The following is a 72,089-nucleotide window of genomic DNA, read 5'->3' as shown; positions in this document are numbered from 1 at the left end:
TTCGATGAGATACAGATGAATAGGGTATTGGTGGATAATGGAGTAGCGGTGAACCTACTTTTGAAATCTTCTTTGAAGAAGTTAGGGAAAAGGAACCCCAGATTAATCTAGCACAACCATTGCTGGTTTTGCTGGAGATAAACAGATGGCTCAGGGTATTTTTCCCATCAACCTGAGTGTAGGAACCAGAGATTACATGACTGCATTCTTTGTTATTGACAGTAATGCTAAGTATAATGCTCTACTTGGTACGGATTGGATTCACACCAACAAATGTGTGTCTTTCTCTCTACATCAGAAGATAATGATAGCCTTGTGCAATGGAGAGACAGAGGAGATCAATGCAGATCCTCAACCCTTTGTCGTTTGTGCTGACTTTGCAGAGGCTAAGTTGTATACTGAATAAGTGACACCACTCAGTATATTGAGAAAACCTGATGGTTCAGCCGAAGTGACAGCTGATGAGCACACCTGAAACACTTGGTACAGGAGAGTGATGATAAAGAATTCGTTATCAAAGATGATAACGTTGCTTGGTTATAGGCAAGAAGATGAAACCCAAGAAGCCAGACCTTTGGCTTTAGTCAAGTTCACAGTATTGGACTTAAAAGTAATAGTCCAAAAGGTTCAGGAACAAGATAAGAAAGCCATGGTAGTTGGTTGTAAACATAAACAACGACAGGTCAGACCTTTGACCTTTGATAAATACTGTGCATTGGACATTGAAACAAAAGCCCAGGAAATACAGGAGAAAGAAGCCTTATGGACAGACTTTGTCTATGAGGAAGAAGGCAAAGATGTGGAATTAGAGAAAATGGGAGCAGAACAAAGCAAAGAAATTGCTTCGAAGACAGAAAGAATAAAAAAAGAAGCAATAGTGAGTTCTTAGATACAAGACCCCTTGAAAGAAGTTAATTTAGGCGAGGGTTCTATACAACAACCCACCTATATCAGTGCTTAGTTAAGTACTTTTGATAAGGACCAATTGTTGGCAATTTTAAAGAGCTATAAAGATTGTTTTGCATGGTCATATAATGAACTGCCAGGTTGGATAGGTCATTAGTGGAATATAAGCTCCCTATGAAGCCTAATTTCAAGCCATACAAGCAAAACCCAAGAAGGATGAGTCCTAAGGTGATCCAGAAGGTCAATGAGGAAATTCTTAGACTCCTTAAGGCAGGCTTTATTAGAACAGCTAGATATGTTGAATGACTATCTAATATTATGCCTGTAGTTAAAAAGAATGGTAAAATGAGTATATGCATCGATTTTAGAAACCTGAATTTAGCAACTCCGAAAGATGAGTACCCCATACCCTTAGTAGATTTATTGGTGGATAGTTCTGCAGGGCACAAGATTTATCAATGATGGATGGGCACTCTGGTTATAAACAAATCTTCATTGCAGAAGAGGATATCCTTAAGACAACATTCAGATGTCCTGGAAACATTGGCACCTTCGAATGGGTTAAAATGCCATTTGGCCTAAAGAATGTTGGGGCTACATATCAAAGGACTATAAACACTATCTTTCATGATCTCATTGGAGGATATTTAGAGTGTTACATTGATGACATTGTAGTGAAGTCCTAATCCATAGAGGAACATTTGTTTAACTTAGAAGCAGCTTTCGAAAGAATGAGAAAGTTCAAGTTGAAGCTTAATCCTCTCAAATGTGCTTTTGGTGTATCAGCTAGAAACTTCTTGGGATATGTAGTACACAAGAAGGAAATATAGATTGATCAAAATAAAACCAAAGCCATCATTGAAGCCAAGCCTCTATCAAGTAAGAAAGAAGTACAAAAGTTCCTTGGACAGGTTAATTTTCTTCGAAGATTTATTTCTGACACTGCAGGGAAAGCTAAAGTATTTTCTTCCTTATTAAGGTTGAAAGATAAAGAGGAGTTTGTGTGGACAACAGAGTATCAAACTGCTTTCGAAGGAATCAAAGCCTACTTAGCCAAGCCTCTAGTATTGATGCCATTAAAGAGTGATAAGCCCTTGAAGTTGTACATTGCTGTAACAGAAGATTCACTAGGAGTTTTCTTAGCCAGAATAATGAAGAAGGCAAAGAGCAAGCAGTTTATTACCTAAGTTGGTTCTTAAATTCTTGTGAATGTAAATATTCAGCTGTGGAAAAGCTGTGCCTTGCATTGTATTTTGCTGCAATGAAACTAAGATATTATCTTTTGCCTACAACTGTCTTGGTAATTGCAATTACAGATTTGGTTAAATATATGTTGTCTAGACCTATGTTGAGAGGAAGAATTAGCAAATGGATACTAGCTTTATTAGAATTTCATCTAGAATATGTCCCTCAAAAAGCAGTAAAATGACAAGTTTTAGCTAATTTTTTGGCAAATCATCCATGTCAAACAGAAAGCTAAGAGATAATAGATCTTGGTATGGTTAGTATTGAACCATGGCAAATGTGGTTTGATGGATCAAAAGCCAACGGTCTAACTGGAATTGGTGTAGTGATTAAGTCACCACTGGAGGTAGAAACCACACATGATTTCAGAGTGGATGAAATTACTTGTTCCAATAATCAAGCTGAATATGAAGCTTTAATAATGAGGCTAGAAATACTTATTGGGTTACAAGTTCATGCAGTTGATATATTTGGGGATTCTCAATTGGTGGTTAACCAAGTGAAATGAATTTTCAAATGTCAAAGTGCAAGCATGTTACCATACTATGTTGTTGCATTTTATTTGCTTTCTCAATTCCAAATAGCAAATGCGACTTATGTCTCAAGATTCATGAATAACAAAGCCAATGATGTAGCTTAGAAAGTTTTGAATTTCAGGAGAAGAAATAACACTCAAATGAACATACGTCAAACGACATATCAACAAAGTAATACCACCATTAACTAAAAGGAATGTGGTGTTAGAAGTCAATCATAATGACTTACAAGAACAAGATTGGAGGTATCCAATAATGTAGTACCTAACTGGCCCATCTTCGAAAGCCAGTTGAAAAATCAAATTACAATCTATGCAATACATAGTGTATGGTAATGCTCTTTACAAAAAGGGAGCAGATGAGGGCCAAAAGAGGCATTGACAACCATGGCTGAAGTTCATGAAGGCATCTGTGGTGCTCATCAGCTGGTGTGAATATGAGATGGCTACTTCGAAGACATTCCTACTATTGGCCAACCATCCTTAAAGATTGTATAGAATATGCTAAAGGTTGCTAGGCATACCAAACGCATAGCACGATAAGACGTATACCAATAACTGATTTGCATGCCGTTGTGAAGCCTTGGTCGTTTAGAAGATGGTCTATGGATATGATAGGAAAAATACATCCACCCTCTTCAAAGCATCATTGTTTCATTTTAGTGGCCACAGATTACTTCACTAAATGGGTCGAAGCTAAACCATATAAGGCTGTAGACCAGACTGAAGTTGTTGGATTCATTAAAGATCTGATCCACAGATTTGGCATCCCACAGACCATAACTGTTGATAATGGAACTGTATTTGATGGAAAGATAGTAAAGTCTTTTGTGGCAGAGTTTGGAATTAGCCTTGTAAATTTTACCCCCTATTATGCACAAGCAAATGGTCAGGCAAAATCATCCAATAAATCCTTGAAAAAATGAATACAGAGAGTTGTGGAAGACAATCCCAGGGATTGGCATAACTTACTATTGGATGTATTATGGGCTTATAGAACTTCTCCAAGATCAAGTACAAGAGTTACTCCTTATGCCATGGTATATGGGCATGATGCAGTGTTACCTGTAGAAATTAACATCAGATCCTTGAGGGTGAGAGGCCAGGATCAGTTAGATCCTAAGCAGTACCATCAGAGTATGTATTTGGAGTTAGAGAATATAGATGAAGCTAGAATTTTGGCATTAAATAGCATTCTTTTTCAAAAGAAGAAAACAGCTAAAAATTATAATAAGAAAGTCAAGCACATTAGCTTTGATGAAGGTGATTTGGTATGGAAGACAATACTCCCAATAGGGATTAAAAGCCATAAGTTTGGCAAATGGTCACCTAATTGGGAAGGACCATATCAAGTTCATAGAGTTTTGCCTTGGGTAGCATATCATTTGAGAAATTTGAATCGATATGTACACCCTAAGAAAATTAATAACAGATATTTGAAGCCTTATTATCCAACTGCGTGGGAAACACAAGGAGTAAAGAAGCATGAAAACACTCAAATAATAAATAAAGATTTTATTTCATAAAGAGTTGAATACATGCAGCCATAGATTAGCTCAAAAGTCAATACAATGTTTCAGTTGTTCCTTTACTATTGACTCTCTACTCTTAAGAGATGGGAACAATTGAATGGCCGTAGTCATCTCTTACTTTCGATTAGCTAGTCCTTGGTTGGTAATTAGCAGCTTGGTGGCAGTTCGATCCAAAGCCAGGTTAACTGCTGATAACTCTTATTCTAGTTGAGCTTTCTTCTCCAAAAGTTAGGCTAAAAATTGGGAGATACAGGAATGCTGTTCTTTCAATTCAGATACTTTAGCATGTATCTGAGAAACAAATTTCTGATCTCTCAACAATTTCTCCTCTACAGCTTTGGCAACACGACAGATGTTGATATAAAAGTCAATGGTAGCTGATGCTTGAAATAAATGGCTTGAAATAGCCATGCTGGATTGCTCAATAACCTTGCAACATTGAAGGAAACCATTCTTGATAATAGGTCTTCGCAAGGCTTCGAAGAGGGTCTTTGAGAACAATGCTAGCAACTCCAAACAGCTATCCAAATCCAGTGAAGGCAAGGAAGTTCTACTGGTGGTGGAAGAGCTCTCAAAAATTTTCAAGAGAGAATCAGCCATAACTAATGGCTCAGTTTCATTGCTAGCTGTAGGAATGGTAGAAAGCATGTCAAAAAGGCTAGCTAGTCTAGCTTTAAAAATGTCCAACTCTGCCGTCGACATGGTTGGTACAGAAAGGGCTCTAGTAGAAGGAAGAGATGGCTGCATAGGGATAGGAGAGGAAGATGAAGTATCCCTAGTAGTTTCCACAGTCTTGGCTACTAGTAGGTCAAGAGAAGAGGGACTGGAGTTGAATAAGGTTAGTGGACAAGGAACTGGTGAGCTGCCAGCGTCTTCTCCAAGGGAATTAGCTATCATTGGGGATGAGGTAATAACTGAAATTTCCTCAGGAGGGGAAGGAGCAGCAAGGCTTGAACGGAGAATAAATTGGGCTGGGTTAAACGATAGGAAAGGAAGGTATGGAGTTAAGCCAAAGGATAAGGACACAGGAATGTTTTGTCTCAAAAAATATATGAAAAGTGTAGAACCAGCGAATGAGAGTATTACTTGAATAGGCTCCACATTTCGAGGCATTTTTTCTGATAGTCTTTCAACTTTAGATAAAACTCAAGAAGTCCTTATTGAAGGAGAAAGCATAATAGTTGTTGCTGCAAAAGAGGTAATACGAAGCAATGTTAAGTTTCAATATCAAGAACTTAAGAAAGGAAATTAGAGACACAAAAGGAAGTTACTAGTTTCAGAAGTTGCAGCAATGGTTGGAGAGCTACGAAGGGTATAATGTTCAACAGTTTGCTGTTTCCTTGCAGTTTCTCTTTGGAGTTCATCAGCAGCAGCAGCTTCATCCCTAAGAATTTGCTGTTGTCTTCTTTTTTCAGCCCTCTGGAACACAATGATTTCTTTAGAGTGTTCTGCTTCCACTACTTTAACAGATGCTTCATGAATGGGGTTCCCACTGAAATCAGAGAGAGAGACTGTCATTTTCTTCTTTCTTTTTAATGGTGCCTCATGCTCTCTTTCTGCTTCTTCTTCCTCTATGTGAGCCTCAGGTACCATTTCTTCAGGATCACGTAAAAGCTTTCTTTTTCTTTGTTGTTTTTGCTTACTCTTAAGGAGATTTAAAGCTTGAGCTCTTTGAGGAGAGTCTTCTTGTGAAGCGCCTGCGCCACCTACGCTAAAGAAGGAACTATAAGTAAAAAGCAAAAGTATCATAAAAAGGAGAAAAGAAAGGAAGCAGCAGTGCATACTTTTCTTCAAAGTAGCTCGAGTAACTCTAAGAGGAGGTGAGGCAGCAGAAGCAGACTTTGTAGCAGCCAGGGTAGGAATTGGGGCAGCATGAGCAGTAGAAGAAGTAACCACTCCAGTCCCTTTAGACTTGGCCTTAGGCACGTCTAGTACCATTAATAGATCTTAAGGAGAAATGGCCAAGTGCACTTCCATATTGGCTATCCACCAGTTCTGGTACTTTTTTGATACTTTGCTTTGAGGTATGAAGGGTAGGTACTCAAAATCAATTAGATCTTGGATAAATTTGGAAGTTGCTTCTTCTAATCTGGATCTTAGAGCCTTCAAATCTCTGCTGGCAAGGTTTAAATTGGATTGACTGCAGAGAGGGGTAGGGACCCCTTGTGAGAGTCCAAATTGCCTAGCAAACTGAGTAGGACAATAGGGCTTAGAGATGCACTTATAAGTTTTGGGGTTCATAGTACCAATGAATAGTTCCTTGGGGATCAAAATAGAAGCCCACATGTTTTCGTACTGAAGCATAGAACAGGACCTATCACTCAAAAAGGTCCTTAGCCAGGCTAAGCCAATATTGGTAGCTTCGAAGGGGCGGAAGGTGTAAGAAGAAGGGGAAGTTGGGAGTTAGTGAAAGAAAGAAAAGTAGAATGCGAAGTTGAAAAGATAAAGTGAAAAATTAGCTAACTTCATACCATGAGTGGTAGGGTTTAGCGCCAAGAACTTTAAGTATTTGGATTGCAAATTAGTGAAGTATGCAAAAAGCCAAAGTTGGAGTATCCAAAATGGGCCTTCTTGATTAGCACCTATGGGTTTTTCACAAAAAAAGGGAACAAGCTCTATAAAAATGACCCAAAACATATGGAGCTAAGGCCACTTTTCTTTGTAAAACAAAGGCTTTGGCAAAAGGGGCAAACTCAGGCATGATCCTCTGAGAAGAAGTACATAAGAGGAATTTGCAAAGCCAATACAGTAAAAAAGAGAAAAATCCCCTATCAGTCACAAGGCCTTCTCTCTTGTTCTCAACCTTGACAAAGTCACTATAAGCTGAGTTCAGAAGGGGAAAAGAAAAAAGGGGTTTTGAGGTCAAGATAGTCTGGTCCGATGGGGGTACCAATAGGGTATAATCCTAACAGATGACAGATGTCAAGAACAGTAGGAGCCATCATCCCGTATCTAAATTGGAAGAAATTAAAAGTAGAATTCCAAAAACAAAGAGCAGTTGGTATTAAAAATGGGTCTTCTGAAATAGTGAACCTGGACAATTGAAGGGCGTCGAAGAGTTGAAGCTCTTGAAGATCTAGTGTCCTAGCAGGAACGACCCGATCATACCATTCCTCCAACTCTGGTCTTACTGTGGGCCAACAGCGATAGGGTCGGCTCGTCCTCCAGCTTCCCCAATCAAGACCGCCTTCATAAAGGAGGCAATGATCCTCTAGACATGGATACAGAGCTAGAAGCTCAGTGGGAATCTCCTTGAAAATGGGCCCAAGTACGTATTCTTGTTGTTCATGGCGACGGGGAATGACGATGCGCCTGTCGATTGCATTTTTCTCACCAACCTTGTATTTCTCACACTTTTCAGCAATGATCCTTTTTAAGGCCACGGATGGACTCACACGCTCCACAATCGGTATTTTTAAGAAGGAAGAAGCCATTGACAGAAGTTTTTTTCAGAAGACGAAGTTGAGAAGGAGGGTAAGGGAAATGAGAAGTCAATAGAGATGAAGGGTTTGTGAGTTGGACGAACAAGTGAATTAGAAGCACGAAATAAAAGGGTTTTTAAACATTTCTGTCCGAAAAATACCCAATCGTTTTAAGTGGATAGAATTCATAAAGAAGTACTAAAGGTACGAATGTGAGAAGCTTTTCTCAATATTGATAATTTGGGAGGGAAATGTATCGTAAATACTAATATTGGCTTCGAAATCAAATGTTTGGCTTCGAAGCCAAGCTTTGGCGCCAAAATCAGGTGACAAACATTCAGCTAGAGCTTTGAAAGTAGGAAGTTGACTTTGAAGCACATTTCACACCTAAGAGTACAGGAGTGCCCAGATATGTGTTTACTTTAAGAAGATTGAAGACCTGTTTTTAGGTTTCTTGTTAAAAGTAAAATTCTTTGAAGTAAAGTTTGAAATACTTTGCGGTTAGAATTTGTTTGTTCTAGACTTCGAAGTGACATAAAACCAATATTTGGTTAAGAAGTGAAGAATACAAAGGGAATCATTTTTTTAGAATAAAACAGTGCAATCCTTAAAGAAAGTTTCCATACTTCCAAAAATGTAGACTGTTTGTTCGAGGCAAAAATAGTTGATTCGAAACTGATTGATTGTGTTAACCATATGATTGGGAAAAGAAGACCTAAGGCAAAAGTTGTCAATCACACTCCATATGTTGATGAAGTTCAAATTAGGTCTCCAGTATCCCATTGGATATGTTTAAATCTGGTTTCAAAGGACAAAATTGGTGAATTCGAAGCTCTGATTTTGTTTATTTTGGGATAAATAGAATGAAATCAGACCATGCCGAACAAAGAAAGGAAAGCCTAGCTTTATTAAGATGAAAGTAATTACATTAGAAAGCTTTTTTGGCTATATATTCAATTTCATAAAAATAAGGAATAGAGAAAATGACAAGGTCATGGAACTTGTTCCAACAATGGTCAATGAATTTCTATTTCTTTTTTATTCTGTCTTCTATCTTCTCCAAGCTAGGTTGCTAAAGCTGATTTGCTCTTATTTGATGGAAAAATTGTTCGGCTTTTATTTCGAACTCTATTTCCTTCAATCCTTGTTCTATCTTATCCATATCCAAGTCATCCCAGTATGCAGGGTCTTTATTCTTGAAGTCATTATATTCATCGATAAGGTTCTCTGCTTTATACTGGGTATGAATTCGACGGGTTGAGATTTGGTCCAAAGATTGAGTGGTGGCCACAGAAGTTTGGTGCCAATGAAGAAGCAGTGAGAGTTGATCCAAAAACATCTGAAGCTCTACTTAGGCAATAGGATTGAGGACATGACTTCGAGTCATAACATCACATGCCCATTGAAAGTTCTTAAGAGGAACATCACCCTTAAGAACATTGAAGAGCGAGTAAGAAAAGGCCGCAAGTAGAAGCTAAGCTTGATATCGCTCAAATATAGTAGGGGGAGTTGGAGGTTCATAGGAAGGAAGAAACTGATTCTCAAAGAGAGTAAGTCTTAGTTCTTCCACCCAATGAAGGTTATGCGGAAGAGGAGGTGTAGAAGGATCCATCTCGAAAGAAGAAGGGAACTGGGGGTTGTTTACGCATTCAAGCCAGTCGGAAGAGCAAAATTTTACAGTCTGGGCTAAGAATGACATGTTGTACCCTTGTGCTTCCTCTGGACAACAAGTGGCTTGCAAAATCTTCGTAGGCATAGAGGATGTGTAACATGCTATGAGTAAGTTGTCTTTCAAACTGCATGGGCGATCGATGGATACATATGGGTAAACCACCGAGCTCCGAGCGAAATGAGGGAAAAATGGAAGATCAGCGAATTCAACGAAGTGATGATTAATGCACTCTTTCAACTTGGATTCCTCAGGTTCTGGCCAGCCTCCCCAGCCAGAAGTCTTAGAAGAAGAAGAAGAAGAAGAAGCTGCAGCCTCATCCCACGCAGAAGGTTTTTGGTTAGAAGAAGAGCTTTCAATATCCATGTTTGCAAAATTTTGGGTTAGAGAATTACGAACAATAGGTTCGTAATCCAAAGGTCAATAGTTTGCAAAAGCTTCCATGACTTGAATATATGAAAATGGATAAGAGTGGCTAATAAATGCATGAAAATTCTTTCGAGGGCAAACATTATTATCTAACAACTCCTCGTATGCTCGATCTATGTCAAAGAAAGTTTGTTTGGCCATGTGAGTCGTATCAGTCCTTTCAAATGCTCAGATAATGGGAAATGTTCAAGGTGTAGAAAAGAATTTAATGCAGGCGGTTGCAGTTCTAAGAAGATATCAAACTCATGCACGTCCTAGGACGTGGGTGAAGTGTTTTGATCCACTAATATTTCCATGTATTGGATATATTAGTGCGGAGGATAATGTTGGTTATATAAATTGTATAAGTCAATCACGATTCAACACGTGGTATAAGAAGGACAATTTCGGAAGGTAATATAAATCACCAACCATAGTTAGATACATGTTAACCCATACTGGTAATAATAGGTCTGCATAGCACTGGAATGATCGAGGGATATAAAGTGATGTGGCCTAACAGTTACTCACAAAGTTCAAATTTAAAATCATGAGGGAAGCCTAACTGCAGACATGGCGTAGTGGAGCTAACTGTGAGAGTGCGTAAACAGGGATCATGGAGGGATGTTTCGATGGTTAGAAGCCCATTTCAACGGTTATCATTGAGAAGTATAAATAACAGAGAAGACCCCAGAAAAATGCCCCAGACTCAGATTCAGAAACCAATTTTTATCTACTTTATTTTCCTTCCAATTTTTACATTTCTTGTTCTTTACATTTTTGCACTTCAAATTCTTGTATTGCACTTTATTCATAGGAGTAGTTTCGAATAGCTTGTTGCTGTAAACCTCTACGAGGCTGAATCAGATCATTGTAAGTTTTCATTTTTACTTAATGAAATATTACAATTGTTCTTCATTTAATTGTTGTTTACTAAATTCTCTTAAACAAACTACTGGTAAAAGTCCTCTTCATTGAGGCTGAAAGAACTGAAACGCAATCGTCTGATAATTGGTTGGCAGTTAATCTTCTGTAATGACTAATTGATCCTTATTGGCATACTTAAAATTATAATATTAACCTTCGAAAGCCAAAAAGCCAACAAACTATAAATTGGATAAAGGAAGACAAAATTAGTGGTACGCAATTAAATTATAAAGTGCATTATAGAATAGATATATAGAGTGAGTTATGTTCAAAATAAAATTTGATGTAAAAAAAATAAAATATGTGGAGATAATTTTATCCAAACACGTTACTTAACACTACTAAAAAGTTCAATAACTGAGTATAATGCGATTATTTGTTTGATCAATTGATAGGTTAAGATGCAACTGGTGAATAATAGTAATCATCAACTCCTCACAATCACAAGATAAAAAGGCATAATCTCGCTAATAAAGTATCAACGTATACACAAGTAATTGTACATATCTCTTAATGGTAATTTAATCAAATATAGTAGAATGCCCAACTTTCAAGGTTCAAGTATTAAATAAAATATCACATAAACTTATTATTATTTACTTAAAAGAGTTAGAGTTTCCGGCTAGACACATTAGTCGATTCACTGGCTTTGTAGTTCCATTTGGCGGAACATGTGCTCATCAAACATTTTTTTCCTCACAAATTTATTTTTGGAAATTTTTTTTACCTGTTTAGTTTTGTAAGATTGTTGATAATAAAATAAAAGATAAATTACACTTATCTCTCTTGAGGTTTAGCATAATTACAGGGACCTCTTTTATAGTTTGAAAAATTACTCTAACCTCCTTTACTTTTGAAACTAATATCAAGATTCTCCCTTTGGGTTAATTTTGGCTCAAACAGTGTTAAAATTAATAATAAAATGACTAATTTATCCTTAGCTCTTCTTCGTGTCTTTTGCAACCACAATTTTTTTTTAAACATAATTCAGCAACCATATATAGATCACTACCCATCTTCTCTCTCTTTTCTCTTCTAGCTATAGCTAAGATTGTAACTGATCAACTCAGAGACTTAAAAGCCCCAAAATTTACTCTAAGAATGGGGGAATTTATTTGTGTGTGTATATATGTATGTTGAATTGTTGATGAGGTTTGGAGAATTTATTTGACAATAAGATTTGATTATGCATTGGTGGTTATCAATATCTCTACCCATGAACTGTTGAGAAGAAAGAGTGAAGACAGAGTTTCTATTAAGCATAGATAGGGTAGAAAAAATGAATAAATAAAGAAAAACATATTAAAAAAAAAGAAAAAGAAAAAGGAAAATAGAATATATATAGTCACTTAGATTTAAAAGTTAACACACACATATATATGATCATATGTCTCAGTTATGGTATTTGTGATATTTGATTATGACTTATTATGGTGTTAATTATGACTTAGTTATGACTCATTATGGTGTTAGTTACAACTCATTGTGATATTAATTATCATCTATTGTAATTATTATTTTGGTTATGGACCAAAAAGTCTTTAAATATACTTTATGACTTTTGTTTTTAATTATGGCCGAAAAAAATTTAGTCATGAAAATCACAAATATCATAAATTACATATAATATACTATTTTGAGGATGTATATTATAACATGATTCATACATGCATATATATATATATACTAGGTATTTATATATGCATATATAGATATGTATGTGTTTATATATAGGAGTTTTCTTAAGTGTGCAAGTGCACACCATGTGCCACTTACACAAAAAGTGTAAGTGTAAGGTGTAAGTATAAGTATAAGGTGTAAGTGTAAGGTGTAAGTGTAAGGTGTAAGGTGTAAGTGGGTTGCACATGGTGTGCAACCTCAAAAAAGGTGTAAGTGTAAGGTTTAATTTTTTATAAAAGGTGTAAGTGTAAGGTGTAAGTGTAAGGTATAAAGTGTAAGGTGTAAGTTGCACACCATAACCAAACCCTTATATATATTATAACATGATTCATACATATATATATATATATATACTAGGTATTTATATATATATACGCACTGGAGGTAAGTATAATTTATTTTAATATGTTAAGTAGTTGAAAGGTAGTATTGAGATTTGTAGAATAATTATGGATGACATAAGAAAAATCTATTTAATTTTGAACGGATGAGTAATAGAAAATGATCTTTGTAGATTAATTTCAAAAATAAGAAAGGTTAAGATAATTTCTCAAACTACCAAGGGAGGTTTTTATTTTCCTTTGTACAAATAAAAAAAACAAAAGTATTAGTAATATATTGAACACATGAGCATATGCATCTCTCTCTCCTTCTCTGTCTCTGAGATGTGCTCTTTCTCTTGCATGCGGTGAGTCTGTAGGAGACCAACTTTTTGTGGACAGAGCAACTTTATTACCACTGAAAATGACTTACTATTTTTTTATATCTCTCTCTCAACTTACTTTAAAATTAAAATAAACCCTTCTCTAACTGCTTCAGTTAAACCCCTCTCCTTTGTCACCTCTATAAATACCACACAGCAGCACAGCCCCTCCATCACTCCTCATTCCCTCACTCACTCACCAACTCTCAATAGTCTTCATTGTTCATATATACTTCACTGTCCAATCTACTTTAAACATGCATTACCAAACAGAGTCTTGGGGTTCCTACTTGGCAACAACAAGGAGTGTAAATGGTAGTGATCCGCTCGAGCGCATAGAGAGGTTGGCATCAGAGAATGCTGTAGTTATATTCAGCATTAGCACTTGTTGCATGTGCCACGCCATCAAGCGCCTCTTCTGCGGCATGGGTGTTAACCCTACTGTTTACGAGCTCGACGAAGATCCCATCAGAGGCAAAGACATCGAGAAGGCCCTCATGAGCCTTCTCGGAACCTCCTCCGCCGTCCCTGTCGTCTTCATCGGTGGCAAACTCGTTGGAGCTATGGACAGAGTCATGGCCTCTCACATCAATGGCTCTCTTGTCCCACTCCTCAAGCAGGCCGGAGCTCTCTGGCTTTGACCTCTCCTTTTCTCTCTCTCTCTCTCTCTCTCTCTCTTCTTATAGTTTTAACAGTTCTGCTACAAATACAGAAATTGATCACAAAAGCAAATTCAGAACACATTTAAATGGAAAAAAAATTATCAGTTTATATCCATTCTGTTTTTGATTTTGTGACCGATTTCTATATTAGTAGACTTATTCATGGTTTTAGAGAGTAAAAAGTCTATGATAACACAAAAATTGATCGCAGAACTGGATACGATACTTTCATATGAGTTGGGTCTCACTTTTTTTGTGAGTCTTAAACCGATGTGAGAAAGTAATGTCCAATTTTATGATTGATTTATGTGTAAGTATAAGAACTGTTAAGCAGAGAGAGCAAGGGAACTTACTAGAATGAAAAGGAGTTAGGAGAAGAGGAAGAGGAGTGGGTTTCTTGCTCTGTCATTTTGGACGCAGTACTATTGACTAATGTTTTTGTGTTTTTGTTTTGTTTTTGTTTTTGCGATCCAGTTGGGTCTGCAGTTGTTACTTTGTTTTGCTTTTTCTAATCTAACCGATGTGAACCGCAGACAGAAAGAAATGTAATGTGCTCCCTCCTTTGTATAGAAAGCTAGAAATTAAACCAAAAAAAAATTATTGTTAACTTATTTGCCACTGAGTTTGCAGTGTTTACTACATGTTTTGTTCATTGTTGTCGGTGGTTTAGTTTTTCGTTAACCTTTCAAGAAAGAAGTTCAGGGACTTCAACGTTTCTGTCGGGTCGTTTTCTTAACTTTTCCTTTATACTATATTCTAATATTTGAAGTTTGCCTCTGCCACTGCCCTTTTCTCAGTTTCAAAGATTTTAAACATGAGAGTGTTAAGCATTTTCAGTGTGAGAAGTATTTACAATATTTACAATATTTTAGGTGAACTGCATCCATTTTTGACGATTTATGTATTGATCATTCCAAAAAAAAAAGAAAAAAAAAATCAGATCATAGTTATCAAATTAATTTAACTTTTTTTTTGTGTGAATAATCTACAAATAAACCTAATAAAATAAACAATAATGTTAGGGATTATGAAAGGGGTATCATGAAAAATCTTCATGAAGATTCTCCGCATTTGTAGTGTTTTATTGTATGTTGGACAATCACCTTTGGATTAATTTCATGAAACTTTTCATGATATTCTTTTAAATAGTTCAAATCTTGAATACATGACTTATGATGGGCTCCACAATATCCAAAAGCACATCAGTGTCTCGCATTTTAAAAACATGATAGATAATTAAGAGCTATATCAAATTATCTAAATTTTATTTTAAAATATTATTAAAAAATTAATTTCTTATTTTAAGAATCACTTTTTCATTTATTTCCCCCAACAAACTCACTATTATTTTCCTATTCTATTAACAAACTCGCTATTTTTTCTCTATTTTATTAAAATATAATTTTTAATTATAAATTTTAAAAAAATAAAAATCATAAATGTGTATTGGAGTCCCTAAATAAGACAAAGCAAATATATATATAACTCCTTACAAATAGGGAGTAACTGTAGCAATTTCTATTTTAGAGAAGTGTTTAAGAGCTCTAATGGAAGGATATAGGGAGCCACTAATACCTTAAAATAGGTAAGGAGGACATTTAGGGGTTAATCCCTTAAAATAGGTAAGGATGGCATTTAAGGGTTCTATTAGGGATGTTTAAATATGTATTAGCTTGTTTGGTTCTAGTTTTTAGAAAATAATTTTTAAAAAAATTTAATTTTTTATTTTTCGTATTTTAATATTTTCAATGAATTTTTTTAGTAGTTTGAGTAATTTTTTTTTTAATTTTTAGACATACCTAACATAAAATATACTTAAAAAGTATAATATTTGTCAATTTAAAAAAAAAATTCACTAAATACAAAAAAACAAAACACAAAAATTCAGTACATTTTTTTGTATTTATTAATTTTTAAAATATTTTATTATTTAGATACATCTAAGTAAGGTGTATCTAAAAAACTAAAAAAAATATTTAAAATTTTAAAAATATTCACTAAAAAAAACACAAAAAATAAAAAACATAATTTTAAAAAAATTAAATTCAAAAAACTGAAACTAAACACGCTGATAGATATTTTAGTTCATTCTATCTCTCTTGATTAGTAATATTTTGAGAGTTTTAAATGTTTGGAAAATTAATTATAGTAATATGAAGTGTAGTTGGATATAGAGAATAGGTAAAGTGACAAAGAGCATCCCAACAGGTTATCTAAATTGTATCTTAAAATATTATTAAAAAATTTATTCTCTTTTTTAGGAATTATTTTTTCATTTACTTCCGCCAACAGACTCTCTATTCTATTAACAAACTCCCTATTTTTTTATATTAAAATATAAATTTTAATTATAAATTTAAAAAATATATATATAAATGTGTACTACAATCCCTAAACAAAACAAAGCAAATATACACATATATATATATATATATATATATATATATATAAGGGAGCTACAGTGACTCCCTACAAATAGGAAGCCACTGTATCAAAAACTAATTTATAGGATTATTTAAGAAAGCTAATACAGGTGTATAGAAAGCCATTTACCCCTTAAAATAGGTAAGGAGGAGGTTTAAGGGCTCTGGTGGAGATACTCTAATAGAACCCTTATATTTCCTCCTTACCTATTTTAAGGGGTTTTATGGCCTCTATACACTTCCAACAGCTTCCTTAAATACTCCCCTAAAATAGTGCCTTCCTACATTGTGGCACCCTTAGAGCATTCCCACCAGTTTACCTAAATTTTACCCTAAAATATTATTAAAAAATTCATTTCCTATTTTAGGAATCACTTTTTCATTTACTTCCCCAAACAGACTTCCTATTCTTTCTCTATTCTATTAAAATAATGTTTTTTATTACTTTTAAATTTAAATATTTTTTTAATAATAAAATAATAAAAACAAAAGCAAGAGCACACACAACAGGTAGCTTCTGTGCAACGAAAGGGGTCGACCGGATATCTGAGGAATGTTCAGGCTTGCCTTCAAAATGAAATAAACTAAGAATTTACCCTAAAATATTATTAAAAATTCTATTTCTTATTTTAGGAATCGTTTTTTCATCTATTTTTACCAATAAATTTCTTATTCTTTCTCTATTCTAATAAAATATTATTTTTTAATTATTTTATATTTTATATTTTTGGGGATAGAGATGCTCAAGGTTGAATGAAAAATAATTTTATATTTTTGGGGAGTGGCTCCCTACATTTGGGGAGCAACTGTAGCAACACTTTTATTTGAGGGATGGGTTAAGGGATCTGATGTGGGTTCTTTTTGACAGCAAAATCCCTTATTTTGAGTAAGGACACCATATAAGGCATCTGTTGGGGCACCAAGGATCCTCTAGAGTGAAATTTTCCTAAAGTTTCCTAGAGTGTTACATTGTGTGGTTGAGATTTACTGGCAAGTCACATCAGAAAAATTGATGTGACTTGCCAGTAAATCTCAACCACACAGTGTAGCACTCTAGGAAACTTTAGGAAAAAATCACTCTAGAGGATCCTTGCTCCTGTTGGGGATGCTCTTATATATATATATATATATATTTTTTTTGCTTTGCTTTGTTTAGGGACTGTAATATACATTTATTATTTTTAATTTTTTTAAATTTATAATGAAAAATTATATTTTAATAGAATAGAGAAAAATATAGAGTTTGCTAATAGAATAAAGAAAGAATAAGGAGTCTATTGGGCGAAGTAGATGAAAAAATGATTCCTAAAATAAATTATATCACCAAAGTTGCCAAGAATATACATCAAATTTGTATGTAAATGACTTGTATTTGACAATAATAATTTTGTAATTATGAAATATAGTGATGAGTTTTTTTTTTTTGGGGGGGGGGGGGGAATCATCTAATGAAAATGGATATAATTAAAAAGTTTTGTATATAACATTACATTTTTGAGAATTTCATTTTTAAACTTGTTAGCAAAATATGTCAAGCTGGACATTTTTATGTTTTTTTTTAATAAGCATTGTTATTCAAGTTAAAAAAAATTAGACTTAATTTTTAAGGCCGGTAATGTGACAATTAATTGACCTATTAAAGGTAACACTTTAATTGATATCTTGTCTAATTATCAACAAATTATATCATTTATATATCATTGAATCTATAAAATGGATTTAAAAAGTAGACTCATATATCATATTTTTTAGGGCAAATTACATATACCTCCCTCGAGGTTTAGCTAAATTACAGATATCCCCCTGAGATTTATATTTTCATAACAAATTACCCCCTGAAATTTATATTTTCATAACAATTTGTCCCTTAATTTGTTAGGCAAATAGTACTTTCAGGGGGTATCTGTAATTTCTCAAATCTCAGGAAGGTATCTATAATTTTGCTAAATCTTGAGGGGGTATATGTAATTTGCCCTAGTTTTTAATATTATTTATACAAGCTCAAGTTAAACCGAGCCTTAACTAGGCTGAAATTTGGCAAGCCGAGCTTGAGTTGGGATAAGCAAAGTTCACTTGAACATGGGTCGAGTCCGAGAAAAAAGAAGCCTTTTTTTGTGACATTAACCCAGTTGGGATGGGATGACCCAAATAAATTCTCCAGTTCATACAAAATTGGGCTAAAATTTTGGGAGTACTCATCCTTTTTATAATTGGGCTGGGTGTGAAAACAATATGAGCCGTACACGTTGGGAGATTCTATTTACGCCCAAAAAAATATTTAAATGAGTTCAATTTTTTAGCACACCCTATTAGATTCTTTAGGGTTACAATTTATTCTTAGTGCACCTTATTTTTTTTCTCAAATTACCCTTTTGAGGTACACCCAAATAAAAGAATTTACAAAATTCAAATTACTTTTGAAAAACCTTTCTTTTATTCACGTATATGCAGGGAACACGATTAGGAAACCCGACACCGATGATGGTGGCACCGACAAAGGAGGATGTTGAAGGAGAAGCAGAACAACAAAGGAGAAGGAGAACGACGAAGGAGGACGATGAATATTCAGTCAATTTTTCGTCATTATTGTTTAGACTTTCAGAACCAAACAATAATGACGAAAAACAGGCTGAATATTTGCTTTTATGTAAAAAAAATACAAAAATCAATAATTGTACTTTGATATAGATGTGAATATATACTTACCTTATCTTTGATGAGTTGCTTCAAAAAATAGCTTTGATTATTACTCTCATCCATTGTTCGAATTTGTTCAAACTTTCCTCTGCTTACAAGTAACAATATAATAAAAACTGACATGGACAGGCCCATAAAGGCCATGAACCACTATAAACAACCTAAGCCTATCAATCGGAGCCCAATACATAACCCAGCCGAAGAAGTCCAGAACAGCTGGAATCCAATATGGCATAAGAACCAATGGCATTCAGGCACGTGGCGGGTGAAGGACGAGCCACATCAGCAGAGAAAGATCTGCAGAGCATCACAGCATTTATTACGACAACACCTCCCGTCGGAACAGGGTCCCCTTACCATGAACAAGGTAAGCTACAGCATAGACTTTCGGCGAGGAGGGCAGGTCGGAAGAGACAGCAAAATGATTACCAAAGAATATAAGCAAACGTTGAAGACAAGAAGAAGGTTAAGCTTTTTATCTCTAATCTCTCCCTTTATACTCTACTTCTCTTCCTAACTTGCTCATCGGAGGGTTCACTGGGGGACTACCTCGTTCCCCGTGGAACTTGTTTGCAGGATATCCGGTGGGCTTGATCATTTGGACTTGGGCTTGAGGAGTTCGGACCAGTTCGCTTCATTCATTGGGATAAACTGTATCATCAGTTGGCGCTGTCTGTGGGAACGCTTTGCTCCTCGCGCCAGTTGTGTTCACTGTCGCCGGAGACCCCGTTCCAACAACCTTTTCCTCCTACCCGTCAAAGTGTATGGTCACGACTAGATCCATGACTTCTCACAATAATGCTGCCGACCATCAGGCCGACCCCCCCAATCTAAACAACCCACCGCAGTATTTTATCGAGCTTACCAACAGTATTAACCGCATGGCCGAGCAAAATCGGGCCCTGATAAATGCTTTACTCCAAAGAAACCTTCCGATGCCTCCTCCATCACCCCTAGATATTCCGCCCAACCAAGAAAGAGCCCTGAGCCATACTGCTCCGCAACTCCATCCGCCCAACTTGGAAGGTTTGCAACCTCCTCACCCACATATAAATCCACCACCACCACCCCCACACCCGTCGGTCGTAAGTACCAGCCACTGAAGGGGAAGCCAGCAGCATCCAGCCTCCATTAACTGACCATGGTGACCACATTCCCCTCTGGGACGCTGAGCTCCGAGCAATGAAGCTCCAACTCCAAGGGGTCATGTAGAACATTCAACATAAACCCTCTACTACGGCAATTTCACCATTTGTTGGCTCCATTCGGGACAATCCTTTGCCCGCCAAGTTCAAAATGCCCACCATTGACTCCTTTGACGGTACGACGGACCTAGTCGACCATCTGGAGACCTACTGTACCCTTATGATCCTCCATGCCTTCTCCGACGAGATCATGTGTCGGGCTTTCCTCGTGACACTGAAGGGGTCAGCTCGACTGTGGTTCAGCCAGTTACCAGGGGACTCTGTCTCTACTTTCCAGCATCTCAGCGACTCCTTCCTTAGCCATTTCATTGGAGCCCAACGCCAACGCCGCCCTGCAACCCAACTCCTCAACATCCGTCAGACCGAGGGGGAGTCGCTGCGCAGCTTCGTTACCCGCTTCAACACCGAAGCCCTACAAGTAGCGGAGAATAACGACAAGGTCATCCTCACGGTTTTCATGGCCGGGCTACGGTCGTCCGATTTCCTCTTCTCCCTCTCCAAAAACCCCCCGACCTCCATGGCCGTCCGATTTCCCCTTCTCCCTCTCCAAAAACCTCCCGACCTCCATGGCAGCCCTACTCTCCAAAGCCCAGAAATACATGAATGCCGAAGATTCACTAGCCGCTCTGCAGGATCCAATATCTAAAAACCCGACCCCCAGAGAAAAGAGAAAAGACTCGGAACCCAGAAACACCCAGTATAACAGCCAAACACCCCACTATACCGACCGACCTCCTCGCGCTGACCGGTCGGTAACCCGTCCTCCCGGTCGGTTCGCACGGTACACGTCCCTTAACTCTCCTATGGAACAAGTCCTCCACCAGATCCAACGGGATTACCCCCTCAAATGGCCGCTACCCTCACGGACCCCTTCCAACCGGAAAGACCAGTCCAAATATTGTCGTTTCCACCAGGATCATGGCCACAACACTGATGACTGCATCAACCTCAAGGATCAGGTCGAGACCCTCATTCGTCAAAGACGTCTCAGCCGGTTCACGAACACCCGCCCACAACAGAGGCAAAGAACCGAGCCCTTCAGAAACAACCGCCGGCGTACCCCACCCCGGCAGCCAGCCCAACCTGACCAAGGCCAAGACTGCCCTCCACAACAGCCTCAACCCCCAGGTAATACCCCTCCGCCAGTTGGTGAAATCCGAGTCATTTCAGGTGGCCTTACTTGTGGCGGACCATCCCGCTCCGCTCAGAGGGCAGAGCTCAGGAAGATAAGGCAAGGCTCGGACAGAGCAGTGGCCACGGTCGACCGACCCTCCAAACAGCCCAAGCAGTGGACAGAGCCCGTCACCATCACGGACGCCGACTGTACTGGCATCCGTTATCCTCATGATGACCCTCTCATCATTTCTGCCCTCTTCTCCAACTATAAGGTCAGACGGGTTCTCATCGACAACGGCAGTTCTTCTGACATCATATTCCTCAACTGCTTCCGCCAGCTGAAAATTGGGGAGAAAAGTCTATCTCCCCTCCAAACCCCTTTGGTCGGTTTCACTAGTGACCGGGTGACCTCCATTGGCTCCATCGATCTCCCCATCACCATCGGCGAATACCCACGGCAGACTACCAAGTTGCTTACTTTCCTTGTGGTTGACTGTCCCTCTGCCTCAACATCATCCTTGGTCGCACCGCCTTCAACGCTTTCCAAGCTATCATTTTAACCTACCACCTCGCCATAAAGTTTCCTACCGACCAGAGCGTTGGGACAGTACGGGGAGAGCAGACCATAGCCAGGGAATGTTATGTCGCCTCACTCAAGGAAGTCAAGCTGAAAGAGGTCATGATCATTGAAGGACTTGACGCCCGAGATGAGGACGAGCTCGTCAGAGGCGAACTGGTTGAAGAGGTCGTTGAGATTCTCATCGATCCCACCAACCCAATGAAAACTGCTAAGATCGACAACCAACTATCCCCCCAAGCTAAGGCCGACCTTACTGCCCTTCTAACCGAGCACAATGATGTATTCACCTGGACTCATTCAGATATGTCAGGCATTGACCCTTCCTTCATAACTCATCGCCTCAATATTGAACCTCATTTCTGACCATACCGCCGGAAGCAGCGCATCTTTCATCCGGAGCGCAATACTCTTATAGCGGCAGAGGTCGACAAGCTCCTTGAGGCCCAATTCATCAAAAACGTCGACTACCCTAAATGGTTGTCAAATGTGGTCCTCGTCCGCAAGAACAATGGCAAATGGCGACTGTGTCTGTCACGACCCAAACCCGGCCCTATAGGTTTAGCACCGTAACCGGCCAGTAATCCGAGATTACCGAAGGCCTGCTTAACAGTAGTACAGTAAAACAGAGTACAGGGCCTGGCGGAAGCCAATACAGTAAATGAATAATGTCCATTGAGCTGTGACAGTCTGCATGCCAAAAAGATTTTTCATGCATTCACATATACAAAACAGTACAGTCTATACAAAATTTACAGTCACACAGTACAGGGACCTAATCCCTTGATAGCAGTACGGTTAGCAGCTAACAGTCTATACAGTAATCCAAACAGTATGGGGACAGACGGGGGGAAAACATGACACCCCAAAGCCATAGCATGGCAACTCGGAACCTCGCAGTGAGGCACAACGGCTGACAAAACTGGAGTCTAACCCACGCTCCTAGCTCCGATCTGGTGGCTGAGCACCTACATATATATATAAACAGTGAGCTAAAGCCCAGTGAATAACATAATGCGTAAAGGGGTTGTGAATGAAATGTCCTTACAGTAATGAAATCAGTTCATTAAACAATACTTCAGTCTTTCAGTCAAAACAGTTATTCAGTCATATGTGGTACATCCATTAGCATAGCAGTAAACAGTAGGTCTTAAAGACCGAACAGTAATGATGGCCATCAATCAGTAAACAGTAGTGGTTCCACGAGGGAACCGACAGAGAATTCTGTCGCAGTAACAGTAAACAGTAGGTGCTAAGGATGCCACAATACAGTTCAGAATATAGAACATACATTCATTCAGTTAACAGTAATTAGTTCAGAAAACAGTACAGCTCAGTTGTTCAGAAGATAATCATTTCGAACATATCTTTACACAATCGTTACTCACAGAGTTTGGGCTACAGTATGCTAGAGTATGCCTCCCCAGTCGCCAACCCTACACAGTTCACAGGTTGAACACACACTAAGCTACACAGTTGGGAAAGATAACAACTTAATCCCTAATGCCTCGGTGTGTTCTACATCTATATCCTCAACAAGATGTCTTAAACTAGGCCTAAGAATGCCTAGAATGGGATGAGGATGCAAAGATGCACATTTAAAAGCATTTTCAGAAAAACAGAGTCCCGCTCGAGCGCAAGTTTCCCCGCTCGAGCGGTCATGCAACAAAGGTACACGCTCGAGCGTAAACTTTCCCGCTCGAGCGTACTGTAAAAGTACTGGATGGGTGAAATCTCCGCTCGACGCCCGCTCGAGCTTGAGACATGACTTCGCTCGAGCGCCTAGTTCTCCGCTCGAGCGGACTGTAAAACAGTGCAGAAATACTGGATGCTCGGATTCCACGCTCGAGCGGCGATTCCCCCGCTCGAGCGGAAGTGGAGAATCTGGAAATTCCAGATTGCACCTCCAAGCTCAAAACCAAGTTCAAAGGCATCAAAACCGATCCTCTTGGGGCCATTTTCTGGAAAACATTTATAAACACATAGAATAACACGTTTCAAAGCTCAATTTTAAGAAATCAAAGCCCAAGGGTGTTTAATTCAAACTCAATTTAAACCAATTTCATGAACAATATGAACACGCAAACATGCACGAATTCAAATCATTTGGAAGTTCCAATCTGATGCTCTAAGGAGCCAATTGATCCAAAAACAAGTTGAAAACATGGACCATTACAAAATTATGAACATGCATGCACCATTTTACCATGAATTCAACTCAAAACTCCTTAATTCAAACATGCATGCATGAAATGAAGCTATAATTCCACATTCTTGAACCAAATCATGACTTAGTTCTACAATGAAGTATGAATCATGCAAGAACTAGCTCAATAACCACAAGAAGAAGATGAGTTTCCTACCTTAGTCTTGTATTCAAGGTTTAGGAGTCTAAAGTAGCAATCTACCCTTCAAGTTCTTCAATTAGCAAGCAAAACTCAAGATGGAAGACAAGTTCTCTCACTCTCTCCCTCTCTTGGTCGGCTAGAGCAAGAAAAGGCTGAGGAAAATGTGTTATGTGGTCAAATGTAAGGCTCAAATATGTTATATTGAGTGGGCCACTAAGGGTGGCAATTCTGTAATTAAGCCTAACTCTTTAATTAGCTTATTTAATCTAATTCAAGCATACCTAATCAGTTTTCAGATAAAAATACCATAAAATCACATTAATTATGAGGATCGTAAAACATTAATCCATTCCCAGTTCGGCCGCCGATAAGGCCTTCAATTAGCAGTTTAAACACTAAAATACGAACAGATCAAATAATTAATCGAACAGATAGAATGCAATTCAAACAGATGTATTCATTCAATTCAGTTTCAATTTTGGTCAGGCAGTTCAGTACTTTTAATCAGTCCAATTATCAGTCATAATCAATTCAGTTTAACGGTAATCGATGGTTATCGGTAATCAATCAGTCATTAATCGGTAAACAGTATGAAGGTTGTTACAGTGTCGATTACTCTGACCTAAACCGAGCTTGCCCCAAAGACAGCTATCCTCTTCCCCGCATAGATCTGCTGGTTGACGCCACGGCCGGTCATTAAATGCTCAGTTTCATGGATGCTTTCTCTGGCTACAACCAAATCCAGATGCACCCGTTCGATCGGGAACATACATCCTTCATCACCGACCAAGGTACCTACCATTACCGAGTAATGCCATTCGGATTGAAGAACGCTGGGGCTACCTACCAGTGGTTAGTCAATGCCGTCTTCCATCACCAGATATGTCACGCCCCCAAACCGCCCCTAGTAGTTTGGAGCCGTGATGGCCAGTAATCCGTAATTACCGAAGGCCAACTTACAAGAATCACACACAATCAGAGTATTTATATAGGGGGCTCACAAATGCGGAAGCAATAATTCAAGATACAAGTGGTCCATAAGAGCAGTGCATAAGTCAAATGAAATGACATACATCTTTATAAGGTCTTACAACTTAAATACAATAAGGAAATGAGGTACAAAACACATCTTGACCAAAAGGCTTCTCAAGCCGACATATACAAGTACAAATGAAAAAAAAAAAAACAAGCCGAGAAGCATGATCTTCAAGACGGTACAAAATGATAATCCAAAACATGTCAGCAATGCACCCAAAAACACATCGGCATCACGTCTAGGCCTCAATGCCTTCTTGTTCATCACCTACATATATATAGAGAGGGTGAGCTTGGATACTCAGTGAATGATATCAGAAATAAAGGTTTTGCATGATTGATATCCAAGATTTCTTTCAAAACAATACATAGCATACTTTACAATCAAGGGAAAATCAAGTTCATTGCCGGCCTTTCAAGTTCTTTGGATGTTATTACATCTACTTAATACAAGAGGGTGATGACATTCCCAAGACAAGAGTGCAGTTGCATTATAGTCCCCTGCAACTAAGGACTTTCAAGACAAGCTGTGCTGCGAAAGTTTAGAGTCCTCTAGCACTAAGGACTGTCAAGACAAGCTGTGCTGCGAAAGTTTAGAGTCCTCTAGCACTAAGGACTGTCAAGACAAGCTGTGCTGCGAAAGTTTATAGTCCTCTAGCACTAAGGACTGTCAAGACAAGAGTGCAGTTGCATTATAGTCCCCTGCAGCTAAGGACTTTCAAGAAATGTCATCAAAACAAGATAGTGCTTGATATGCAATTAGGGATAGTCATTCATGCTAAATCAAATACTTTTCAAGACAAGGCAAAACAAGATTTATCAAAACAAGTGTAACATAGCTTTATTAGAAATACCACTCACATAGTTTCTTCACACGTCGGGGTCGAGACAAGCCCAAGTCCTACAAACACATGGCAAAGCCTATTGAATGCACCTTCAACAAGTTTCGTATGTACACAATGGTTTCGGAAAACATGCTGGGCACCAACCAGGTCCAGGCCGAGGTTCCACACCTCCTCGCCGAGGTGTGTCCCCGAGGGCCACATGCAAGGAAAAGAGGTCGGGAAACTCTGGGTTTCCCTCTGTTGATGAACATGAGGAACATGAGTGTGAAAACATGAAAAAAATATGAATGTTCGATTACAATCTGTTATCACAAATCTGGGATTTTCATGTTACGAGTTTGAAAACATGGACCTGGGTACCCATAGTTGAAAATCATGCAAGAACAAACACAAAACATGAGTCTAGGCAAAAAGCTTTCGGATCAAAACAAGACTTTTCTTGAAGAACACATGAATGCCATTTTTCTCTTTCTAAAATCGAACTTCAAAACGATGCATGGCTTACAAATCACATCCGATCATGCAATGCAATAACATGAACATAGAGAACATCATGAGCAGATCAAGAATCTAACCTTAGAACACGGATCTAACGGTCGGATCTCTAGAAACCAAGCTTAAAGATCCACTTCCTCACTCTAAAACTCTTTCTTCCTCCTAGAGCTTCTCTCTCTACAAGACAAGGTTATGACACCAAATGATAGTTTTCTATACCCGGTTCTGGGGTTAACCCTCTGCTGAGACACGTGGCGGCGGCTGGTTGGGTTCTACCTGAAAAGGTGGCTGACAGGCCAGACAAAGCATGGTGGAAGGGTGTTTAACAAGCAAAGCGGTATGGGCTTTCTGACAAGGCAATGACATCGGCTAACAACAAGGCGTATCTATCAAGCTATGCGGAGTGGCACTCCGGCAAGGGGTGACATCGGCTAACAAAGGACTTCGGCAACTAGGGTGACAATGACCTCGGCTAGGAAGGACAACACTTGACTAAGTTGTGCCACATCTTGGCCTAGATGCGCCACACCTCGGCCTAGGTCATACCACTTCCAGGACGAGATCACTTGGGTGCAAGGTAACATCTCGGCTAATGTGGTCAAGGCAAGGACGGAGGTCATCAAGGGGTTCCAAGATACTACTACTATACTAAGGATGACCTCGGCTCGGAATAACATCGGCTAGTATAACTCGGGCAAGGCGTAACCTAAGTTTCACATCAAGGAAGGAACAAGACAAGCATGCTACACTTAAACAAATCACAAGGCTTCAAAACAAGGCATGGATCACATTAGCTCAAGCGAAACAAATCACAACATACGCATGCAAACTTAACAAGTCATAATCGTACAGATGCTCATGAACATGATGAGAACATGAAATGCGGGTTCCTACAAGATAGGTCAGAATATGGAAGTATATATCAACGACATGCTAGTCAAGAGCAAACGCTCCACTGATCATCTGACCGACCTGCGGGAGACCTTCGCCACCCTACGCAAGTACCAAATGAAGCTCAACCCGGAGAAGTGCGCATTCGGCGTAGGATCGGGGAAGTTTTTGGGTTTTATGGTCAGTCAGCGGGGCATTGAAGCTAACCCTGAAAAGATCAAGGCCTTGGTCGAGATGCAGTCACCCAAAACGATTAAGGAGGTCCAAAGACTCACTGGCCGAGTTGCAGCCCTCAACCGTTTCATTTCCCGCGTAACAGATAAGTGCCTACCATTCTTCAAAGTTCTTCGGCAAACTTTTGAATGGACATCTGAATTCGAAGAGGCTTTTCAATAGTTGAAATAGTGCATGGCCAACCCTCCCCTCCTTTCACAGGCAATCACGGGCGAGCCCCTCTTCCTCTACTTAGCCATATCAAACACCGCTGTCAGTGCAGCATTTATCAGGGACGACGGCTCTGTCCAACGACCGGTCTACTACATCAGTCGGGCCCTCAGGGGAGCGAAATAGAACTACCCGCTGTTAGAAAAATTGTCTTTGGCCTTGGTCACCGCCTCCAGACGACTTCGTCCTTACTTCCAAGCCCATTCCATAGTGGTCATCACGGACCAACCCTTGAAGAAGGTCATGCAGCAACCAGAACTTTCTAGCAGACTTATGTAGTGGTCAGTGGAACTAAGCCAGTTTGACATCTCTTACCGACCCCGAACAGCAATTAAGGGGCAGGCTATCGCCGACTTCATCTTGGAATTCACTAATCCTACCCCAACCACTACCTTTCCACCCCCACTAGCTCCCAACGAGCCAGAAGACCCTCACTCTTGGACTCTCAACGTCGACGGATCATCCTGCAGGCAAGGTAGTGGGGCGGGCCTCATTCTCACCGCCCCTGAGGGTGGTTATTTCAAATGTGCACTCCGTTTCTTGTTTGAGGCTAGTAACAATGAGGCCGAATATGAGGCACTGATAGCAGGCCTTTGCCTAGCCAGGGACATTGGTGTCAGCCACATCTTAGTGCTCAGTGACTCCCAGCTCATCGTCAGACAGATCACGGGAGAATTCGATTCCAAGGAGGACACAATACGGGCTTATAGGGATCTTGCACTTCCCCTTGTTCGCCTTTTCAATACCTTCCACATTAGGCACATTCATTGGGCAGAGAACTCTAAGGCAGATGAGATGGCCTAGTTGGCTTCCGCAGACCAGTTTGACCTCAGCAGTGGTGTCCGCCTCGAATACCTATCCCACCCCGCCATTTCCCCCGACCAGCATGACATACAATTCCTCTAAAATGAGCCCATCCCTTGGGCGTCGGACATCTTTCTATTTCTGACAACAGGGGAACTTCCAGACAACCGCCAGCAAGCCGCCAAAGTCAGGGCCCGGTCGTCCAATTACATCCTTGTCAACGGCATTTTGTACAAACGTGGTTTCTCACGCCCCTATCTGCGGTGCTTCAATTCGACTCAAGCAACTTATGTGATGTAAGAAATTCATGAGGGGATCTGTGGCAATCACTCGGGCTGCAGGTCCCTGGCCCACAAGATACTTCGCACTGGATATTTCTGGCCTACTCTCAACCAAGATGCGGCTGACTTCGTCCTCAAATGTGATAAGTGTCAGCGTTTTGCCAACACCCCCCATGCTCCTCCTACAGAGCTGATCACACTTTGCAATCCCTATCCGTTCGCCAAATGAGGAATCGACCTGGTCGGTCCACTTCCCACCGGCGAGGTCAGACCAAGTTCGCGATCGTCGCCATTGATTACTTCACTAAGTGGGTAGAGGCAGAACCCCTTGCTACTATTACCGAACGGAACACAACCAAGTTTATCTGGCAATCGATCGTTTGCAGGTTTGGCATCCCTCAGGCCATCGTCTCCGACAACGGTAAACAATTTGACAATGCCAAGTACAGAAAGTTCTGTGCAGACTTCCAGATTCAGCCATGTTTCTCTTCCCCCGGTCACCCCTAAGCCAATGGCCAAGTTGAAGTCACCAACCGTTCTCTTCTGAAGATCATCAAAACTAAGCTAGAAGCTGCTAAGGGACTTTGGGCTGAGGAACTACCGCATGTACTCTGGGCTTACTGAACTACAGCTCGGACTCCCACTGGGGAAACCCCTTTTCGCTTAACATATGGCGCTGAGGCGGTTATTCCGGTGGAAGTCGGTCTGCCTACTCTTAAGGTTTTACATCCGGATCCCGCACTAACCGAAGAGCTCCGTCGAGCGGACCTGGACCTAATTGAAGAGCTCAGAGAGACCGCTGCTGTTAGATTGGCCTCATACCAACAGAAAATGAGAACACATTACAATCGCAAAGTCCGACCAAGGGAATTCGTTGAAGGGGACCTTGTCTTGCGAGGAGCAACCCTTGCCACCAAAAATCCGACTGAGGGTAAGTTGGCAGCCAAATGGAAGGGACCTTACATTGTGACAGCCCGACCACGTCCAGGCACTTACCGACTTCAGGACATGGAAGGCCGAGACCTCCCCCACCAATGGAACGCCGAACATTTGAAGCGTTACTATCAATAAATTCCTACTGTTGTATTGCTCAGATTGTTGTATTCTCTTCTGATACATAATATAAATTTTGATCGATTGGATTGCACTGTCCCTGACAACCATCTTATACCTCAACTATCTGCGTGTTGTCTCAATAACATCTTTACTTGCAGCACTCATCAAAAGCCTTAGCTAGACTGAGCATCAAAGGCCTCAGCCAGACTGAGCATCAAAAGCCTCAGCCAGACTGAGCATCCAAAGCCTCAGCAAGACTGAGCACAAGAGCCTCAGCTAGACTAAGCATCAGAAGCCTCAGCCAGACTAAGCATCAAAGGCCTCAGCCAGACTGAGCATCAAAAGCCTCAGCCAGACTGAGCATCAAAAGCCTCAGCCAGACTGAGCATCAAAAACCTCGGCCCGACCGAGCACCAAGAATCTCGCCCAGGCCGAGCAGTAAAAGCCTCAGCCAGACTGAGCATCAAAAACCTCTGCCCGACCGAGCACTAAAAACCTCGTCCAGACCGAGCAGTAAGAGCCTCTGCCAGACCGAGCAAGAGGCACTCGGCCTGCCTAACAAGTCTTAGCCAGACCGAGCGCCACAGCCCCAGGGTCAGACACATGTTATTTTCTCCTCAATCAAACCCTCACAAGTTAGCTCTCTCCTCCTCATAAACCACGCCTCCCTCCATAAACCACTAACTTACTTGAGCAATGTGGCAAACACACCCTTGTAATTTTACTACATTTTACAAGTTTAACTTTACTCTGCATTGAGTTTTTATCACAAGTTTAACTTTACTCTGCATTAAGTTTTTATTACAAGTCCAATTTCGCTCTGCCTTAAGGAGTCTACCCAGTCCTTATTACAATTTCAATCCCACTCTGTCTTGAGGAATTCCTAAATTCAACTTTTATCACAAGTTTACCACAAGTTTTTATCACATGTTTTCATCCATTTCAGACGCACAAGCAAAACAGTCAAAGGCAAAACACAACTGAAATTTTATTTATTCACAACCTTATACATAAGCTCATTACAGCAATTCGAAAAAAAAAAAAACAAAGCAAAAACAATATCGGTGCACAGTCTTTTTCTCCTTCGTCCCCAGTTACTCCTCCTCACTAGAGAGGAGGTCTTCTTCTTCAATGCCCTCATCCAGGGGGGTTTAGGCCACATCGTCTTCGCCAATCGTTACACTACTAAGGTCTAAGTCTGGGAACAGCTTTTCAGCTCTACGTTTGAATGTCTTTCAGCCACTATCCCAGTACTCAACCATTTCGTGCTTATTAAAGTCTGACTGCTGGAAGCTCTCAATAACTTCTGCTTCAGTTCTGCCTCCAGCAGTCGTCCTCGATGGGCCCGCCCCTCCAGATTCTTGCCTAGTCAGGCTGCTCGCGACCGCGGTATCAATCGTCATCTGAAATTCGGCAGACCCTTAGAATTGTTCTACTGCTGCGACACACATATCGGGATAAGTCGCCCTTTCAGAGGCTGCCTTCGCCCTCTCTTCGTCCAGCTCTTTTTGCAGGGTCGCCCTTTCCGACGCAGCCTTTGCCTTTTTCGCCTCCAATTCCTTCTTCAGGCTCTCCTTCTCCGCCGTCGCCTGCGCTCTCTCTATTTCCAACTCCTTCTGAAGCCTCCCCTTCTCCTCTACTGCTTTGGCGCGCTCGCCCTCCAGTTCCTTCTGGAGATCGCCCACTTTGCCATCGGCCTCATTTTTTTGCCTGACCAACTCTTCATTACTGCTCATGGCCTCTTCATGTCGCTCGACCGCGACGGCGCAGGCTCTTTGGGCCTTCTCCAACTTCTTCTGCTCGCGCAGCAAGTTGGAATTCGAGCGACACAACCTGGCGGCGTATGCTCTACAGCTTCACCTCAACTGCTTGTAGATCAGCATGGACAGCTTTCCAACTCGCCCTCTCCTTTTCCAACTTCGCAAGCTGGGCCTTGGCCTCATCTGCCTTGAGTTTGGCAGCCCCTGCTTTCCTCAACAGAGCCCCTGCTACGGTGGTTACCTTCATTTGGGCGGAGCATAACTCCCTCAACAGTTCAGCCTCGTTGAATCTAGATGCCGTGCGCAGGGCTGCCTCTTCTACGATCCCCACCAGGCGGTCTACCCCTGCCCTAGCTGGGCCTTCTTCTCCCTCCAGCCGCCCAGCCACCGCGCGAGCTTGGTAGATCGCTGTGGTCAGACTAACTCCCCCTCCTTGGGATGTAGGGCCCCCCTGGGGCTGGTCTTCTCTTCTTGAGCCAGGGCCGCTTGCCCCATCTTCTCCTTGCCCTTTAGGGACGACCCTTGCGACCCCTGCGGCGATCGCCGCCGTCACCACTAGCACCACCTCCATGCCTTCTAAAGCAACATCCACCGCTTCTGGGCCACCTACCCTTCCTGGGGTCCCCTCCACTTCTCTCCCCTCAGCCCCCTTGGCAGCACTGGTTTCCTTCACACCTGTCTCCCTCCTCCTCTTCTGGGCAGGCACTCCCTCACTCCGCCTCACCCTCTTCGTCTTCTTCCCCACGCCCAACGCCTCCATCTCCTTCAAAGACCTCTCATTCAAAGGGTCTGTTGGGGGCGGCCGTGGCATAAAATTGCCTAAGTTTTTCTCTCCCAAGGGTTTGGGGCGAGGTCGAATCCTCTCACTCGCAACCGATTTTGGTGGTCAGTCGGCCTGAGACTCTTTGAATTTTTGGGCTTTAGTAAGGATGGCCTGATCCTCCGCCTTTTGAGCCCTTCTCCTCGCCTCCAACTCCGCTCGGTCGAGGTCCTCACTACTTGGCTTTGGACCCAACCCTGCCTCAAACAATGCAGACGGCTGAACAAGCTCGTCCCATTTGGCCCCTTCTTTCTCTCTCCACTCCTTCACCCTCCCCTCCGCGACTGCTCCCAGTTTCGGCTCCACAGACCTGGTGGGTACTTTCCAAATGGTGTGCACTCCAAGCCCCCTATTGACAGACACGTAGAACCATCGTGGTCACCACCCCTTGATCGATGACGGCAGCCCCGCCACCAACCCTTTCCCCACTGTTGCCTGCAGAGTGACCCACGTCTCCTGCTGCCCCGAGGCCTTATAATATGCAAAGAATTCGTCTACTGTCATGGCCTCCCTTCCATTCGCCTTCGGCCACGCACTTGCACAGGCCAGCAGGATCTTCCATGCATTGGGTATTAGTTGCCCCGGTGCTACCTCCAGACGGTTGAGCACATCCACTACCACTTGCGGCAGTGGCAACCTCAGTCCACCCTTCAGAGCTTCCTCATAAAGGGAAAACTCTCATGGCCTGGCGTCAGACGGCTTTTCCGTTGATGTCGACAGCAATAACTCCACTTCCACAGGGATCTGGTATTTTTCACGGATAGCCTCCAACTCCGCTGCAGTAATCGTGGATTTGTCAGCCTTCGTGTGCCAATGATCTGGTTCCGCTTGGCTGATTGGCTTTGAAGCTGCTATCATGGTGGAACCATGGGATCGTACCACCGACTCCCCCACCCTCTCTGTCCTATACTGCGCCGCTAGCTCCACTGCATCATCATCACCAAGTGGATCCACCCTCACACTCACAGCTTCTTCTTGGGCCATTTTTATGGAATGTTTGCGAATCGCTTCTGACGCAGGAGCAAGAAAATTAAAAAACTGTTGCAGAGGTGTATCGTGAGCAACGAAGGAATTAACACTTCGGATGTTTTGAGTTTTTGTAAAGCCAAAACTGCCTTTTCAACACCCATAATGACCTATCGTTTCATTTCTGCTCCAACGCCTAACCTCCCCCCCTAACATATTGCCACGTGTACAACCATGATGCACTGTCTGCTCCCCTTACCCTATCTTTTCCACTTCAAATCATCACTTGACACGCCGCCTCTTGAGCCCCGCGCCCCTCCGCTCGGCCTTTGCGTACGGTCGCCCCTCCTCCCGGTCGGCCCCCCGGTCGGCCTTCACGCACGGTCGTCCCTCCTCACGGTCGGCCTTTCGCTCGACCTTCGCGTGCGGTCGCCCTTCCTCACGGTCGGCCCTTCCGCTCGGCCTTCGCGCGATCAACCCTCTCTACGGTCGGACCATCTCACGCTCGGTCCACCAACTCGACCGCCCATCCCGGTCGGACTCATCTTCCTCATACATATTTCCTTCGTTGGATTGAAGCTACACTCGGGAATGAGGGACTACTGACATGGACAGGCTTACAAAGGCCATGAACCACTATAAACAACCCAAGCTCGTCAATCGGAGCCCAATACATAACCCAGCCGAAGAAATCCAGAACAACTAGAATCCAACATGGCATAAGAACCAATGGCATTCAGGCACGTGGTGGGTGAAGGATGAGCCACATCAGCAGACAAAGATCTGCAAAGTTATTGCCACTGCACATCACCATTAATGTAGCGCGTCAAAGCATTTATTACGACAACACTTCCCGTCGGAACAGGGTCCCCTTACCCTGAACAAGGTAAGCTACGGCATAGACTTTCGGTGAGGAGGGCAGGTCGGAAGAGACAGCGAAATGATTACCAAAGAATATAAGCAAACGTTGAAGACAAGAAGAAGGTTAAGCTTTCTATCTCTAATCTCTCCCTCTATACTCTACTTCTCTTCCTAACTTGCTCGTCGGAGGGTTCACTGGGGGACTATCTCGTTCCCTGTGGAACTTGTTTGCAGGATATTCGGTGGGCTTGATCATTTTGGACTTGGGCTTGAGGAGCTCGGACCAGTTCGCTTCATTTACTGGGATAAACTGTATCATCAAAAACTAATGATATTAATGACAATGGTGAGTTTTGGTGGGGTGAATTGGAGTTTTGGAGTGAGAAAGAAGAAAAAGAGAAAATGATTAAAACTTGGAAAAGAAGATGAAAAGATTTGAATAAAAAGAATACGTATAATTGATTAGGGTATATTATGAAAAAAAAAATATATTTTATTTTAATATTTAATATGTGTTGTCCTTATTAGTACATTCACATTAAGATATAATTAGAATTAAAATTTTAGAATTTGAATTGGGTGCATTGAGATAATTTTTGGGTTCAAATAAAATGGCCCGTACATGTTGTGTCTCGATTTAGTTGGCCAATTGTATTTTGACTATAGCAAATAGTGTTGCACCAACAATAAAAAAAAAAAAAAAAAATGTTTTGAAATTTTAATTTGTGAGTTCTAATAGTTCTAACGGGTACGTAGGATCTATCTATTATGATGTTTTAATCTTTTTTTTTTTAATTTTAGTTTTATTTTTCACTTTATTAAAATTTAATTAAATTTTTAATTTTGGAGGGATGTATGACTATTAAAAAAACCAAAGTTGGTATTGTAACAAATTTTAGGTCAAGTTTGGCAAGTTGTCAAAAAATTAAAAAGTCAAAAAATTACTCAAAAAGTTAAAAGGTTATCACTATTCACCAAAAGTCAGGCTGCACAACTCTCGATCCTAATTTTTTCCTACACACTAATTTATATAATTTTTTAATACATATTTTTTCATAAAAAATTAAAAAATTAACTCAAATATTTATTTATTTTTTTTAATTTTTTAATATAAAAAAATAAAAAATACATACTTTAGACACCTCAAAAAATTCCTTACTCACAAATGGACTGCACATCTCTTTATTTCACTGACAAGATTCCAAAATTTGTAATTGTCCTGTACTTTCCCTTACTCGGCAAAAACAAATACCATGAATAATAATAAGTGTAAATAAAATGAAAAACAAAATTACTAATAAAACCGTGGCTTTAATAGTAGAGAACTAGAGAGAACTTGCCCCACGCACAACACACAGCAAGCAAATAACAGTGAAAGCGTCAAGATCGGGTCTAGGGTTCCTCAAATTCATCACCTCTTATCTCTCTCTCTCTCTCTCTCTCATCTCATAATCCACAGTCAGTTGTGGAATCTCTCTACAACTTCTTGCCCTCAGGTAGACGCATATCATTTCTTAATTCACATTTAATTACTGTAATTGCTTCATTATTTGTTTCCATTTTCGATCGATTTGTGCTGTTTATGTATTTATTTATTTTTTTATGCATGTTTTAGGTGTTGAAATTGGTGGGAAGGGTTAGTTGTGGTTTGGTAGGTTGATCGGAGGTTTTGTTGAAGCTGAGATTTGAGGTTGCAAATGCCGGACGAGGACTTGGTGGAGCTTAAGTTCCGATTGTATGACGGAACAGACATCGGTCCGTTTCGGTACTCACCGGCTTCCACAGTAGCCATGCTCAAGGAGAGAATTGTCGCTGAGTGGCCTAAAGGTTAGAAGTTTTACTCTTATGGGTACACTCTCGCCGTGAATTTAATTGTATCCATATCTATATCTATATCTATATCAACATATCAGTGTTTCAATTGAAGTTGGTTTGTTCGATGGTAATTATGTGGCATTATTGTTCCTTGGATTGTAATAGGTGACCCTTTTATTTGTGTGAGATTTATTCAATTAAGAATGGCAAATCCTAACGATCACTGCCCTGCAACCATGGGGCATTGTGTAGTATTGCAATTGGGTGAAAAGTTCATTGGAAATAGGTTGAAAGCTTAAAATGGGTTCTGAAATAAGTAAAAAATGTTTCAAAATTGGTAAATGCTGTCTCATGTTATTCATATTTTTTATTTTTTTGTTTTCATGTGCCCCAAGGCCACTTGTTAGCAATAACATGAATTTTCACCTGTTGAAATTTGGAACCAATTTATGTATATATATATATATATATAATTTTTTGCCTAAAGCTCAAGGTTACTTTGTGTCTGTTGGTACTTGATAAGAAATGTCCGTCAGTTCTTGAAGCATTAAATGCATAGGGCTTAGATCGTGTGCATGATATATGAATGGAACTCCTCTTGTTTACGAGGCAAGGAGGGCCGCTGCAATCCACGTGAAATTTTTGGGTCTGAAATCTAGTTTTTATGCTGTTTAAAACAGGAAAAAATGGGTTTTTATTCTTACTGCTGCAAAAGATCTTATTCTATGATTCTAAGTATATCCAGGTAGAAAGTTTCTGTATCCTTCCTCTTTAAGAAAGACGACTAATATATATACATGTATGTTGTCCTTATCATTCTTTCAATGGTTAACTAGAAGAACCTAAGCTTATCAAAATATTTTAACTGAAAAAAGTACTTGCTGGCTTCATTAAAAACTTTGGTGGTATGCTCCAACTTCTCCTTGATGGTTTCCCCATGCAAGTATAAAGACATGCACTCTATAGAGTTTTATACAAGTATATGACACGTCTCATTTTTATGCTTTGCCTTCTATAGTAACTGTCATCTTAAGTGAAAAATGAATGCCTGGTTGCTTCATTTGTAAACTAATTCTCAATCGTGACTATTTTATAGAAAGGCTAATATAGTGGGAAGCATTCATCTTTATCAAGATGTACATATTCACAAATACGATGAAGTTGTTTGTCATCATTTGTTTAATCCAAATAATCAGCACCCTCTCTCATAGAGTATTTTCACACACTATAATTTTTTGATTTAGCTAACTATCCTAGATCCATAATCACTAGTTAATGTCACCTGAATATTTTGATAGTTGTGGAGTATTTGTGCCAAGTATGAGTCTTATGACATCTTAAGGTTGGGGATATGGTATCATAATACATTTTTGTTGTCCTAATTGGGTCTTATATTACCAATTTATATGTTCTTTTAATGAACATTAAATATAAGTGTATGTATGCATGTCGAGCTCCACAACATGGCATCACCATGTCATCTCCATATTGGCATCTCAAAAGATCATGGTCCTAGCCTCGTGAAGTGACGTGGATCAATGACATGTCTCTACAGGCTCTCCTCTAGCAAGTCTAGAGCCATGATTTTTATCTAGTGGGGGGGAATTTTTTACCTAGAATCATATACAGTCGCGCCTTTTTTTTTTTTTCTTTCATATTTGCTAATAGAACAAAATAAATATTTTAACATGCTAAATATTTTCCTAATTTAAACCTTAAGTATATTTATATTTAATGTCCTGAATGGTAGTTATAGAATTCTTCATAGATGTTAATTAATTCTCTTCATAGATGTTAATTAATTCTCTTTGAAAAGGAAAAAAAAATGGTTAACTAGAATTTAATATCATGTAAACAAATTTTCCCATATCCATCAACAAATTCACATCAAATCTCAAATTATTTGCATGCTTCACCTAAAGAAATTCACCCTAGAAATCCAAACTTTTCGGTACCTCCAAATTCATGAAAAAGAAAAAGCAAGCAAAAGCCTAATATGTGTGTGTGTGACAAAGATGCTAATCAACAAGAAAAAGATGATTATCCTAATTTGACAAAACAAAAGTACGTGAAGTGGACCATAATACGCATACACATACATGCGTGAATTATGATTAAATGGCACTTTATGTTTATAAAAACACAGTATATAAGACTTAATGCATCTTTAACTTCAATGCAGGGTTTTGTACTTGGCTTTGATAAATTTGCTGTTTTGTATTTTTGCATTCTTGCCAAAAAGGGCTGCTGCTATCAATTGATGGGTTGCCACCAGAAATTATAATCTTAACCATATAGTATAGCAGATGAAATTAGTCTAAATGAGAAACACACATATATATATTTTTCTTATAGTGGTTAAATTAGATAATGGATTTCATTTCTTTACCTTGTACTTGCTTGGTTAACAAATATTGAACAATAAATACAAATTCAGGCAACCTAAACAATCTTCGACTCCAACGAAATGTGTAAGATGTTGTATTCTGGCTCATCATATGTATGCATGGGGAAACTAAAAGTGCTTACTGTCACGCTCTATTTCTGGGGAAAAAAGTAGTCCCGTGGTACTCTTTTCTTCCTTGCATGCCACAATGATTCATTTTTCATCTTTTTTGTAAATTCGGTTCATGCGCATGATGCCTAGTGAAAGTGTGCAACCAAACAAAAGCCTTGTCAAAATGTAGGCTCACAAATCTGATGCTGGAGGAGGTGATGAAGGCAAAGTATGGATGTATGTAGTGAGATTGGATGTCATCAGAAGATTCTGCCTTATGGAATAGGTCTTTGGAAGGGCATCAGGAGGGGATGGAGTGTTTTTAAAATCCATATGAGGTTTTTAGTGGATAATGATACAAAGGTTCGTAACGTTGTTTACATCACCTTTGGTGTGGGGAGGAGATGTTGTGGGTGGCTTTTTAAGCTCTTGTTAGGATTGCACTGCATAGAGGAGTTGCAGTCAGCGACTACCTCAAGATAAAAGGGAACAATATTTTCCAGGATATTGCGTTTCGAAGATTTAAATGATTGGGAGGCGGAGGAGTTGATACCTTTCCTTGGGGTGTTTATGCATTCTTGGAGGACAGCTAGAGTGCATAGGAGAATGGAAGAATGTTTGGTGCTTGGGGCCTTTGGCTCTGATGTCAGATTATTTGGAAAGAGCACACATGGCTTGGCGACTCCTATTTTATTTTGAAGACTAGGATTTTGTATATTTGGTTTTAGGTTGAGTTTGATCCCTCTTTGAACCAAATTTTGGATTTTGAAGAGGCTTATAAATAGATCTATTGTATAGATGTGTTTTGTTTAGTTTTCTTGCTTTGAGATACTTGAATTATGTGACTTTCCTATGTAATTCTTTTGATGGATAATAGACTTGCTTTTGTTTCAGTTTTTCAAGCTATTCATCTCTCTCTCTCTCTCCCCCTCTTATCATTGCCTTTTTTTGGGGTAACTTTTTAATATAGGATATTCATGCTAACTTTTTAAATTCAAACACATTTTTCACTTGGTAAAAAAAAAAAGAGAAAGAGGAGTTGGCTTGATTTTGAAAAGTTGCAGGTTGCAAGATTTCTAGAGTAAGCCACAAGAATTTTCTAAATAACTATTTTAAGGCTTGACCAAACCAGCCTGAGAATCATATCTTGCCAAATACCTACACAATCCCCAAGCCAAATAGGAAAAAACCCACCACCCTGGAGAGAGAGTGAGAGAGTGCATTAATAATGATTCTTTGTCATCAATTGGTGAAGATTCCAACAATGAGAAGAGTTGATAAGGTATGGTATATTTGGTAAATGGCTGTGTCATGTCGTAGAGGTGAGTTGGCGCGATGGCAAGTGCTATCTGTCCCATTGTTGTTCGATTTTCAGGAATTAGTCTCTCCACAAAAAGTGGTGATATGGCTGTCTACCTACTATCTCTGCTGGACCTTACTCTAAGCAAGAGCCTTGTTCATTGGGTAGGACTTTTATTATTATTATTAATTATTTATATTTGTGTGTGTGATGCCATATTGAATGGTTATGCTAGTTATGGCAACTGCACCATCAATTTTTCATTTTGATTTTACACACTAAGACAATCCATGTTGCTCTCCATCTTTATATAAAATCACAATAGATGTTGGAAATTTCATTTCCTTGTCCTGCTGCATCAACTAAATGGTTAATATAAGTTGTTAGCACCAAATGGTTTTTGGCTCATAATATCGTTTTCTTCTAATGACCAATGTGCATTAATCGCTTCAGCCTTGAGTTTCTACACTTTGTCAAGCAATAAAGTAGGATATGGATATTTGGATTACATTGATATTTTATGTCATTTTTTAGCTTTTGTCTTAATTGCTAAGAAGCATGGACATAGATATAGATGCGGACACGGGACACAGCGATTTCAAAAAAATTGGGACACACTGTGGGAACATGGCAATAAAATATGTTTTCATATATTTTTATTTGCTATCTAGATTAATATTACATCTACAAACAATCAATATCAACAAAAACTAATTTTAATTCTAATTTTTTTTGGTTAAAAAAACACTTTTAAATTAACACTTATAGGCCCCGTTTGTTTTCAGAGGTAGAATGGAGGGGATTGATAGTGAGGGGATTGTTAGTAGGGGATTGATAGTGAGGGGATTAAGTAAAATTGTGTTTGTTTTGATGATAGTTGTTAGTGTAGGAATTGTTAAATTATTTTTATATAAAATAATAAAACAAATAAAAAAATATAAAAAATTAAACATTAATATTTATAAAAAAATTCCCAATATATAACAAATAAAAAAAATAAAAAATTTCTAATCCCCTCACTATTTTTCTAATACCATCTCCTCAACTTCCATCTCAATCCCCTCCTCAACCTCCATCTATATCACCTTCACCATCCTAATCCCTTCCCCAACTCTACAAACAAACACAACATTAAATAACACCTCCACCATCTTAATCCCCTCCCATCTACTTAACCCAAAACAAACGGGCCCATAGTTTGTATTTTTTTTATTATGAATGATCTATTAAGTATTTAAATCTAAGAAAAAAATAATAAGTATTCAACATTCATCAAAAGTACTAAATAGCATGTTCTTAGTGTGTCCCTAAAGTGTCTCCTGAAAATAAATTAATTAAATAAGGGGGACATGTCATGTGGTGTGTCCCGGAAGTATCCACGTGTCCCCGAAGTGTCTGCGTGTGCAACACGGATATGACACTTATTTTGAAGTGTTGGTGCTTCGTAGCTTAATTTCCTATATCTTCATTTTAACTGGCCTTTTTATTTTTATTTATTTTTATTTTTGTGATTTTCCTCTGATATTTGATAGTTGCATTGGTTTACCTTAGATAAAAAAATTGCACCCAAGGCAGCGAATGATGTCAAACTGATAAATGCTGGAAAAATTCTGGAGAACGGCAAGACTGTTGGCCAATGCAGAATACCATTTGGAGAGCTTCCAAAAAGTGTCATAACCATGCATGTTGTTGTGCAGCCGTCTTTAGCAAAAGCAAAAACAGGTAGTTTCTATCTTGCTGGTACAGTTTGGGGTGTAATGCCTACCCCATTGCAACTTTCCTGTTGGATGACTTGATACACTTGCGGTACATGAAAAAAATGTATTGGATTCAAATTCATAGGCATTATTTCCAACAATTGCCGTATCTATTTTTCACTTTCAAATATATTTATAACTGTTTATAAGCGATAGTTTTGGAAACTTCCACACTTTATGCTTTGATTTTTCAAAGTGGACAATCTTTTTGGGAGCAAAAATGGGTGGAAGGAGTATTTCATTATTATTATTATTTTATTCATATATATTTAAATTTTTTAAAATATATTTCTGGTTTAGTTCTCTGATATACATTTATTGACCTCAGTTCAGAAATCTCTTCAACCCAAATTTTGGTTTCCTGGTTGTCTAGGGAAAAAATAGTTATATTGCATCCTATGTGAAGATTTCTAACTGTTTTTGAATGTGCTATGCACATGCCTTGTTTTTGTGTAAGATAATTGATTGAATGTAATTGCCCATGTCCTCCCCCATTCATATAAAATGCAAGCCCCTTTTTTCAGTTTCTGGTAGTTGACTGTTTATTGTCAATTAGTTACAGGGACAGCCTCCCATGGAAGTTGGTTATCATGAGGTTAGCTTAGTGGCCAGAGCCTATGAATCTCACTAGGGGGTCATGGGGTCAATTTTCCTTTCACCATCCATTGTATGAGAAAAAAAGTTTTGTACAATATAATCATTTGGAAAGACGATGTAGGATCTTCTACTTTCAGCACCACGATAGTGAACAAACAGCTTAAGATAGCTTAGAGAAAAATAGAGAGAAGAGAATAGGAGAGGAAAGCCTAGGCAATCAGACCTAGGTTCATTAAATACCTCAGTCACAAGCTTAAACTAGATTTGCTAACCTCCCTTGGGTATTTCTCTACTCTTGGAAAGACGAGGTTAAAAAGTTACACAAGTTTTTCTTTGTGGAGGAACGACTCACCACCCTCCACCTCATTCATGAAAAAGTGATGGAGAGTACATTTTGACAAGACTTTTATGGTGATCTTGAGTAGAACTCTGAAAGATTATCAGAAGGATTGGGATTGTGTGCTGCCCATGGTGCTCTGGGTCTGTCATACCTCCCACCTCTGGAACCGAGACAGTTTCCCGTGCAAATGATAGTCTCCTACACTCAAATGGTCCTTCAAAGTATTTTGATTTGAGTTATTCCCTTTGAAGTGTTTTATATTGCTTGTACTATGTTGGTTTTGTTCCTTTTCTGAGTGCCCTGGCATATGATGCTCCGAGTTCAGTTATGCTATCTCATATTTCTCTGTTTTTCTTCCTAAAGTCTACCCAAAAATGTTGTATATTCTGTTGTTCTGATTCATTGCCACCTTCCATGGGATATTGGAATAGCTAGCATACTGTTGCTGCTGTGTTTGTAGTTCAGTCTTTACTAGATGACAATGACATCTCCACAGCAAAATGTCATTTGTATCATAGCAAATTAAATGGATAAAATAAATCACAGAAGAAAAAGAAATAGAAAACAGTAAATAGCTTACAAGTCAAGAATTACCTATGGCTGTTATTTTTCTTATATTTTGGCCATGAGTAGTGATAATGAGTCAGAGTCACTAATTGGTGATGGTGAAACTTTTTTTCTTTTAAAGTAAAGTAAACTTGTTTACTAAACTCCAATATTTATGAGACTTGGTGCAGTAATGGGAATTATTATTTTTAGTTACATTAGATGGTTTAGATGCATATTACTGCTACTACTGGGGTTGCAAAGCCCTGTCCGTTTAGTGAGGAGTTTATTTATACCAAGTAAATCAAGTATGTATTGGAACTGCAAATTTTGTAATATTTATTGCATAAAATCTTTGGATAATAGTTTGACTGTTTCTTCTCTAATATAGTTGCTGAAAGCCATGCATTTTCTTTGTTTGAACAGAAAAGAAGGTTGATGAGGCTCCGAGGAAAAACTTCTGCCAATGTTCAATATTGTGAGAAGTTAAAAGTTTGATTCAGAATTAATCTTGTGAGATTCTTGTTGGGATCAACCGGTCTGTGGAATTGAGCAGTTGGAAAGACAATAATTTGTAAACAGTACCATATACCTCATTTTACATATGTTTGTTGGAGGGCATTCCTTTGTAACACTGCTTGTCGTTTGTGATGCATATCTGCCTTTTATAAATTCTTGTGTTTGTGTACATTTATAGCTCTGCAGTCCTTTGCATATATTAATACAAGGCTTTTGGGGTTTGGTAACCTCAAAAGGGCTTTACGTTACCTTTACGTCTTAGTTTATATCATTATGACTAGGTATGTTTGGGGGTTGTATAACTGGCAATGCTGCTAAGCCTTCTAAGACCTAGAATAAAATGAGTGTGCCAGGACCTAGAATAACATGAGTTAAAGTTTTTTAAGCTGGCATTTGAGGGTAAGACTCATCATGTTCATTAATCTTACATCACTGGTTTCTTGTCATTTTGCTCTCGGTTGGATTGAGATCAGGTTATGGCCATCTTGAGAGAGCGTTTGCGGACCACTTGCGTGTGGTACTTCTGCATTGATTAGTCTGTCTAGATCATTTTTGTTCAGTTTTTCAGTGGGTAAAAGACTCGTAGAATCATATTTGGATTTCTTTTATTGCCTAGCAGAACACACAAGTACATATGCAGTGGCGGTTCTACTATGCAAGGTTTCTTGTTTTGCTAAAAAAGCTATGTACAAAGATTTGGTGTGTAGGCATCTTAACTATAAATTTATGTTTGGTAGTATGTTTTTTGTTTTGATTTATGGAAAAGGTAGTGTAGTGCTATAGGAATTGTTTGTGATGCATATACACCCCTCCAGGTTTGACAAAATTACAGATATCCCCCTGAGGTTTGAGAAATTACGAATTCCTCCCTGAATGCTATATTTGCATAAGAAATTAGGGGGTAATTTGTTATGAAATATAAACCCCAGGGGGTAAATTGTTATGAAAATACAAACCTCAGGGGGCGGGATGTAATTTTCGAAACCTCAGGGGTATCTGTAATTTAACCAAACCTGGAGGGGTGTATATGTAATTTGCCCTTTTTATTAATTATTCATACAAAAAAAATTTTGAATTACCATTATAGTTCATGATTTATTGTTACATCATTTTCAATGAATTTTTTATATATAAAATTTGTTTATGCTTTGAGTAACTATATATATATATAAATTAAAAAAAAAAAAAAAGAAACTCTAATACTATGGATGATATGCTCTGAGTAACTGTAATAATACTATGAATTAAAACACCCACGGTATTGATAATAAATAGAGAAATGTTAGGGAATATGAAATTTTTTTTATGAAAATGATCATGAAAGATTTGTAACATTTAGATTACCTTGATTAATGTGTGGTGCTTTATTCTATGTGTAATTCAAAGGTCGCAAATCTTTTCATGATATATACCTAACATTGCTATAATAAAGAGAAAAGTTAGGGATTATGAAATTTTTTTTATGAAAATGATTATGAAAGAGTTATAATCTTTGGATTAGTTTGATTAGTGTGTGGTGTTTTATTCTAAGTGTAATTAAAGGATCAAAAAGTTTTCATGATTATTTTTATAAAAAAAATTTTCATAATATTTAGTATTACTGTATAATAAATATGAGTGGATACCCAACTAGTAATAAAATGATGTAATTGAATTGTGAGCGCATCACCTAATAGAACTCAACCAGATGCCCTTTAGTTACAAATAAAAAGATGGATACAACCCATTCGAGATGCCCTTCAGTCACAAATCAAAAGATGAGTATAAAGATGTGTACAGAATTCACACACAAAAATATATTCGGAATATTTCTGTGCACAGATTCTGTATCCGTAACATAACTGCAAACAACTACCATGCAAAAGATCAGCATCGCCATGCAGAAGCAGCAAGGATAGCTCTATCTAGCCACCCCAAAAGCAAACAACCATTGTCTACCTTCAATCTATACCCATCACAATTATACAAACCCAGCAATATCTCCGACTGGTTCACCGCATTCGCACTCAGCGCCACCCCTTTAAATCCTTTCCCTTCCATAATCTTCCTCCACTTCTCCAACCTCTCATGCCTTATCACCCTCTCCGCTCCCTCACACGCCACGATGTTCCGAATCTCCGGCGCAAATATATACTGCTCCACCTTCGCCCTCTGAGCGGACTCCGCTGGAAAAGTTGCATCCAAAGAGTCGAAAACCGCTGAATAATAATGCAAAGCCTCGAGAAACCGGCCCAAGAAGTAAGTTCCGTTATGGTTCGCTTCTCTCTCCACAATTGTCACTATGTTGGGCGCTTGGTCTCTGATCATTGCTAGAAGGTTCTGAAGACTGTTGGCTGGAACGCGGTGGAGGCAATTAACTGAATTAACAGCTAAAGCCTCGCCTACGTGGCGGTTGAACATGTGGGGCTTTAGCTCTTCGAGTTGTTCGCTAATAGGGTGGAATTCGAAGGGGACGTGAAGAGAGTGGGCGAGTTCGGTTAAGCAGCGGCCGGTTTCTCTGACGAGTTCAGGCAAGGGGCCGACACCGGTGATGCGGAGAAAGGGAGGGCCACCAGGGCGGGCAGCGAGGGCTTGCATGAAGGCAGGCCATTGGTAGCCTTGGAGGATGTCGAGATCAATGATGTGAACACGATCTTCAGCTTCAAAGGTTTCGAAGATGGCTTGGTTGGCGGTGAAATGGGCGAATTTGACGTAGGGACAGGCTTGGTAGAGGATTTGGTAGATTTTGAGGATTTCAAGGGAGTTAGAAGGGAAGATAGTGAAGAAGGGGGGGGCTTGGGTGCGGGTGGGGGTGGGGTTGGGGTTGGGTTTTGTTAGGGTGGAAGCGAGTCTGGCGCTTAGGGCTTCGGTGAAGCAAGAGGCGACCCGTTGCATGGAGTCGCCGAGGGGGGTGACGAGTTGGTTGAGGTGGTGGAGGTATCTCCTTGCTGACATGTAGTCTTTTTTCGAAATTGATTCAACACAAACTAGAAGGAGGTGCACCAGTTGAAGCCCACTATCTTGTTCCTGTTGTATATTTCAAACCAAAAATGTTAAGAAAAATGAAAAATGTGACAAATTTTATTGATATTTTCATCTCCCAATGGATGATCTGCATTCACATAACAAATAAAAAAATAATTTGGTAAAATTGATTTGATGATACAGAATAATCCTTTTCGGTATATGAAAAGACAACAATTCAAAAAATATATATGACATAAAGTGAGCTAGTCCAGTCCATCATTACTATTCTTGTATATTAGGAGTAAATTCTTGCCAACGGCATGTAGTGCTTGGATTATTTCGTGTGGTTATTGTTGGCTTTTACGTTGTTAGACTCCTATTGTTTAGTTCAGGTTGTAACTCATTCATGATGGAATTTTTTAAACAAAATTTCTGTTTTTCTGATCCAATTACATAAGGAAACGGAATATAACATGGGAGAGAGAGAGAGAGAGAGAGAAAGGGATTTGCCTGCTCGGGTCCAATAGGAGGAGGCACCACCATGCCATGGTTAATATTATGTGGTTGCACTTGCTGTTGTCTTGGCGGTGGTTGCTGCTGCTGCTGCCTCTCTTGCAACCGTTCTTGCTGAAGTTGCAGTAACAATGGTGCGGTTTCAAGAGACCCCACCTGATGATGATTATGATAAATCTCACTTTCTAGTGTCAATTGTGATCCTGAACCTCCTCCACCACCTCCACTCCCCGATCTTTCATTCACTGATCCACTATACCTCGAAGAAGAAGAAGGCACTGTCAACCAGTCTAGCGTATCATAACACTCAGACTCTGATGAACTCTTGATCGTCGGAAAACCTATCAATTCTTCATCTCTCTGATTAAAATCATCCAAGAAATTCTCAAGAGCCGGCAACGAAAGGCTCTCCGATGATTGCATATACTGATTGTTGGGTGAGTTAAAAACTCTATGAAGCGGACTCAAAAGGCCTTTCCCTTTCTGGGTACTACTACTACTACTATTGCTATGAGATGAAATGCGATTTGGAGAGTACCTCATAAGGCTTGATTGAGCTGAATTGTAACCGTAATTGAAGTTTGAAGCTTGTGGTGAAGCCATGTTCCTCACAGGCGGCGATGATATCATGAAATCGCCTTCCAAGAGATCGGAGAAAAGAGACTCCCATAATGAATTATCCGGGGACTGAATTTCAACGTCTCCGTCTACTTCAAATTTAGGTGCTGCTGGGAAGCTCAGACTTGATGGGATTAGGCTATTTTGATCATGATCGAAGTTTGCCGAGAGTGGAGTCTTCTTAGAATCCGATACCGGCTCGTTGATCATCCTCCTACTCTAATGAGAACAGTGAGATTTGAAACAAGTGTTTTCTTGTTATCTCTTCTAATTAATAAGCTCTCTCCCCCTCAAAGAGAAATGGTGTGTGTTGCAATGCTCTCTCACATAAATCTTTCTTCCTATGGGCGGTTCTAAAAGTTGATACGGTATATAGAGCAAATGTTGGGGCTTGTGATCTTTTTTTATTTTTTTTAAATCTCAAAAGAACAAAAAAAGAGCTATTTAGATTGTCTCTGGAAGAGTTTGAATCCTCGAGACAAATCGCCAGTTTATTTTCATGTATTTGGAGGTTACTGATTAAATGGGATGGAAGATCTCTTAAATTTTTGTGTTGCTGGTGTCATATTGTTATATTTTATATTATTGGGTGATTATTGTCATCTCTTAAAATTTTGAAATAATTAGTAATTCAAAGTGGTATCAGAATTTCGATTTTAGGAGATTCTCATTTAAGTCTTATCATCTCATTGTTTTTGTTAATATATATTTTGTAATATAATTTGTTGAGAGTATTAGATTAATATACATTACTGTTTATTCCTAACAACATAAGTTTTTAAAACAATTAGTGCCCCTTAATAGTCACTTATAGCCATTAAATCATGTCAAAATATCATGTAGGAAAAAAAAAAAAAATTAAGAATAAAGAATTCCTTTTCCACCTTCATTTGATCCCCTCTTACTATAGTTGTTTTCAAGGGCCATAACTTGTCATCTACAGAAGGCTGTGTTTGATTGCACAATGTAATGGGTTGGGATCCAGCTGACACAAGAGAGTTGAAAAAATTAGGAAAAATTACACTAAAGTGCAAGTTTCTAAAAAAAAATTTACAAATATATTATTATTTTAGAAGTGTAGCACTCTCACTTGTTTTCTACTTTTTTTTATATTCTTAAAATACTCTTCTTAACATATTATCCTGAAAAGTTATCATATAATGCCAGTTACTGCCACCATGTAATAATAGGCACTAAGACTTCTGAATTTTTATGAATGGTAGTCGCTTTACGATTTTCATCTGTTAGTGAATTTAATATATATAATAATAATATTTGAAATTTTTTAAAAAAATTTAATTTAATCCATAATGATGTGACATAATTGATGCTAATATATATTAATTTTTAATTTGTCATGCGCTTAATTATAATAGTAGATATAGTGTTCAATTATCTTGCAACATTATTGCAATCGAATTTGTAAATATAAAATTATGGATCTCCAGAGGTTTTCATGTAATACATAATTTTGCGGTTGAGTTTTTCGAAAATTCAAATATAAATTTGATAGAATTTGACAGGCTCATGAGGCTCACCACAAATTTTGTTTTAATAATTTAAATTGTTCATTTTGTATGACTCTCCGTGTAATTTTATCATGATTGTCTAAAAAAATAGTTTATTTTTAAAAATATATTTGTCTTCTACATTTTTAGAAACGTGATAAAATAAAAATGTTATGCTTATCAAATAAATCTATTTTTTTTTATAAATAATATATACTGAGGGTTCTACAAAATGAACGATTCAAATAATCGAAATAGAACTTTTGGTGAGCCCCAAGAGATTGTCATGTTCTCTCAAACTCAAACTCAAACTAAACCCTAATTCTAAAAGTTAAAAATTAATATTTTTTATATAGACCGAATGGTCATACTCCTACAAACCATTACAAAATTAAATTAAATTCTATTCATTAAAAGGCACTTCATCTTCTATATAAGGTCTTAGTTTTTCATTGATTTTTACATATACAACTTTTACTTATATTTATTGTGCAAGAGAATTCAACCACTTTTGGATAATACACATTTATCTTTGTTACGAGAATTTCTACAAACTCAAAAGTTTTACTAGAAATTTGTTTAAAAAATACATGTGTGGTTGAGATTTATTTTAGAAAGTAGGACCCATCATTTAAGAATTAAATCTAGATAATTCATCAGAATTCTCGATAAATTCTGAGTTTAAATTTCTTCTTTCTTACAATTCTATTTAGTTATTCATAGGCCAAATCACATATGTACATTATCAGTGATTTTACAAATTCTAATATTGAACCTCTTGCTCTCACTTTTCTCATCTACTGTAAAATATTGTTTTTGTGTTTGGTTGATAAATCCAAATAGTTTACAAATTAATTATGAAATACTATTTCTCTAATAGTTATTTAAAAAATAGACAATTACAAATAAGTGGATAGGCAATATAAGTTTTCAATTTAAAAATATAATTACAAATACCACATGCAACACATGTGTATATTATCACTAGTTAGTGAAAAAGTTTTAAAGGGGTACTTACCAATCAATCTTATTAATTAAACTTATTTACCTACATATCTTATTGTTAAATTTATCACTATAAATTTATTTATAAAAACAAGACAGACTGATAAATTTATCAATGAGACTTAATGGATAATTTTGAAATAATCTAAATAAGTGTTCTTTTTATTTTTTATAAAAAGATACGTAAAAAATTAAAGAGATGATGTATCCTAAATAAGTATATTTATCCAAATAAGTGTACTTATTATTTAAGAGATGCCAAGCAAGCGCTAAGCCCCCAAAGTAGGACATATTGATACTTCATCATAATTAATGTTATAAGTTTTTTTTTTATTAATTTGTAAATATTTTGTAGAAACAAATTTATAATTTTCTCAAAAAAGTATAGACTTTTTTTTTCCTTTGTTTTTTCATAATATGAATATCAATAATACTATTATGGTTAAATTTTTTTTTAATTGTATTTTGTTTACTATCTCGTGTGTTAGTGGCACATATAAATGGTATGATTTTTTGGCTCACTAAAATGAAGTATCATGAAAGTATCATTTTTTTAAAATATTCATTTTAATGTTTAATTAAACTAAAAAAATATATATATATATATATATATATATATATTATAAATAAAATCATTATTTATTATATTAAGAGGATAATCATTCATAATCACAATTTCTTCTCATTTTTTCCACCCAAAATTCTCTCTCATTTTAATGATTTGAATAAGAGTAATGTTATATCAATAAATGCATAAAGGAGAAAAAAAGAATAATATTATATGTATCAATTAATGTACTAATTAGTATATTTACAGATAATGTGACATAATTTTAGAAGTTTTGAGTATTTGTAATTAGTATAATAAGTAAGATAAGTAATAATGATATAACAGTTGATACACTAATATATATATTAATTGGTACATGTAATACTACGAATAGAAAAACACAAAATAAGAGTATCCCTCTAAGACAAAAAAAAAAAAAAAAAGTGGCGACAAAATGAGGACATTGGCGAAGTCGTCGGTTAAAGGTCGGTGGTGCTGCGTGCGCCTTGAATTTGCCACACTAATTAATCACTTTCTCTCTCCGCTCTCCTCTCTTCTCCATTAATTCCTCCTCCTTCAACTTTTTACTCCTTGTCGATATCTCTCTCATTCTATACATATATGCCAGATCATATGCTACCACCACCTTAAATTATCAAAAAAAAAATTCTTCCAGCACATTATATGGGTGTGTGTTGGGTATCACATGTAAGGTCTTATTAGTGACAAAAATTTAATAATTTAATATTATATATATATATATATATATTCACTAAGGGACAAGAACCTTGCACACGTTAATTTCTATGGCAATCTCCTTCTCATTGTATAAGTCCTTATTAATAAGTTCAATTGGTTGTGTCGTAACTCGACAAAAGGTCTTCTCTTCTTGTTTCAACCTTGTTATGGGGAATACAAACTTCACTGTTGATTTTGAAACTAACTATAAAAGTTGGACTTTTCTCATGTGTGCCTTGCATATGGTATGTAAGGTACTTACACCCTTCTATTTTGCATTTACACATTTATATGTATTGGGTTATATCAAAATATTTGGAAACTTACACATTGGTGACCTTTCCAGGTAAATTAATAAAATAATATATTATATAACTAAAGGTGTAAATGGTCACAAGAAAAGTATAAGTTTTCAAGAAAGGCGTAAGGAATTTCAGAAAAAGGCGTAACTGATTACTGAAAAGTATAAATCATTTACACCTTTTATGAACACTTACTCCTTTTGTGTAAGAATTTTTGGCATAAGATTTATACATTTTGCTTCGAACATACACCTTTTGTGGAAGCCCAACTTAAAGCTTTTCGGAAGTCACTTATACCTTTTGTGAAAAAATAAATTCATCAAATTTACACATTTTGCTTCAGCTTATACCTTTTCGTGGAACTGCTTATATTTTTTTTTGAAAAGTTACTCCTTTTGTGAAATAATTTTTCTCATAAGATTTATACTTTCTTTTTCTTCAAACTTACTCCTGTTGTGAAAGAGTATATAACCACAAAAGTATAAATGTTATGCCAAAAATTCTTACACAAAAGGAGTAACTTTTAAAAAAATATATAAGCACTTCCACGAAAAGGTATAAGCTTAAGAAAAAGGTGTAAATTTGATGAAATTTTTTTTTCACAAAAGGTATAAGTGACTTCCGAAATAGGTTTAAGTTCGCCTTTCACAAAAGGTGTAAGTTCGAAGAAAAAGTATAAATCTCATGCTAACAATTCTTACACAAAAGCAGTAACTTTTCAAAAATGGTATAAACATTTTCACGAAAAGTATGAAGGAGTAACATTTCAAAGCGTTGATAACCAGAAAAGGAGTAACAAAGGGTTCATTTCAAAATGTTCGTAAACACAGAAGGAGTAACATATGTTCATCTGAAAGTAGTAAACACAGAAGGAGTAACATTTCGAAGTGTTCATAAACCCAATTGAGACAACCACTGAACAAATCAAAGGGTCGTGACCCCCGCTGACCACCCAAGCGTCGGTGGGCTCCGGTGCTCACAGCCATCTGAGATCGGCACCTCCACTGGCACCGCCGCCGCAAATCAAAGGTTTTTTGAAAGATTGGCTATCGATCTTGGTCTCTCTGTGTTGATGTCGGTCTCTCTCTGTCGATCCCTGTTTATCTCGGTCTGTCTCCAGCGATCTTGGTCTGTCGGTGTCCATGTGGGTCTCTTCTCGGTCGATCTCTGTCGATTTCGGTCCCTCTGTCGATCAGTGTCCATCCAGGTCTCTATGTCTGTTGATCTCAGTCTATCTCTCTCTCTCTCTGTTCGTTGCTCTATATTAAAAACGGTCTCTATGTCTGTCGATCTTAGTCTGTCGATCAGTTATACCTTTTGTGGAAAAATAAATTCATCAAATTTACACATTTTCCCTAAGCTTATACCTTTTTGTGGAAGTGCTTATATTTTTTTTGAAAAGTTACTCCTTTTGTGTAAGAATTTTTGGCATAAGATTATACATTTTCTTCGAACTTACACCGTTTGTGGAAGGCCAACTTAAAGCTTTTTCGCAAGTCACTTATACCTTTTGTGAAAAGATAAATTCATCAAATTTACACCTTTTGCATAAGCTTATACCTTTTCGTGGAAGTGCTTAAATTTTTTTTGAAAAGTTACTCCTTTTATGTAAGAATTTTTGGCATAAGATTTATACATTTTCTTCGAACTTACACCGTTTGTGGAAGGCTAACTTAAACCTTTTTCGGAAGTCACTTATACCTTTTGTGAACAGATAAATTCATCAAATTTACACCTTTTGCTTAAGCTTATACCTTTCGTGGAAGTGCTTATATTTTTTTCGAAAAGTTACTCCTTTTGTGTAAGAGTTTTTGGCATAACATTTATACATTTTCTTCGAACTTACACCTTTTGTGGATGCCCAACTTAAAGCTTTTTCGCAAGTCAGTTATACCTTTTGTGAAAAAACAAATTCATCAAATTTACACCTTTTGCTTCGGCTTATACCTTTTCGTGAAACTGCTTATATTTTTCTTGAAAAGTTACTCCTTTTGTGAAATAATTTTTCTCATAAGATTTATACTTTTTCTTCAAACTTACACCTTCTGTGAAAGAGTATATAAGCACAAAAGTATAAATGTTATGCCAAAAATTCTTACACAAAAGGAGTAACTTTTCAAAAATGGTGTAAGTATTTTTAGTAAAAAGTGTAAGCTTAAGCAAAAGGTGCAAAATTAATGAATTTTTTTTTTCACAAAAGGTATAAGTGACTTCCGATATAGGTTTAAGTTGGGCTTTCACAAAAGGTGTCAGTTCGAAGAAAAAGTCCAAAGTATAAATCTTATGCCAACAATTCTTACACAAAAGGATTAACTTTTCCAAAATAGTGTAAATATTTTAACGAAGGAGTAACATTTCAAAGCGTTGATAACCAGAAAAGGAGTAACAAAGGGTTCATTTCGAAATGTTCGTAAACACAGAAGGAGTAACATATGTTCATCTCAAAGTAGTAAACACAAAAGGAGTAACATTTCGAAGTGTTCATAAACCAATTGACACAACCACTGAACAAATCAAAGGGTTCGTGACCCCCGCTGACCACCCAAGCGCGGTGGGCTCCAGTGCTCACAGCTTTCTGAGATCGGTAACTCCACTTGCACCGACGCCGCAAATCAAAGATTTTTTGAAAGATTGGCTATCGATCTTGGACTCTCTGTGTCGATGTCGGTCTGTCTCTGTCGATCCCTGTTTATCTCAGTCTGTCTCCAACGATCTTGGTCTGTCGGTGTCCATGTGGGTCTCTTCTCTGTCGATCTCTGTCGATTTCGGTCCCTCTGTCGATCAGTGTCCATCTAGGTATCTATGTCTGTTGATCTTAGTCTCTCTCTCTCTCTCTCTCTCTCTGTGTCCGTTTCTCTATATTAAAAACGGTTCTCTTTTACATTGACATACTTAGTTGGATTTGGGGTCGGAGTCGCTATTCCAAGCCCTCCCAGACTCGTCTTCTCTGAAACGGAGTTCTATTGGGAGAAAGGCCAAGCCCTCCGAAACGCCCTTCTCTCTCACATTGCCATTATCTGAACAAGACAAATACAGTGTGATTGGATTTTAGGAACTTACAAAAAAAACGGAAGTTGGACGTTTTGCGAAGTTACTTACATCTCTTTGTGGCATAGATCTATACGTTTTCTCCGAACTTACACCTTTTGTGAAAGTCCAACTTAAAGCTCTTTTGGAAGTCAGTTATACCATTTGTGAAAAAATAAATTCATCAAATTTACACATTTTGCTTAAGCTTATACCTTTTCGTGGAAGTGCTTATATTTTTTTTAAAAAGTTACTCCTTTTGTGTAAGATTTTTTGGCATAAAATTTATACCTTTTCTTCGAACTTACACCGTTTGTGAAAGCCCAACTTAAAGGTTTTTCGGAAGTCAGTTATACCTTTTGTGGAAAAATAAATTCATCAAATTTACACCTTTTGCCTAAGCTTATACCTTTTAGTGGAAGTGCTTATATTTTTTTTAAAAATTACTCCTTTTGTGTAAGAATTTTTGGCATAAGATTTATACATTTTCTTCGAACTTACACCTTTTGTGGAAGCCCAACTTAAAGGTTTTTCGGAAGTCAGTTTTACCTTTTGTGGAAAAATAAATTCATCAAATTTACACCTTTTGCCTAAGCTTATACCTTTTCGTGGAAGTGCTTATATTTTTTTTGAAAAGTTACTCTTTTTGTGTAAGAATTTTTGACATAAGATTTATACCTTTTCTTCGAACTTACACCGTTTGTGGAAGGCCAACTTAAACCTTTTTCGCAAGTCACTTAGACCTTTTGTGAAAAGATAAATTCATTAAATTTACACCTTTTGCTTAAGCTTATACCTTTTCGTGGAAGTGCTTATATTTTTTTTGAAAAGTTACTCCTTTTGTGTAAGAATTTTTGGCATAAGGTTTATACCTTTTCTTCGAACTTACACCGTTTGTGGAAGGCCAACTTAAACCTTTTTCGGAAGTCACTTATACCTTTTGTGAAAAGATAAATTCATCAAATTTACACCTTTTGCTTAAGCTTATACCTTTTCGTGGAAGCGCTTATATTTTTTTTGAAAAGTTACTCCTTTTGTGTAACAATTTTTGGCATAACTTTTATACCTTTTCTTCGAACTTACACCGTTTGTGGAAGGCCAACTTAAAGCTTTTTCGCAAGTCACTTATACCTTTTGTGAAAAGATAAATTCATCAAATTTACACCTTTTGCTTAAGGTTTTACCTTCTCGTGGAAGTGCTTATTTTTTTTTTCAAAAGCTACTCCTTTTGTGAAATAATTTTTGTCATAAGATTTATACTTTTTCTTCAAACTTACACTTCTTGTGAAAGAGTATATAACCACAAAAGTATAAACTTTATGCCAAAAATTCTTACACAAAAGGAGTAACTTTTCAAAAAAAATATAAGCACTTCCACGAAAAGGTATAAGCTTAAGAAAAAGGTGTAAATTTGATGAATTTTTTTTTCACAAAAGGTATAAGTGACTTCCGAAATAGGTTTAAGTTGGCCTTTCACAAAAGGTGTAAGTTCGAAGAAAAAGTATAAATCTCATGCCAACATTTCTTACACAAAAGCAGTAACTTTTCAAAAATGGTGTAAACATTTTCACGAAAAGTATGAAGGAGTAACATTTCAAAGCGTTGATAACCATAAAAGGAGTAACAAAAGGTTCATTTCAAAATGTTCGTAAACACAGAAGGAGTAACATATGTTCATCTGAAAGTAGTAAACACAGAAGGAGTAACATTTCGAAGTGTTCATAAACCAATTGACACAACCACCGAACAAATCAAAGGGTCGTGACCCCCGCTGACCACCCAAGCGTCGGTGGGCTCCGATGCTCACAGCCTTTTGAGATCGGCACCTCCACTGGCACCGCCGCCGCAAATCAAAGGTTTTTTGAAAGATTGGCTATCGATCTTGGTCTCTCTGTGTCGATGTCGGTCTCTCTCTGTCGATTCCTGTTTATCTCGGTCTGTCTCCAGCGATCTTGGTCTGTCGGTGTCTATGCGCGTCTCTTCTCTGTCGATCTCTGTCGATTTCGGTCCCTCTGTCGATCAGTGTCCATCTAGGTCTCTATGTCTGTCGATCTCAGTCTATCTATCTCTCTCTCTCTCTCTCTCTGTCCGTTGCTCTATATTAAAAACGGTTCTCTTTTACATTGACATACTTGGTTGGATTTGGGGTCAGAGTTGCTATTCCAAGCCCTCACAGACTCGTCTTCTCTAAAACGGAGTTCTACTGGGACAAAGGCCAAGCCCTCCGAAACGCCCTTCTCTCTCACATTGCCATTATCTGAACAAGACAAATACAGTGTGATTGGATTTTAGGAACTTACAAAAAAAAACGGAAGTTGGACGTTTTGCGAAGTTACTTACATCTCTTTGTGGCATAGATCTATACGTTTTCTCCGAACTTACATCTTTTGTGAAAGTCCAACTTAAAGCTTTTTTGGAAGTCAATTATACCATTTGTGAAAAAATAAATTCATCAAATTTACACCCTTTGCTTAAGCTTATACCTTTTCGTGGAAGTGCTTATATTTTTTTTGAAAAGTTACTCCTTTTGTGTAAGATTTTTTGGCATAACATTTGTACATTTTCTTCGAACTTACACCTTTTGTGAAAGCCCAACTTAAAGGTTTGTCGGAAGTCAGTTATACCTTTTGTGGAAAGATAAATTCATCAAATTTGCACCTTTTGCCTAAGCTTATACCTTTTAGTGGAAGTGCTTATATTTTTTTTGAAAAGTTACTCCTTTTGTGTAAGAATTTTTGGCATAACATTTATACCTTTTCTTCGGACTTACACCGTTTGTGGAAGGCCAACTTAAAACTTTTTCGCAAGTCACTTAGACCTTTTGTGAAAAGATAAATTCATTAAATTTACACCTTTTGCTTAAGCTTATACCTTTTCGTGGAAGTGCTTATAATTTTTTTTGAAAAGTTACTCCTTTTGTGTAAGAATTTTTGGCATAAGATTTATACCTTTTCTTCGAACTTACACCGTTTGTGGAAGGCCAACTTAAACCTTTTTCGCAAGTCACTTATACCTTTTGTGAAAAGATAAATTCATCAAATTTACACCTTTTGCTTAAGCTTATACCTTTTCGTGGAAGTGCTTATATTTTTTTTGAAAAGTTACTCCTTTTGTGTAAGAATTTTTGGCATAAAATTTATACATTTTCTTCGAACTTACACCGTTTGTGGAAGGCCAACTTAAACCTTTTTCGCAAGTCACTTATACCTTTTGTGAAAAGATAAATTCATCAAATTTACACATTTTGCTTAAGCTTATACCTTTTCGTGGAAGTGCTTATATTTTTTTTGAAAAGTTACTCCTTTTGTGTAACAATTTTTGGCATAAGATTTATACCTTTTCTTCGAACTTACACCGTTTGTGGAAGGCCAACTTAAACATTTTTCGGAAGTCACTTATACCTTTTGTGAAAAGATTAATTCATCAAATTTACACCTTTTGCTTAAGCTTATACCTTTTCGTGGAAGTGGTTATATTTTTTTTGAAAAGTTACTCATTTTCTGTAAAAATTTTTGGCATAACTTTTATAGCTTTTCTTCGAACTTATACCGTGTGTGGATTCCCAACTTAAAGCTTTTTCGCAAGTTAGTTATACCTTTTGTGAAAAAATAAATTCATCAAATTTACACCTTTTGCTTTGGCTTACCTTTTCGTCAAACTGCTTATATTTTTCTTGAAAAGTTACTCCTTTTGTGAAATAATTTTCCGCATAAGATTTATACTTTTTCTTCAAACTTACACCTTCTGTGAAAGTGTATATAAGCACAAAAGTATAAATATTATGCCAAAAATTCTTACACAAAAGGAGTAACTTTTCAAAAATGGTGTAAGTATTTTCAGGAAAAAGTGTAAGCATAAGCAAAAGGTGTAAAATTAATGAATTTTTTTTTTCACAAAAGGTATAAGTGACTTCCGAAATAGGTTTAAGTTGGGCTTTCACAAAAACTGTCAGTTCGAAGAAAAAGTATAAATCTTATGCCAACAATTCTTACAAAAAAGGAGTAACTTTTCCAAAATGGTGTAAATATATTAACGAAGGAGTAACATTTCAAAGTGTTGATAACCAGAAAAGGAGTAACAAAGGGTTCATTTCAAAATGTTCGTAAACACAGAAGGAGTAACATCAAGTGTTCATTTCAAAGTATTCGTAGTAAACACAAAAGGAGTAACATTTCGAAGTGTTCATAAACCAATTGACACAATCACTGAACAAATCAAAGGGTTCGTGACCCCCGCTGACCACCCAAGCATCGGTGGGCTCCGGTGCTCACAGCCTTCTGAGATCGGCAACTCCACTTGCACCGCCGCCGCAAAGCAAAGATTTTTTGAAAGATTGGCTATCGATCTTGGACTCTCTGTGTCGATGTCTGTCTGTCTCTGTCGATCCCTGTTTATCTCGGTCTGTCTCCAGCGTGGGTCTCTTCTCTGTCGATAAGTGTCCATCTAGGTCTCTATGTCTGTTGACCTCAGTCTATCTCTCTCTCTCTCTCTGTCCGTTGCTCTATATTAAAAACGGTTCTCTTTTACATTGACATACTTGGTTAGATTTGGACTCGGAGTCGCTATTCGAAGCCCTCCCAGACTCGTCTTGTATGAAACGGAGTTCTACTGGGAGAAAGGCCAAGCCCTCCGAAACGCCCTTCTCTCTCACATTGCCATTATCTGAACAAGACAAATACAGTGTGATTGGATTTTAGGAACTTACAGGTTTTCGGGGGAAAAAACCGAACTTAGACGTTTTGCAAAGTTACTGACATCTCTTTGTGGCATAAGATTTATACTTTTTCTTCGAACTTGCACCGTTTGTGAAAGCCCAACTTAAACCTTTTGTGTAACAATTTTTTTCATAAGATTTATACTTTTTCTCCGAAGTTACACCTTTTGTGGAAAAAAAAATACATCAAATTTACACATTTTCCTTAAGCTTATACCTTTTTGTGGAAGTGCTTACACCATTTTTCAAAAGTTACTCCTTTGGTGTAAGAACTTTTGGCATACCATTTGTACTTTGTCTTCGAACTTACACCATATGTGAAAGCCCAACTTAAAGCTTCGTCGGAAGTCACTTATACCATTTGTGAAAAAAAAAAAATTCATAAAATTTAGACATTTTGCTTAAGCTTGCACCTTTTTGGGAACATATTTACACCATTTTTGAAAAGGTACTCCTTTTGTGTAAGAATTTTTGGCATAACACTTATACTTTTTCTTCCAACTTACACCTTTTGTGAAACACCAAGTTAAAGCATCTTCGGAAGTCACTTATACCTTTTGTGAAAAACAAAATTAATGAAATTTACACCTTTTGCTTAAGCTTACACCTTTTTGGGAACATATTTACACCATTTTTGAAAATGTACTCCTTTTGTGTAAGAATTTTGGTCATAACATTTACTCCTTTTGTGCTTATACACTCTTTCACAAAAGGTGTAAGTTGGAAGAAAAAGTATAAATGTTATGCCAAAAATTCTTACACAAAAGGAGTACCTTTTCAAAAATGGTGTAAGTATTTTCACGAAAAGGTGTAATCTTAAGAAAAAGGTGTAAATTTGATGATTTTTTTTTTCCCAAAAGGTGTAAGTGACTTCCGAATAGAGCTTTAAGTTGGGGTTTCACAAAAGGTGTAAGTTGGAAGTTAAAGTATAAATGTTATGCCAAAAATTCTTACACAAAAGGAGTAACTTTTCAAAAATGGTGTAAGCCCTGCCTCGAAAAGGTGTAAGCTTAAGCAAAATGTGTAAATTTTATATTTTTTTTATCACAAATGCTATAAGTGACTTCTGACGAAGCTTTAAGTTGCCGCTCACAAACGGTACAATTTCTTGAACAAAAGGAGTAACTTTTCAAAAATGGTGTAAGTATTTTCACGAAAAGTATGAAGGAGTAACATTTCAAAGTGTTCATAACCACAAATGGAGTAACAAAGCGTTCATTTCAAAATGTTCGTAAACACAGAAGGAGTAACATCAAGTGTTCATTTCAAAGTATTCGTAGTAAACACAAAAGGAGTAAAATCAAGTGTTCATTTCGAAGTGTTCATAAACAAATTGGGACAACCACTGAACAAATCAAAGGGTTCGTGACCCCCGCTGACCACCCAAACGTCGGTGGCCTCCGGTGCTCACAGCCTTCGGAGATCGGAACCTCCACTGGGACCGCCGCCGCAAATCAAAGGTTTTTTTCTCTCTGGCTATCGATCTTGGTCTCTCTGTGTCGATGTCGGCCTATTCTCCGTCGATGTCGGTCTCTCTCTGTCGATCCCTATTTATCTCGGTCTGTCTCCAGCGATATTGGTCTGTCTGTGTCCATGTGGGTCTCTTCTCCGTCGATCTCTGTCGATTTCAGTCCCTCTGTCAATCTCGGAGTGGCTGCTCTGTCGATCAGTGTCCATCTAGGTCTCTATGTCTGTTGATCTCAGTCTATCTCTCTCTCTCTCTCTCTCTCTCTCTCGCTCTCTCTGTCTGTCCGTTGCTCTATATTAAAAACGGTTCTCTTTTACATTGACATACTTGGTTGGATTTGGACTTGGAGTCGCTATTCGAAGCCCTCCCAGACTCGTCGTCTCTGAAATGGAGTTCTACTCAGAGAAAGGCCAAGCCCTCCGAAACGCCCTTCTCTCTCACATTGCCATTATTTGAACAAGACAAATACAGTGTGATTGGATTTTAGGAACTTCCAGGTTTTGGGGGGAAAAAACGGAACTTACACGTTTTGTGAAGTTACTCACATCCCTTGTGAAAAAACTTACAGTATTTGTGAAAAGGTTACACATTTGTGAAATAATTTATTTTACAAAATTTAGACCTTTTCGTTGAAATACTTAAACCTTTTGTGAGATGTTACTAATTTATTAAAAATCATGTCTATTAAAAAATTTACACGTTTTATTGGAACTTACACTTTTTATGAGAACAGAACTTACACCTTTTTTGAAATAAGTTACATCTTTTCTGAACATGCTTACACCTTTTATGGAAATCTGAATTATATTTTCCTAAATTTTAAACCTTCAATGGGAAGTTACACCATTGTGACATATCTTTCATGTTTTGTGAAAACTACATACATGTTTTTGAAAATATACACCTTGCATGGAAGGAGTATTTGAATAAAATTTATACCTTTTGTTAAAAACATAAACCTTTTCTGAATGATTACACCTTTTTGTGGGAATGCTTACACCGTTTCTGAATGGTTACTGCTTTTGTGAATAACTTTTTTCATAAAATTTAGACTTTTTATGGGATATTACAACTTTTCTGCCAGCAAAACTTACACCTTTTTAAAAAATTTACACATTCTATGGAAAATATGTTTTCAGCAAGTTTACACCTTATTTTAAAAGCTTACACCTCTTCTAAAAAGGTACTCCTTTTGTGAAGCAAACATGTTTAAAAAATTGTACACCTTTTAAATAGGAGTTACATCTTTGGTGAAGACAGTTAGACCTTTTTTGAAAATTTACACGTTTTATGGAAAATAAGCTTTTGATAAAGTTTGTTAAGACCGTTTGGTAACACTTACGTTTTCAGTTTTCTGTTTATATTTACAAAAACTTAAAAAATTCAAATAAAAACTTGTTTGGCAAAATTTTTGATTTATAAATCAGTGGTCTCAGTTTATAAATTTGGCCAAAAAATAAAAACACAAAAAATGTGTTTCCATTTTGAGCTTTCAGTTTTTTTTTTTTTTACCACCCAACACTAGCCACTACCCGCCACCATTTTCCACCACCGTCTTCCGCCTCCGCCACCACCACCCACCCCCACCCCCACCACCACCACTACTGCCCACCACCCACCACCCACTTGCCATCCAACCGCCACCACCCACCACTTGCCATTACTATCCACCGCTCGCCACCACCACCTACTTGCCACCACCACTCACCACCCACCTGCCACCACTAGCCACCCACCACCACCTGCCACTCACCTGCCACCACCACCACCCACCATCACCATCACCTATCACCCACCTGGCACCCACCTGCCACCACCACCCGCCACCCGCTACCATCACCACCCACTCGTTACCACCTATCATCCGCCACCGTCACCCACCACCACCACCACCACCATCCGTCACCTACCCGCCACCACCCACCACCACCCGCCATCCGCCATCCGCCACCCACTTGCCACCACCACCTACCACCCGCCACTACCACCACCACCACCACCACCACCACCCGCCACCGTCACCCACCCACCCACCATCACCACCCGCCACCACTCGCTATCCGCCACCTACTTGCCACCACCACCCACCACCCGCCACCATCACCACCACCACCTACTCGTTACCACCCACCACCCGCCGCTGTCACCCACCCACCCACCCACCATCACCACTCGCCACCACCTACCACCTACTACCTACCACCACCCGCCATCCGCCACCCACCTGCCACCACCACCCACTTGCTACCACCCACCACCCGCCACCGTTACCCATCCACTCACCACCACCACCCACCACCTGCCACCACCACCCGCCACCACCACCACCACCACCACCCACTCGCTACCACCTGCCACCATCACCCACCCACCCACCACCACCACCACCACCACCCACCCACCACTCACCGTCACCACTTTCCACCACCGTCTTCCGCTGCCACTTGCCACCACTCGCCATTTCTCACTCTTTTTTATATTTTAAATTTTTTTTAAACATTTTGTCAATTACCAAACGCGTTTGTAGTTTATGTTTTTCAAAAAATAAACAAAAACTAGTTTATAAAATTTTTGTAAATATAAACTGAAAACGTAAACGTTACCAAACACACCAAGAAATTATTTGACAAAAGGTATAACCTTTTCAAATATGGTGTATGTTTGTCCGAAGAAGGTGTAAATGACCATAGAAAAGATGTAAGTTTTATTTTTCACTAAAGGTGTAACTTGAAATAATAAGTGTAAATTTTACGAAAAAGGTTTTTTCACAAAATGTGTCATTTTTCAAGAAGTTGTAAATATTTCCGAGAGGAGGTGTAAATTTTTAGGAAAGGTGTAAACTTTAGGAATAGTTGTAAACTTTGTGAGTTTTTACAAAAGGTACAAGTTCCCAAGACCAATCATCGAAGCTGAATGTTTCGTTTTTACAAAAGAAATAAGTTCCCAAAGAAGACCAATCCCAATTAAAGCTGAATGTTTCGTTTTTAGAAAAGATCCAAGGTGTAACTTTTACTAAGAAAATTAATGTAATGTAAAGATATAAAGTTCCAAGGTGTAACTTTTATGAAGAAAATGAATTTATAAATGATGGCAGTTTTCATTAAAAGGTGTCGGTTGTCAGAACAAGTATAAAACTTTAAAAAGTCCCGAAGTGTTCAGAAGAGGTGTAAGTTCCGTCGGCCCGTCCGTCTCTCTTCCATCTCGGACCTCTCTCTTTGTTTGTCTTTCTGTTTGCCCGTCTCTCCGTTGTTCCATTTCCCCGTAGCTGTAGGGTTTTATAGAGAACAATATTTGAGTGCTGAGCTTGAGTTCTTGGGAAGGCTAGCCATGGAAGTGGATGCGTAAATACTTTTTTTGAGTTGATTTTTGTCGGTGGAGCACAACCGCAAGGGTTAATCGAGCACCACCGTCGGTTCGTCTGATCCGGTTGGTATTTCCTTTATTTCGTGCTGGTACATTATCTATCTCCTTGTTTGTCTTCTATCATTCGCATATACCTTCACACCCAACCCGAAATCGACCCAATAGGAACTGTTCTGTACTCCATTTTGGTATTTTGTGCTATTCGAATAGGAACTCTTCCCTCTGCTAACTGAAATGGACCCAATAGGAACTGTTCTGTACTCAATTTTTGTATTTTCTCCCTTCCGAATAGGAAGTCTTCCCTCTGCTATCAGTGCTGCAAGTTGAACATAGGTATGATAGTAGTTAGCAACAAGCATAAAAGGTATTCTGCATTTACATGGCGAACTTGTTAGGTTGGGTTATATATAACGAAAGAAGACTTTAAAAGAAATTTGTGTAATGTTGGCACGGGAAAAACAATTTTTTTTTTCGAGTAGCCAAAAAAGCAAAAATAAGAAACTCGATAAACAAACAATGACTAATCTTGTTTCCGCAACAGGTAGCACACTCGGTTGAATTGTGCTTTAAATTTTGTAGTACTCGGTGATTTTATATTGCTGGAACTTATGTTTAGAAACAATCTGTGGTACACGGACTCTTCAAAATAGATCAAATACCTGTGTCGGACACCTGAGAGTCGGACAAGGGTATGGGATATGTGTCGGATACTTTTCAACGGACACTTCTTATATAATTGTATAAAACACAATTATTATATGTGCAAATTATTGTGAAATTACTATAAATGTGATTTTGACACCGTGAGTTACATATAGTACCATTTTATGGCACATATTAGATTAAAAATATGATATTTTTTCCCCACACCGTGTACCATTGAATGTAGGGTTAAGATTTAATGAGTTGGACCTGTACATACATACCGCACCTGGGACCCGTACCCGAGTCCGTGTAACATAGTAAACAACTCTTTCTTTCAGTGCTGAAGTTCATGCATAGTTGACGGTATTCAACTTAAAACATAGGAAAGCCAATTGAAAGAGTTGAAATGAGGATGGCGATTTCCAAATTTTGTAGAGAGCTATTCGTTCCCACACCCAATTCTGAATCAAGAGTTGAAGCATTCACTTTCATGGCTAGCCTTTCCAACAACTTAAGTGGCCGGAGACGATGGCTGAAAACCAATACCTTCTCCCCACCTGAGTCGGACAACCCTAACAGATTAAGGAAGAAGTTTGGCTTCAGTCCTTGTCTAATATCCAACTTTTCTAAGATGTGGTCCATCCGGGCATCGTCAATGCCCTCTGTTTCTATGGTTAACGTGTCTGTAGGTGAAATCTTTAGGAGGGATCTCAACTGTGCGTGCACATACAGTGTGCTCCCATCCCAGGTGATGTTCAACTGCTTAACGAAGTTGTTCAGTTCTTCAACTTCACGAACTGTCGTAAGGGTGAGGTGAAGAAATTCAGAGAGGTCAACAAGCCCAGGCAATTCACGAAGAAAATCTAATTTGTAGAAATGGACAACCTTGCCTGTCATTGCACGCAACTTTTGAATGACGGTTACCTTTCTATTGAAGTTATCATCTTGCATATATATACAGCAGTTACATTTGAAGAGGAAGGTAGCTGTCATTCATGAGTTGCGGGCTGTCTGGACTTTATTGAGCGAGTTCATGAATGCGTACTCTCATTTGTCTTTTTTATGACCTTCGTGCAGAATGAGAATGGATGGGTACGTTAGTAATATTTTTTGGCAGGCAGTGGCAGTCTTGCTTGTTTCATTGTCACATACAATTGATGAAACTTGTTTGTACGCCCGGAAAAGTATTCTTCTTTGATCTGCCCATTGTCTGAGCACCCGAAGGTAATGGAGCATGGGCCAGGATTGACCCACCTCGATTCTCTGCAACCAAGTTGCTCAGTAGGAAATTGAAGCCCTCAACTTGATGGCTGGCCTTGCCAACAACTTAAGTGGCCGGAGACGATGGCTGAAAACCAATACCTTCTCCCCACCTGAGTCGGACAACCCTAACAGATTAAGGAAGAAGTTTGCCTTCAGTCCTTGTCTAATATCCAACTTTTCTAAGATGTGGTCCATCCGGGCATCGTCAATGCCCTCTGTTTCTGTGGTTGACGTGTCTGTAGGTGAACTCTGAACAACGTAGTTAAGAAGTTGAACATCACCTCGGATGGGAGCACACTGTATGTGCACGCACAGTTGAGATCCCTCCTAAAGAGTTCACCTACAGACACGTCAACCACAGAAACAGAGGGCATTGACGATGCCCGGATGGACCACATCTTAGAAAAGTTGGATATTAGACAAGGACTGAAGCCAAACTTCTTCCTTAATCTGTTAGGGTTGTCCGACTCAGGTGGGGAGAAGGTATTGGTTTTCAGCCATCGTCTCCGGCCGCTTAAGTTGTTGGAAAGGCCAGCCATCAAGTTGAGGGCTTCAATTTCCTTGCTTGTTTCATTGTGACATACAATTGATGAAACTTGCTTGTACGCCCGGAAAAGTATTCTTCTCTGATCTGACCACCCGAAGGTAATGGAGCATGGGCCACGATGCAGCCACCTCGATTCTCTGCAACCAAGTTGCTCAGTAGGAAATTGAAGCCCTCAACTTGATGGATGGGGTTTCATCTGGTTTTTGTGCCTGGGATGAGCACCAATTTCTGTCATAGAAGAATCGTGTCCTGATTGTTTAACCCCGTTATGAAATAGTTCAGTTGCTTCTTTGTCATTTGTAGTCGGGCCTTCATAAAAGTATGTGCGTGTAGTCCTTCAGCCCTAAATGAAAAACACAATGTAGTCATTCCTCTTGAAGATTTGGGAAATTATGCATTTATCGCTTGTACACATAGTTGTTTTAATTGTAAGCTGTGTGAACGAAATGCAAAATTTCCATGTGTGCCCTTTCTTTTGTCTGTTTCAAAATCTGTATATGTGTTGGGAAATTCTGCGTGTTGTTGTCTGTGTTTACGCAAAATTTTAAGGTTAACAGCCACATGTTGCAGCCGTTTGTTTGTGTTCTTGTAAATATTGATTGCAATACTTTGCAGGAGTTGTCGTCATTGCATCTGATGGATATTGGTCACCTCGCACCAACAATGTTAGTTTTCTCCTTAAAGACTTGCTACCAGTTGGTTTCGTACATATGTTTGTAAACAAACGAAATCCATCACCAAGGAATACACTGATTTTTTTCCGGATCAATTCTTACAGCAGCCCTTGTACTTTTGTGTTTGTGTTATTTGTTTTGCACAAATTTTGAATGGCCTCGCTTTGCACCATCAATTTTGAACTTTTGTTTCAATTACGTCCATTTGATTTCAACTCTTCACTGTTTTGTATCAGAAAATATGTATATACGTGGCAACTGTACTTTTTGTTGTACTCAACTTATAACTTTACTGAACTTACATAATCTCAATCAATTGACATTACAATCTTTGTTTTAAAAATGACAAACAGCATTAGCAATTTGACCGAAAATGTCCACGAAATTTGAAATGGACTGTCACAATTTAGGTAGTTTAAAGTGCATCGATCGAAATTAGACAACGGACAAAATGTGTACACCACCCCTGTAATTCTCCCTTCAATCTAATTTGTATGATTTGCTCTTTCATAAGGGGAAGGAAAAGATTGAAGACAATTGCCGAATAACATATCCAAATGTCTGACACTATTGCTGGCTCTTGTCGAAAGCGGCCAGTTGTACCATTCATTTGTTACAGGTACTAGTTGTTTATTTTGACAATCTGGAATTACATATTTCGTACTGAAATTACGCGCCTCGTCGAAGTTCAGTTTGTGATGTTTCAAATTGGTTTTGTTCTGCATGTCTGAAAATGTTTAACTTGGTGTCGATTCAGTCCCGGATGTACGAAAGCTGTCTTATGCCGATTTCGGGGCCAGCTTGACATAAAAACTTGCATATATATATATATATATGTATTCATAGTTCACATTTAGTGATGATAAGCTTGACGATGCTTGCATGCAGCCAGCAACAATTCAAGGAAATGCAAGGGCCAGACAACACTCGACGAAAAATGGTGAGTGTTGAAATCTGTATTCTCTATAATACACTATGATGGAAACACATTGCTGGGTTGCTATCCACACGTTGTATTGAATGGTCATAGTGGGCTTGTGATTGTTTCGCGTTTGTAGGATTGTAGCATGTAATAATGTCACCTTCCTATTGTTTTTGTAAATTTCAATTCGTTGTAAAAGTCCAGCTACGTTTTGTCGCTGACTTTTTGCTGCAACTGTTATTTGTATTTGCAATCTTATTTAATTACCAACAATGCACACGGATTGCGTTTGGCATAAAGTTGTAGTTACAGTAATTTCGGACTCATAGTTGTTACTTGTCTTGTACGTCTGTCATTTTCTTGGTTAAAGACTAGAAAGGAGATTGGGGAAAGGTGGAAGGCACTCCCCTCTGATGAGAAAAAGAGGTTTGTGGAAATGGCTAAGGCGAGCGCTGAGGAACACGCCAAAGTAGTACCATGTGCACCGAAGTCTGAAAAGGTCATTACGTACTTCATGTTTTCGTAAATGCATTTGGCTAGGTCCTGCTTTGCTGACATTGTTGGTTGTATTTTTGTATTAATTTAAGGGTAAAAAATGTGCAGGGTAAAAGGCAACTCCGCATATCATTGAAGTCAATTGTTGAGCTAGTTAACCGGTTTAACGAAGCACAAAAGTAGGCAGTCATTGACATTGGGTTTGCTGGCCTCCTGGGGATGAAGTGTACACGTATAGATCACGACTTGTGCGCATGGTTGGTACAGAACTTCGATCCTGACAGTAGTTCATTGAATGTTCATGGTTGTCAAGTCAGGCTCACGTGTAAGGCAGTTAATGTTTTATTGGGAATACGGTGTGAAGGCGATGACGTGCAGTTGGCTGGGTCATTGGAAGCATATCCCAATATCTACGATGAGGTTGGAGTTGTTAACGGAGTCATTCCTTTGAACAAGTTGAGACTTTATCTGATCGAGACTGCTGGTGCGGAGGACGAGTTTCGGCGGAAATTTGCGCTGTACGTGTTGGGGGCCATGTTGTGTCCTACCACAATGACCGGGTTGAAGCCATCGTTCATTCATGCCGTGAAGGACGTGAATCGTATGTGAGCTTGTAATTGGGCAAAGTTGACACTGCAATTCCTTCACAACGGTGTTCGGAAGTATAAAGGTCATCGCGGTGCAACTGGATGTGTTTTCCTGCTAATGGTATGCCAATACCTTGAATTTTTTTTCCATTCCCCCCTTCATGTGTTTCATGCATTGTTCTGTCATGGTTCAACAAATTGGCCTTGATTGGGACATACAATGGTACCTGCTTTGTGAGTACGACAAACAGCACTCTTCCTGACCAAGTATGGTACTTGCAGAAATAAATTTTGTGTGACTACCGTCATGAATTTAAGAACAAAGAGTACAGGGCAAAAAGTATGCTGAACCTCAATGGAGGAACCAATTAAAACTACGTTGTGAAGAGGGGAACATGTACATAAATTTTTTTTCTTAGTTTCATCAATAAAGTCCTTGGTGTGCTGTACAATTTTTTTCCCAAAAAACATTGCATGATATGTGCCTATAAAGTTGACAGCATCCTCAACAAAATCGGTATGCTATGTACGTTCCACTGCAAAATTGAGAATAATGAATGTCATTGTTACTGAATATAGTTCATTTCTGTGGGAAGAACAACTTAATTATGGTGTGCCCCTTAATGTCTACAGCTGTTGTACCTTGATTGTGTTTGTCTGAGCTCGACTACGACGCGGTCCAGACCTCGGCTTCATGATTGGGGTGATACCCAAATACGGGAGACGCTGCGACGTATCAGAAGGAAGCAAAATTTCCCAACAATTGCGGTAAGCACTCCTACCACTGTGCACATTTCACACCATCGACCCACTTGTCTTCAACATACAATGTCAGACTTCATTTATGCGTTTCTATGATTAGGTGGAGTTTGATTACAGTAACGCCGATGATGCTGACATGGATGCATGCCATGTCGAGAACCAACAAACAGGACAATACAATGAAGTCCGTATGAGCAATTTGGAGTCCGACATTCGTGAACTGAAGGAAATGATGAAGCAAGTTCTCCACAACCAAACAGATTTAATGGAGATGTTGCGACATTTCGAAGGCAAGCAAGTTGTTCGCAATGACAAGGTAATCCATCCAAGCATTACGCAATTTTCACACAGTTGAGCCACATCATTTGAAGATGGTTTGTAAGACTAAGTTCACGAATGTGTATGTATAATTAGGTGGAAGGCAATGATGTGTGTATCATTAACCTCTCCTCCAATGTTGCTCAATTGAAGGAAATGCTGAAGCAACTGCTTCAACGTTTCAGTTTGGGCTGCAACGAACCGTTCACTGAACAAACCAATTTACGTGAACTGAAGCAAATGCTACACCACCTCATCGAAGGTATATTCTCTACACCGCAACCGGCAGGCGTGGCCAAACAGGGTGTGGACCCTGCTGTTGGAGTCGAGGCGCATGAGGATGGCGTGGTCAAACCATCGGATGAAGTTAACCCAATGGAGTGTAATATTTCAGATGTACAAGGGGTGGATCACCAACAACATATTTTGAAGGGAACCTTGGCAAGGGACAAAAGTCATTTGCATGATGGGCACAAGCTGAACATCGAAGAAGGTGAGGACAACAACAAGAAGGGAGGCCTTCAGTCAGGGGAAACATATGAAACTGAAGATAAATACAGTCCTGACCTTCAGTCAGTGGGCGTGAAGAACGTGGCGTGCGATGTGCATACTTCTCCTACTAAGCTTGGCAAACCATTGGGAGCAACTGGAATCGTTAGAGGAAGTGCAAAGGGAAGACGAAAAGGAAAAGGAAAAGGAAAAATGTGCGGAAGTGGAGTTCAAGCCACTGAGGTCGGGGATATGCAATTGTGCATCGATAGCAAAACAAATAGTGGAGTTGACGACAGCAGTTCACCTGTGGATGTTGATGGTGTGGACAACGTGAACAAGGTACAAATACTGCCTTTAATGCCCCACAAGTTGTGAATACCCAATTCATGCCCACATCAATAATGTGAATCAGTAATTTTACAATCATCTGTGTTGTATTGTACTAGTTGTCAAAGAATTGCATGTTTGCAGTTATGACTGCTGCCATATGTTAGTACACATTTCTAACAAACTCCGCACCAAACATCACAAGTTGGGAAAACTCTGAGGCTCACAGTTTTTACATCATTTCACGTTTTTTTTTATGACTACAGACCTTGTAATATAAGCTTCAATATTTTTATGAAATGTGTACTGTTAGTTGGCTGTTTATTTTTGTAGGACTCGTTGACGATGTTGGACAGCGAAGGGTTGTTATCGGCGGAGGAACAAAAACTTCTTCACTATGTATTTGACAATAGCAAAAATGAAATGTATTGTTTCATTTACTACTTGCAAATTTTCAATGACAGTCCACTGTGAAATAACTATCGTTTGTTGTTTCCATGAATCTTCATGGACGGGCATGTGAAGTTGGCACCCGGCGTGACATGCGCACGCTCAAACCAGGGTCGTGGCTATCCGACACTGTAAGTGTTGGCTGCACAAATATGAATCTGCGTTTTTCAG

General features: G+C 38.6%; 3 protein-coding genes across 3 annotated transcripts; 2 read left to right on the top strand and 1 right to left on the bottom strand.

Annotated features, from left to right (window-relative positions):
* The first annotated feature begins 13,284 nt into the window (after positions 1 to 13,284).
* Positions 13,285 to 13,668, top strand: LOC114266266 (glutaredoxin-C1). The gene has a single exon (XM_082924135.1). The coding sequence runs from the start codon at positions 13,285 to 13,287 to the stop codon at positions 13,666 to 13,668; it is 384 nt and encodes a 127-aa protein (XP_082780261.1).
* Positions 13,669 to 35,586: 21,918 nt separating this feature from the next.
* On the top strand, positions 35,587 to 43,932 carry MUB4 (membrane-anchored ubiquitin-fold protein 4 precursor). The gene is made up of 4 exons (XM_028226091.2): positions 35,587 to 35,809; positions 35,929 to 36,140; positions 41,477 to 41,647; positions 43,592 to 43,932. The coding sequence occupies exons 2-4, from the start codon at positions 36,011 to 36,013 to the stop codon at positions 43,645 to 43,647; spliced, it is 357 nt and encodes a 118-aa protein (XP_028081892.1). The 5' UTR covers positions 35,587 to 35,809; positions 35,929 to 36,010; the 3' UTR covers positions 43,648 to 43,932.
* A 1,398-nt stretch (positions 43,933 to 45,330) lies between these two features.
* On the bottom strand, positions 45,331 to 67,519 carry LOC114283231 (GRAS family protein RAM1-like). Its single transcript, XM_082924134.1, has 4 exons — positions 67,500 to 67,519; positions 51,287 to 51,344; positions 47,141 to 47,959; positions 45,331 to 46,690 (listed from the first exon to the last, which is right to left on the bottom strand). Exons 1-4 carry the CDS (start codon positions 67,517 to 67,519, stop codon positions 45,551 to 45,553), a joined length of 2,037 nt encoding a protein of 678 aa, XP_082780260.1. The 3' UTR covers positions 45,331 to 45,550.
* Between the last annotated feature and the right edge of the window lie 4,570 nt (positions 67,520 to 72,089).

This window comes from Camellia sinensis, chromosome 4 (genome assembly GCF_055761805.1).
Source record: "Camellia sinensis isolate YWXY chromosome 4, ASM5576180v1, whole genome shotgun sequence".
In the NCBI taxonomy this organism is placed as follows: Eukaryota; Viridiplantae; Streptophyta; class Magnoliopsida; order Ericales; family Theaceae; genus Camellia; species Camellia sinensis.
Note: the sequence above shows the minus strand (reverse complement) of the source record. Positions and strands in the feature narration are given on the sequence as shown.

Bases quoted from the DNA above. Each gene is read 5' to 3' on its own strand.
- LOC114266266 (XM_082924135.1), top strand. From the start codon at position 13,285: ATGCATTACCAAACAGAGTCTTGGGGTTCCTACTTGGCAACAACAAGG.
- MUB4 (XM_028226091.2), top strand. From the start codon at position 36,011: ATGCCGGACGAGGACTTGGTGGAGCTTAAGTTCCGATTGTATGACGGA. The intron at 36,141-41,476 runs GTTAGAAGTTTT...GGTTTACCTTAG, and splicing joins TGTCGCTGAGTGGCCTAAAG to ATAAAAAAATTGCACCCAAG. The intron at 41,648-43,591 runs GTAGTTTCTATC...TTGTTTGAACAG, and splicing joins TTTAGCAAAAGCAAAAACAG to AAAAGAAGGTTGATGAGGCT.
- LOC114283231 (XM_082924134.1), bottom strand. From the start codon at position 67,519: ATGACGACAACTCCTGCAAA. The intron at 51,345-67,499 runs GTATTGCAATCA...GTGATTAATTAG, and splicing joins ATGACGACAACTCCTGCAAA to TGTGGCAAATTCAAGGCGCA. The intron at 47,960-51,286 runs GTCCTCATTTTG...ATGATCAACGAG, and splicing joins TAACCGACGACTTCGCCAAT to CCGGTATCGGATTCTAAGAA.